General features: G+C 41.8%; 2 protein-coding genes across 7 annotated transcripts in view; one reads left to right on the top strand and one right to left on the bottom strand.

Annotated features, from left to right (window-relative positions):
• The window catches only part of drosha (drosha ribonuclease III), a 79,609-nt gene extending 68,613 nt beyond the window's left edge, over window positions 1-10,996 (top strand). For 2 of the 3 annotated variants that reach the window (XM_081697894.1, XM_035533866.2), the window contains exons 30-32: window positions 292-384; window positions 1,757-1,803; window positions 10,443-10,996. In XM_081697894.1, coding sequence (XP_081554020.1) covers window positions 292-384; window positions 1,757-1,803; window positions 10,443-10,576 — 274 coding nt within the window. In that variant the 3' untranslated portion in view covers window positions 10,577-10,996. Of the gene's footprint in view, window positions 1-291; window positions 385-1,284; window positions 1,734-1,756; window positions 1,804-10,442 lie in introns of those variants that run through there. The other variant, XM_081697895.1, reaches the window with a different exon arrangement.
• Window positions 10,997-13,800: 2,804 nt separating this feature from the next.
• On the bottom strand, window positions 13,801-66,075 carry LOC113588618 (cadherin-6-like). Of its 4 annotated transcripts, XM_027027882.3 has the most exons (13): window positions 65,942-66,075; window positions 33,894-33,980; window positions 32,643-33,351; window positions 26,682-26,976; window positions 23,690-23,809; window positions 22,732-22,899; window positions 21,950-22,131; window positions 20,721-20,974; window positions 18,564-18,700; window positions 18,172-18,287; window positions 17,678-17,795; window positions 17,052-17,303; window positions 13,801-16,480 (listed from the first exon to the last, which is right to left on the bottom strand). In XM_027027882.3, exons 3-13 carry the CDS (start codon window positions 32,856-32,858, stop codon window positions 15,981-15,983), a joined length of 2,358 nt encoding a protein of 785 aa, XP_026883683.1. In that variant the 5' UTR covers window positions 32,859-33,351; window positions 33,894-33,980; window positions 65,942-66,075; the 3' UTR covers window positions 13,801-15,980. The 4 variants fall into 4 exon arrangements, with proteins under 4 accessions (XP_026883683.1, XP_026883682.1, XP_081554023.1 ...); XM_027027881.3 differs by lacking the exon at window positions 33,894-33,980; XM_081697897.1 differs by lacking the exons at window positions 26,682-26,976; window positions 33,894-33,980; window positions 65,942-66,075 and having other exon boundaries at window positions 32,643-32,767.
• Between the last annotated feature and the right edge of the window lie 6,014 nt (window positions 66,076-72,089).

Below are 72,089 nucleotides of genomic sequence, written 5' to 3'. Positions count from 1 at the left end.
GAATTTTGGTATCAGTGTCTGTGTTCCAGATAGACTTCTTTGCTTTGTCTGATTAATTTGATTAAATCCCTTTCTAGACTACTCTCTCTCTAGACTGTACTCTCTAAGCTACTCTTTCTCATGACTGTACTCACTCTTTCTCACTCTCTAGACTATACTCCCTCTCTAGACTACTCTCTCTAGACTGTACTCTCTCTCTTCCACTTGCACTCCTACTCCCTGAATCCTTTTTCATTTTATGTTCAGTTTCCTCCTCCGTATGTGATTTTTGTTTTTTTTGTCGCATTCCAGAACACTGCAGACGGTGGGACCATCCCATGCACGGACCTACACGGTTGCCGTGTACTTTAAAGGGGAGAGGATAGGATGTGGAAAAGGCCCCAGGTATGGCTACAATCTGCCCCATGCCTTAGCCCCACCCCATGTAGCGCACCCCAACCTTCTTGGTACTACCCACATGGTACACTCTTCCCCTAATGCCTTAGTCCCTACCCACATGGTACACTCCTCACCTAATGCCTTAGCCCCTACCCACATGGTACACTCCTCACCTAATGCCTTAGCCCCTACCCACATGGTACACTCCTCCCCTAATGCCTTAGCCCTTACCCACATGGTACACTCCTCCCCTAATGCCTTAGCCCCTACCCACATGGTACACTCCTCACCTAATGCCTTAGCCCCTACCCACATGGTACACTCCTCACCTAATGTCTTAGCCCCTACCCACATGGTACACTCCTCACCTAATGCCTTAGCCCCTACCCACATGGTACACTCCTCCCCTAATGCCTTAGCCCCTACCCACATGGTACACTCCTCCCCTAATGCCTTAGCCCCTACCCACATGGTACACTCCTCCCCTAATGCCTTAGCCCCTACCCACATGGTACACTCCTCCCCTAATGCCTTAGCCCCTACCCACATGGTACACTCCTCCCCTAATGCCTTAGCCCCTACCCACATGGTACACTCCTCCCCTAATGCCTTAGCCCCTACCCACATGGTACACTCCTCCCCTAATGCCTTAGCCCCTACCCACATGGTACACTCCTCACCTAATGCCTTAGCCCCTACCCACATGGTACACTCCTCCCCTAATGCCTTAGCCCCTACCCACATGGTACACTCCTCCCCTATTGTCTTCCCTTATCACATCCACTCCAGCCTATTACATTTGAACCTGCTCCCTCTAGGCTTGTATGAGTCCTCTCTCTGGCTTTAAGCTGGTTTGGACTCTCTCTGAACCTTCTTTCTTTCTTTTTGTCTTTTACCCATCCTCAGCTGTTTGTTTTACCCAACCCTAAGATCCCCCCACCACCCACCCCCCGTGGGTGAGCACAGGAGGCTACAGAGGAGAATGTTGTTCTAACAAGACTTTAGAACCTGGACCTGGAGCTTACCTTACCAGACCTGGAGCTTACCTTACCAGACCTGGAGCTTACCTTACCAGACCTGGAGTTTACCTTACCAGACCTGGAGCTTACCTTACCAGACCTGGAGTTTACCTTACCAGACCTGGAGCTCAATCCCGGTGCTCTGTACCATCATACATAGAGACACAGACACACACACTCACACACACACACACAGTTTTAGTAAACACTTTTTTAAATCTCTCTTTCCACTCCTATGCCCTGTAGCTGACTTTCAACCCAGACTTGGAGGTGATGAGTTAAAGCGCTCTCTCTCTCTCTCTCTCTCTCTCTCTCTCTCGTTCTGTATGTCATGTTCTGTTTTTTTCACCTTGAAACAGCATCCAGCAGGCGGAGATGGGTGCTGCCATGGACGCACTGGAGAAATGTAAGTGATGCATATGATTTCCCTCATTAACCATTACTGAAGAAATGTCGGTGACACGTATGACTATACCCTCATTGAACATTACTGAAGAAATGTCGGTGATGCCTACGACTCTTTAAATATTAAAGGGCACAACCCAAACATTGCAACCCAAACAATAGAAAAGGAAGTGTTGGTAAAAAAGAAAATGTTTTTGATCCTAACAGGTTAACAGATAGCTCCATTTGTGTGTGTGTGAGTGTGTGAGAGTGAGTGCACATATGTGTGCACACACATGCATGAATGCCCAAGTGCAGTGCCTTTTCTGTGTGTGTGTGCGCGCACAAGCACATGAACCTGCATCTGTGTGTCTGACATGTGAGTCTTTGCATTCTCGTGTAAATACGTACAGATCACGTCTGTGGTTCCTTTCATTTCCATTGGGGGCTGTGGGTGCCTTCTGCAGAAGGCATATATTTAAAGTCATGTCCTGAAGCCCACGTTAGTTTCCAGGCCTGACTAGGCCAGCCCCTGACACACTCTCCTCCCATACCACACAATGCAGAAAACAGACTGGGTATCAAGTGCTCTCTGCTACGCTAATGGCCATGGAGGATAGCATTAACAGTTTCATTGTTTGGTCTAATAGGGAGGTGTATTGTTGAGGTGAGCTTTGTTCTGAAAGAGCACTCCAGTGGGAGCACTCTCTAACCATGAGATCACAATGAAGATCTTACTAAGGCCCCTTCACAAAGCTTTGATTCTGGGCTGGTGTTCGGGATAATTATGAAGCACTCAGGGAAAATTAGAAGCATGTTTTCTGGTTTGGACAAAAGCTTCTTTTTTTTAAAGAAAGGCCCAGCGATCCTGTCCACATGCAGCTGGGTCTCTAATGCATTTTAATGTTGATGTGTCCCATCAAGTTCAGTTGTTCTCCATCATGCACATTTACATGTAGTTTCAACAGATTACTTGTGTTTTTTTAAGTCATTAAGTACACTTCAAAAAAGACTGCACTTCCTAAGTGAGTTGCAATGACCACGTATCACCGCAATTTGTAAAATGCTGTGCTATTAAATGAGAAGGAAGTCAGTCTTGTTCCCTAGGACTCACTGGGGCTGCAGGTTTGTAACTCGTGTTTGTACTGTTTGTGAAGGTTCACCGTTCTGATTGAGCCACTGTTGGGGTCCCAATTCACCCCAGATTGATGCTGTCTGTCTCTATTTCCTCTCTGTTTAACAAAGTGCCAGCTCAGACCAGCAGGACGTAGTACACACATGCTCAGGACGTAGTACACACATGCACTCCCGTATCTCCGCGGCGTCTCACTCCGTCTGCTAATAGCACACATGTCTAAAGTACTGACATCTCTGCACTCTTTCTCTTTGCCCATCCCCTGATCTTTCTCTTTGTCCTACCATTCTTCCTGTTTGTCCCTCCCCTTACTTCTCCTGCTCTCTCTTCATACTTTCCTCGCCTCTTCGTGTTTGCACCCCTCCCCATTTCCCCTTGGGAAGGCCCCCTTGTTTGCCCCTCCTCCTCTGTATTCATTTCCTCCTCCCCTTCCTGTCTGCCCTTCTTCCACCTTCCTGCTTGCCACTCTTTCTTCCTGTCCTTCACTCATTTATTTTGTCTCATCCCTCTATCCCTCTTTCTCTGTTATCACCTCTCTCTTTCCCTCGTTTGTTCACTCTCACTCCCTCTTGCCTCCTTAATCTGTTTTTTTCCCCTTTCCCAGTAGTTCAGGCCTCTCCGGCAGGCATCTGTCAGTTTGATTGATACTTGCTCGTTGCTGGTAAATGAACATTTCCCCTTCATAAATTGCCGTTTTGTGTGACTAGATTAGCGATTCCTCCAGAAAAGGTCATTTCGTTTAATATCATCTATCCGTCACGTTCTAGTTGGCACAGCAGTGGTAGATAGTGGTAGAGTTCAAAATTCCTCTTTTTTGAATGAACAAGTTGGGGTTGGGGGGTCTCTCTCTTTTCTCTTTCTCTCATTCTCTTTCTCCTCCTTTCTTCTTACCTCACTCTTTCTCCCTGTCGTTCAGCCCCCTTGTGGCTTGTCAGTTGAGCTCCAGTAGAGGAAGTGGCATGTACTGATTTGCTGTGAAATCAGATCGTGCAGGGCAGCTGAGTGTGCTGGCTGTTTTGCAGCAGCATGGAGCAGATGATCGTTGTAAAGCTGGATGAGGTTTGGCCCCTGTGCCACGTGCTCAAGGAGTTATCTCAGAGTCGGGCCTTCATATGGACAGCGCTCAGTGCGTGCAGTGGAATCTGTTTTTTACCACTGGTGATATTGGTAAAAGCACTTTTATTTTCAGAACATTTAAAGATGTTGCTTAATTTTTGTCTTCTTGAAACAAAGGAATGGAATTTAGGGCACTGCATGTCTGGAACTCTGCCTTTGTGTGGCTGGAATTCTGCCAGTGTTTGACCAGAATTATGCCATTTCATGACAGGAGTTCTGCCATTGTGTAACCGGAATTCTGCAGTGTTATGGCTGAACATTTGAGTACTAAAAGGTGGTGGACTTCAGAATGATACCTTCACGCCAGTGAACTTCAGAATGACACATTCACACCAGTGAACTTCAGAATCATTATATGTTCACATCGGTGAACTTTAGAATAATGAATCATTTTGGGGGAGGTGGGCTGTGTATCAACTTTCCTATTTCCCTGTGGGGCCAGCATTTCCTCATTCTGGTTCATCTGGGCCATGATGGGGAAGAATTTTCTAGTAACTCTGCCGTTGTAAAACGTAAATCTGGCAACCTTTTGGCAGAGGGAACATGGTAAGCTGATGGTTTCTTGTTTAATGCCACTGGCTTTGACAGTCTGTTGCCTGTTTGTGTCAAGGCTAAATTTAATGTTAACCATCATCTCACTTTTACTTGGAGCAAAAATGTAGAGAGCAGGAGAAATACAGAGGCAGCTCAGGACAGTGGGGAGAGACCATACAGAATTACTGTCTATAGAGCAGGACCTGCGGTACGCACACACACAAATCCCACACACATAAACATATATGCAACAACTTTGGGGTTTAAAGAGTGGGCTGTTTACACATTCACAAACATCCACACACCTTTTCAACCTCTTACGCAGACATACACGATGTGTTGTGGACAGGTCCTCTAGACCAGTTTTCTGTTGTGGACCGATGTTTTGGTAGAGAGAAAGAAGCGTGAGACAGCTAACCCTAACCCTCTAGGCAGGTTTCAGATGTGAGTCACAGCCAACTGCACTCTAAAGAGTTACTGTAGGTACTGTAGAAACCTCTGAGATCATTTGAAGATGGAGGAATATATCAGGTTTTGGTATATACCATGTGAACAAAGGTGAATGTGAATGGACCTGTTCCGAGTGAATCCCTTCCCCCGGTATACACATGGACAAACTACTACAAAGCAAATGGGGATCCAATGATGTCTTCGTCTTTTGGTTGTTTGTGGACATAGTTTTTGTCTTCGGTTTATAGATGTGACAGATGTCTGTGGTAAGAAGAAATTAGGTGCTTAAATCTTTTCCCCAAACACACATTTGATTGGCTATAACCTGAGATAGTTCCACATTTCCTCCAGACACATATTTGATTGGCTATAAACTGAGATAGTGACATGTCTCCTCCAAAATGCTCACCTCTTTCTCCATGGCTGCTTTGACAGTGTGAGTTTCAAGCTCGGTGCACTGAGGCAGAAATAGCCAAATAAGGTCTTTTCAGTTTATTTATTTTGTTGGGGACCATTTCCCAAACATGTTCAACTCAGGAGAGAAGAGATACTTTGCACCAGTGTTAGGTAATAAACTAATTTCCATTTGCAGTCCCAGGGCAGGTAAACGTATGACTAATACTAAAAACATAATAAAGCCCACAACATCAATTAAATATTTAACTGCCTCACTTCCCTGATCTTATCTTCCCCGTTCAGTCCAATTACATACCAGGCTCTCATCACCCAACACCTATACAACATACACAATCCTAATGAGAATCCAGATAACAGGGTCCGATTACGTTAATGCAAATATGATATTTTGTAATCCATTTTTTGTTTCATGGGAGAAAAAGTCTTAAAATCTGCACAAGTTTTCATATCAGTGGTTAATGCATTCCATTGTTTAATAGCTTTGACTCAAAAAACAGATTGTGCAAAAAGGTAGCTCGTGTAGGAAGACTACAGTGCCCCCTGTAGACAGTCTTTTAACCCAGCTCTTACACTCAGAGCGAAGCTGATCAAAGCTCTTCAAGCATGTGTGCACAGTGTTATGGATAATCAAACACCACACAAACATTCTGAATACATAAATCTGAATACATAAAACTGGACAATTCTATTTTATTGTATTGCTCATCTTTTTTGTGTTCCTTGAAGCTAAGTGTAGGATCCAGAGCAATACCTAAATGTTTAAATTCCTCCACATTTTTTTTATCTTTATTTACCAAAATCTCAGGATAATCCCTGTTTTTGTTTATTACATGTTGACTGTTTTCTCAACATTGAGTTAAACTGGAATCCCTGAGCCACTTTTTCTGTAGCTTATGATAATTTGGCATCAACTTGCAGTGCATCATGTCCATGGGTATACAGGACTGTCATCAGCATGCATCTGAAGCTCCACACCAGTGCATACTGATTTTAGATCATTGATGTATAAACTGAAAAACAGAGGTCCCAATATAGAACCCTGTGGAACTCTGATGTCCCAAGCTTTAGGTGGTGATAAAACAGAATTATTCCTCACACATTGACATCAGACCAGAAAAAAATTGATTTTTATCCAGTTTTGTGCATTCATGGAAACTTAGAAAAAAAGGTATTTGTTTTTTTTTTACAGTGCCAGAGACCTTACACAAGTCTAGAAAGACCCACAACCTCCCCAGGAATAACCAGGCATGGTGTTACTCAAGTCCCTCCCATGGCTGAAGCAATATGCTTTTAGTCAACTACATTGCTCAGCTAAATCTGAAGGGTTCATTTGTCTTTTCTACCAACTCTACCCTCCTCTCATTCTTGGCCCATATGTTGCCTATAAATTGGGGGGATAAAGGTTTTTGTCTGTACCCTGGGTTAGGGTAGAGAGGGGTCTGATTCCCTGGGGTAGAGGGTTAGGGTAGAGAAGCGTCTGATTCCCTGGGGTAGAGGGTTAGGGTAGAGAGGCGTCTGATTCCCTGGGGTAGGGGGTTAGGGTAGAGAAGCGTCTGATTCCCTGGGGTAGAGGGTTAGGGTAGAGAGGCGTCTGATTCCCTGGGGTAGAGGGTTAGGGTAGAGAGGCGTCTGATTCCCTGGGGTAGAGGGTTAGGGTAGAGAAGCGTCTGATTCCCTGGGGTAGAGGGTTAGGGCTAAAGAGGGGTCTGGTTCCCTGGGATAGTGGCACTTGATTCACTGGGAAAGATGGGTCTGATCTCTGGGGTACAGGAGTCTGATTCACATTAATAAGAACTGGTTAGATGTGTGTTGATGGCTGGGGAGTGAGGTGAGCTGACAGGCTCTGATTTTCACATTTAATAATGACAACTTGATTAATTAAGAGGTCTTGTTTGATAACGCATGCTTTGTTGAATAATGCAGGGTTGGTTAACAGCACTGGTTTGGACAGTCTGCTGCTGAGGGTTCTTTTTTAAGGGTCCTTATCGTACCTCTGTCATCAGCCATAATTGTTCTACTCCACTAGTCTAGTCATTACTACCACCCCAGACCCCCTCTCCCTGCCACACACAAACACACAGAGTCCTATAAAATTAAGAGCGTAAATAGTCTCCCGAATGTGTCATCTCTTTCTTTCAGAGACGTTCACTTTCAGGGCAGCAGCTCACTAATGAAACAATTGAATTGCCATTATAATGAGAGACGCTCACAATATCAACAGCAGACACCAGGCCCAGTTTCATCAGTGTGCCTACCGTTCTGGACAAGACACGTTCCTCCTGATGTCCATGTACACCGTTGGTGAAGGACTCAATGGCTTTCGCACACAGACCGCCCTCACAGTTCCAAGTCTGAAGCTCTGTCTTTGAACAGAAGTGCTGCATTGTCAGTAAACAAGGTGCAGTCTTAAGCTTGCAGGGTCATCAGTATGCAAAGCGTGCTGCTCAAAAGGTGATTTTCTCTCCAAACCACCTGACTGCTGAGAATTTGCATGATGTTAAAAGTGCCCAACTTTACCGTTGCCTCTGCCAACAAGCACAACTGAACAGCTGTACATTTATTGCATTTATTCTGCTTGTTTGAGTCTTTTAGGTTCTCTTTTGCTTACATTTGCTGCACCTCTTTTGCTCACTCTTGTGTTTTGTCTTCCCACTCTGTCACTCTTGCTTTTTCTTACCACTGTCTCCCTCTATCTCACTCACACACACACTCTCTCACACACACACACACACACACACACACACACACACACTTACAGACACACACACACACACACACACACACACACATTCACTCTGAGCCATTTCAGACTTAACAAAGGGCTGTTGTGGACCAAGTACTTCATCCTGAATGAGACTCCACAGAATGGGATGTTGGCCCACAAATTCTGGACTTTCTTGTGCTTCAGAGCGTTTTGGCTTGCACTCTGTTCTGTGCTGAAGTCTGTCTTGAGCTCAGTAAGGGCAGAATGTGCGCAAAGGAATTTTTATTCAAATAGCAGCTCATTTTCTGCTCTTCAGTGCTGGAAAAATGTGAACATTAGTCAGCTCTGGCCCTGAAGCTTTAAGGTAGTGGACTTAACTATTACGGTCATTTAACATTCCTAACACTCCTGGCTTTTAATGTGTTTTGGGCTTGTGGATGTTTCCGTTTTTCTGTTTCTAAGCACATGCTAAAAATGTGTTTTAAGAAATTGGTGTGAATGAAGCACAGACCAGTGTACCAGATATACCAGTGTACCATGCTCCTAATAAATATTAGTATTTAGGTAGTGCTTGTGAGGAAACATACAATATGTAACTGCCACAAATACAGAAAAATGATAGCGTTATCATAGAATATCATAAATTAGAAGTACCCAAAATTCATTTAAAATTAAGGAAGATTTAATACAATCATATTTGGTTTGGTTTTCTAGTAAAGGGAATGTGCTTTATTTGAAAATCATTTGTTTGTGAGGTAATATATTTACATTTACATATATTTGCATGTCCTAGTTTTGTACAATGAGTCACCAGTGTATTTGGTACAGCTGTCTCATAGCACATTAGTGTCTCCATCAGCCAGCATGATTTCACCATTCAGTGGTTATGTGTGTCTGGTGACACAGTGTATTATTATGCTGGAAGGGTCCATAGCCATGGACTTGCTGAACAGCCATGTTCCTCAGTGGGCCCTGCTGTGTGCCAGGAGCACACTCCCCACACCATCACACCTCCACCCTCAACTACCCACACCATCACACCTCCTTCCTAAACTCCCATGCCATCATTCCTCCACCATGAACTCCCCACAGCATCATACATCCACCCTGAACTCCCCAAACCATCACACCTCCACCCTGAACTCTCCAAACCATCACACCTCCATCCTGAACTCCCCACATTATCTCACTTCCACCCTAAACTCCCATACCAGCAAACCTCCACCCTGAACTCGCCACACCATCACATCTTCACCCTGAACTTCACACCATAGCACAACTCTGGAGTGCCTAATTTTATGTGATGTCTTCTTGAAATGTATTGTTTATGTGGGGGTAGGGTTGTAAAACTGATTACCTGGAAACTGTTTATGGCGAAATAGTAAATGGTACCCTTGTATTAAAGCTGTACCTTGCTACATGGAATTTTGGCACATAGGATGAAGGCTTCTCACACACGCACACACAGATACTTCTTTCAGCACATACACATACACCTCTTAATACATACTGAATACTATCACTTTTTTAGGTCATGGTCAAAGTGTTATACTTGTGTAATAAATTTAGCATGAATACAAATTAAATTTGAATGGGACTTTAGTTGTTTTCTTCAACCTGTGGCCATTAATGTGTCTGTAATATATGCCTTGGCACTACTGTTAGCTTAATCCCTCTAGAGAACTCTAGACATTTGCACAGCATCGCCATGTGAAGCTTGCCTGCTTAGTCTGACTGCTGAACACGGACCACTGATACTGACCACTGGACACAGTCTGCTTAGCACTGAACACTGAAAGCTGAATGCTCAACACTGACCACCGACTGCTGACCACTGAGCCTGACCTGCTGTGGTCAGCGTAAGCCGAAATCTAAAAACTGAAAAAGGGTTCAATGTGGCCTGATCTTGTGTGTGGTGAAATGTACACAACTAAACATTTGAAGCATCTTGGTCATCACACATCTTGGTCTTCCTCCATTCACACCTGCAATACAGATCCAGACAATTGCTTCCGCACTTCTGTGATGTGTGTTTTAATTGGGTTTGTTCAGTCCCAGCACTATAACCACATACATAGTGTGACGCCTGTTTTGCAGTGATAGTTAAAATTATGGGGCTCTGTGAACACTGTAATTAATCCTTCTCTATGATCTTGTATCAGTCAAAATAATTGCAGGATCGAAACCGATTTCCACAATTTGTCAGAGCTGCCTTACTAATGTCTTCACAATCCTGATGAAGTTTTCAGGCGTCTGAAATATCTTGACTGAAGGTTGTATCTGCCCTTTTCTTCTCCTCTTGCAGACAACTTCCCACAGATGGCGCATCAGAAGCGCTTCATTGAGCGGAAGTACAGGCAGGAGCTGAAGGAGATGAGAAGAGAACGTGAGCGGCAGGAGCGAGAGAGTGACGATGATGGCGATGACAGCCGCAAGTGAGCATGGAAGAGGAGCATCTTCAGGAGGGGCCTCCAATCAGAAGGCTGAAGTCAGAAGAGGAAATGCACTGGTGCTCATTATGAATTTGACATGCTGAAGACCACACCTGAGTTAGGACCTGTCCCATTACTATGATGCCTAGAAAGACCACACCTGAGTTAGGACCCATCCTATTTCACTGGACATTGCGACTTATCCTGCAGACGTTCCATTGTGTAGCGCTGTGAACTTCCCTTTACATGGTGGCTCTGCCGGTAAAGGAGAGACGGTACTTTTAACTGCTTGTGGCAGAGGTTTTTAGTTTGTGTTTATTTTTATTTGGGAACCTTTTTGGTGCCGTATTTGAATGTTATTTTATATTTAGTAACAATATTGAGTGGATTATGTCTACTAATAAAAAATAATCAACTATCTGTGGAATTGCCTTGCTGTTAAGTTTATACTTAGAAATGAATTATATGTTTGTTATGTTTAGAAATAAATTATATGCTGTTTGCTGAAATTAAGCAACAAGAAGCTGCATTGATGGACAGATGATGGTAGACTGCAGTGATAGACAGGAGGTAGCAGACTGCAGTGATGGGCAGGAGGCAGCAAACTGCAGTGATGGAAGGGGGCAACAGAATGCAGTGATGGGCAGGAGGCAGCAAACTGCAGTGAGAGACAGGAGGCAGCAGGCTGCAGTGATAGATGGCAGGTGCATTTTTTTTCTCCAAAAAATCTCTTCAAGCCTCTTTCTGTGTAATGCGATGGTAGAACAAGCCTACAAAAACACTGGGTTCACAGACGTCCTGTAAATCTCCTGTTGTCTTATTCAGTCTACAAGATGCACAGCCCCAACAGGATGAGGTCTCCCCCGACAGTTTACCAAACCCCTACGTAAAGTTGATCTGTAGGTAGTGCATCATGACTGAAATCTCAGATGCACGTTGGTGAGAGATTCTGTGATGGAGGATATTCAGTGCTTTGTGTAGTTGTTTGCGTATTTGGGAACAGAAGTGTTGCATTGTACAAATTATATCCAGTCAGACCTCCTGTTCTCCCAGTCAGTGCCAAAAAGCACTTTCTGGGAGCAAAGGGAGAAAAGTGGTTCTTTAAAAATAACCCATTTTCATTCTTCTCATTAGGATCAAAAAGTGGAAGTTTGTTCTGGCACTGGGGTTTATTCTTGGATGGTAATAGTTCCCTTGCCTCTGCACTGGTTCTCCAGTGTGCTGTAAACATGCCTCTGCACTGGTTCTCCAGTGTGCTGTAAACATGCCTCTGCACTGGTTCTCCAGTGTGCTGTAAACATGCCTCTGCACTGGTTCTCCAGTGTGCTGTAAACATGCCCCTGCGCTGGTTCTCCAGTGCGCTGTAAACATGCCTCTGCACTGGTTCTCCAGTGCGCTGTAAACATGCCTCTGCACTGGTTCTCCAGTGTGCTGTAAACATGCCCCTGCGCTGGTTCTCCAGTGCGCTGTAAACATGCCTCTGCGCTGGTTCTCCAGTGTGCTGTAAACATGCCCCTGCGCTGGTTCTCCAGTGTGCTGTAAACATGCCTCTGCACTGGTTCTCCAGTGTGCTGTAAACATGCCCCTGCGCTGGTTCTCCAGTGCGCTGTAAACATTCCCCTGCACTGGTTCTCCAGTGCGCTGTAAACATGCCCCTGCACTGGTTCCAGACTGTGTTGTTAAGCATTACTGTGACCCAAAGGCCCATAGGAAGCTCTCAAGGACACAGATGCTCTGTTTATGAAGCGTGCGTATTCACATGCCATTTTTAATAGTGATGTTCAAATATTGTTTATACAAAGGAGTTGTGTTTAAATACTGTTTGTCTTGTCATATTCAAAATTTGCAGGAATATGCATAAAGGTCTCTCTCTCTATTTATTTTATTTCATAGAATTGGTTTAGTGCTGAGCAAATTAAATCAAATTAAAGCAAAAAAAGAAGGAAAGTTTTTAAAAAAGGACACACCAAATTGAGAAATACTGCAATGAAAAATATTTCTGCATGGGAGATTCCTGTGTGCATCCAAGCACTGCAAAAGCAGGAACACCAAAGATTTTTCTGAAAGTCAAATGGAAACTTGAATATGGTTGTGCAGGGGTCAGGGTTGGCCATGGCGGTTGAATGTGATTTCAGCAAGGAATAATGGTCACGGATTACAACATCCCAGGAAGCCTGCGGTGTATGGATGACATGCCTCAGCTCCCACATGATGTCAAAGGCATTTTGATGAAGAGACTCCGGTCAGAAGAACTTTTCTGAAAAGAAGTAGAATAGGATCACAGCATTTAGTTATGGCCAAAATATATTATTTGACAGAACAGGCTTAATCAGTGAGATTCATGGGCTAAGCCCAAGTACAGGTCGACATTAATTTAGTTGAAGCCTGTCAGTCCATTTTTAGATGAGGCAGATATTAAAATGTTCTGTCTGATGCTAATCCTGATTTAGCATGCCCTTTCATCCCATGTTTGCTTGCTTTTATGCTTAACAACTAGGCTGTTAAACACATCTAGAGTGTTTATTTATTCTCTAATCTCAGTACCACTGCAGACAATATTCATGCACAGACAATAAAAATGCATCACAATAGTCTCGTTAAGCCGTTTATTGCTGTTGCTGTGTAGTTGTAAAAATTGATGTAGTTCATTAGGGCTGTTTGTTGCATAATTCCAAACCTCCCACTAATGTTACAATTTATAAAGGTATTGAGCATTTAACAGCAAACAAAAGAAAAGGGAGGCAGCCTCTGTATCCTGCCTGCAGTGTGGAAATTCACAGCTCGGTCTCCTCTATGACAGTTGCTATTATAACTTTCAGTTAGTCCACTGTGTTTTGTTTCATAAACTTTCCTGTGGTGATGCTTTACCATTACTCTCATGTCTGTGCTTTGTGGAGTAACTGCTAATGTAGAATCACTGTGCTGTGTGGAGTCACTGCTGATATAAAATCACTGTGCTGTGTGGAGTCACTGAGCTGATGTACAATCATTGTGTTGTGTGGAGTCACTGAGCTGATGTACAATCATTGTGCTGTGTGGAGTCACTGCTGATATAAAATCATTGTGCTGAAGCGAAGAAACATTTACATGTGAATGGGACATTGTGTTGGCAGCTGATGGCCATCTACATAAACATGTGTGTCTTGATTATCAGGTTTTTAACAGGATACTTGAGTAGGCACACCAGGCGTGGACTTGCAGAAAAACAACTTGAGAGGCTAGAGAGGTATGTCAATTTTACATGTATTTAATATTCAGTCATATAAATATTTGATACAAAATATCACATTGTACAAAGCATAGATAGATGGCCATTTTGTCAGAGATGGTTAGGTTTCTCTTTATGCTCTGAAACCAAGCCAACAGACCACACACAACCCAGTCAAAATGTCCTCCAACATCGACATCTCTTACTATTCACTGTCTAATAGAGGACCAGGATGTTGAAACAGGACAATAATGACCAGGATGTATAACCAGTATTGTTGGAAGAGGAAATGTCATTGCACCAAGAGCTAATACATTTTAACCAAACATATATTTTAGGATTGTTTCATTCAGGATAAAACACTTCTTTTATGTCAGATTGGCTATAATTTTAGTACAAAGGTGAGATTTCTTTATAATTTCACTGGTCACCAAAGTTTGAAATTTTTTGTTTCATAAACTAAAATAAATGGAACCTATAGTACTTTTTATGCTGAATTCTGATTTTAGATTTTTTTTTTCTATCACGTATTTTTAGATGACAGGGCAATAAAATTTTACATTAAGTATATATTACCTGTTCATAAATAAGGCTGTTTTTTACACTCAAAATATGTACAAACCTACTTCTGAAATGTACAATGTATGATTTTTATCTGTATTTGGCCCCAGGAACATCCCTCTTCAGTGTCCAGTAGTCTCCCAATATAGAGGGGAAACACTTTCCTTGGTACCAGTTTTCCATACTATACATAATGGCAATATACAATATGAGTATACTGGAACAAAAAACTATGGGTGATGGACCAATTCTGAAAACATATTTGAACAGGTATTTTTGTATGAAGCAAAATCATTTTCGACCAGTGTTATTTGAATTGACATGCCATTTAAATCACTATATGAAATATCCCAGAATATAGTAACTTTTGTTCATTTCACAATTTCTCTTTGTTGTCCAGTGTCCGGTGATTTCATGTTGAAACAAGAAGTGCAATATAAAACACATTTATTGGCCCTTGGTGAGACAAATGACCCTTCTTATTGAGTACTTTAGTATGTGTAGATGTATGAACTTGTATTTGAAAAAGTACAATTAAATTAAAATAAAGTTAAATTAAAGTACATTTCAATGAGTCTACATTGGTATCTCATGGTCACAGCTCTGACATCACACTACCAAAGATGGGTCAGCAATTACACTAATGATTAACATTATGCATTAAATTTGAAATTTATTTTTGGCCATCTGGGGCTAACATAGATTTCAGTGTTATGGTTAATACTTTGGATTCATCAGTTGATCAAAGATGTTCAAAGTTACTAAGTTGATAGCCTGGGGTCAGGGTGTGGGGTCAGGGCCTGGGGGTTTGTCTAGGGAGCATATCTGGGAGGAACTAGTGCAGACTGAAACCACTTCTTTTTCTTTTTTAAATAAGCAGCTGGAATTTTGTGTTGCTGTAAAACAGTTGGTCATCCCAACACCATTTGTGACCAGGGCATTCTCAACCCAGACAGCTTCTTTGCACTTGAAATTAGACTTCAAATGGTCTGATACAGGAAAGCACCTTATCACACACAATCCAACAACCCAGCCAGTTCAGCCCGTGGCATGAGCCAGGCTCCATCTGACATGTCGTTACTATACAAAAACACTGAACCAGTCCACCGCCTAACTACTGCACATGAAACAACAACCAGTTATAGTGAGAATGTTCTGAATTCCTTTTAACATGAGTCATACTCCACCATGTCAGTGATTGCTTCCACCAATGGTATGTGACAATGCATTTGTACAGCATACTCAGGCTTACAATAGCTAAAACCCTGAAACAGACTTGTACACACATGTACTTTGTGACATTTTCAGTATGCGTAATGCATGTTTGTAAAGCTCACTCAGTACCTTTTATTCAGCCAATGGCTTGTGGCTAGGGTCAAATTACCCAGACCATACAAAAGCTAATCCCCATTCTCCAAAGGTCCCGAGAAAGTCCCGTCAGACATGACATCAACAATTCTGTCCTGCAAAAGGGCACTTTGGGAAAACCACATCAGAGCTTGCATCACACTTTCAAATGCCCCTCAGCGGGTACGAGTGTGTTTGACTGGCTTTGAGGCTCCAGTTAACCCCTGCTGACCCCTACTGACCCCTGACCGATCCTTTGGTTGTGGGACCTGCTGCTCTGCTTGCCTCTCTCTGCTCACGAGTCTCTGTCACTCTCCTCTCCACCATACATGTCCGCTAGCTTCTTGAATCTGGGCCCCCAGTCGCTCAGGCAGTCATAGTCCTGCAGGCCCTGACTGCTGTGCGTTTGCAGAGAGCTCAGGCTCTCTGCCACAGAGCCACTGCCCTCGTACGCGTAGGTGGCCAGTGAGTCATAAGGGGGCGCTGTCGGGTCACAGTCATTCTCCTGCAGCTTCTGTGAGATGAAGTCGCGTACATCCGTGTGGTCACACGCCCGTCCTACCGCCCACCGCCCGGGCGGGTACAACATCTCTGGGACAACGTCCCGCCTGTGGGCAGAGTCCTCCACAACTTCAGGATGGCGCAGGGTGCCAATGTCAAAGGCCTGAGTGTCCTCCTCTCCTCCACCCTCATCATTATAGCTCACCACGTTGTCTCTCACATCCTCCTTGGACATAATGAGAGGTTCCATCTTCTCTGCCTGTCTCCGCAGAGCCGCAAACAGGACCACAATCACTACAATGATAAACAGAATACCATCACTACTCCACAAATAATAGATCAGATTACCATCACTATTCCACAAATAATAGAACAGATTACCATCACTACTCCACAAATAATAGAACAGATTACCATCACTACTCCACAAATAATAGAACAGATTACCATCACTACTCCACAAATAATAGAACAGATTACCATCACTACTCCACAAATAATAGAACAGATTACCATCACTACTCCACAAATAATAGAACAGATTACCATCACTACTCCACAAATAATAGAACAGATTACCATCACTATTCCACAAATAATAGAACAGATTACCATCACTACTCCACAAATAATATAACAGATTACCATCACTACTCCACAAATAATAGAACAGATTACCATCACTACTCCATAAATAAGAATATAACAGAATACCAGCATTACTCCACAAACAATAATATTGTTATGCCATAATACCGTCATATTGACTCTCTAATAATTTAGCATACAACAATACTATTGGTACTAGTGCAGAAGGTACTGTCATCTTGTGTCAGAATGGGAGCTGGTGAAGGCGTCATCTTACTGAGCAGGATGAAGACACACATCAGGATGGCAACAAGGGCCCCGGTGCTCAAACCAGCGGACAGTGCGTGCGCATCCGCTGAACACTGTCTTGGGTTTCCATGACGATCACACGCGCACACACGCACTGTCAGCGTCGCCGTGCTACTCTGTTCGGGTGACTCTCCGTCGGTGATCACCACGGGAACCAGGTACGTGCCCCTCTGGAGACTGCTATAACCACTGCGCTGTGTCACTATGCTGGCAGTGTTATCTATGGGAAAAATACAGTGAGAGAACAGGCAGAGCACCCTAGGGCACTGTGGGAATCCTCACTGCAGAGCTGTAATCAAGGGAATATTCAGCAGCATCCAAATGAAAGATACAAGGGTGAAGCACACACATACACAAACACACAAAAGCATGAAGTGAATTGACTGATTTCAGTCCAAACACGCCCATTCAGAGCTTATTAACAGCTACGGTTGTTTTATTTCCAATAGAAACCTGCTACACACCCTCAATATTGATCACAAATCAATAATAATCAAGAACGTTTGTACAAAATGTTTGTACAGAACCCATTGCTAGAAAAACAAGCACAATGTCAACAAAGCTTTAAAAATGTTACAGTTTTCTATAAGTCACCTTTGTTGTCTGTGACAGTGAAGTTGGCCTTTACAGAAGCTTCTGGTGGCAAACGGAAGAAAAATCTGTGACCCCCAGTGGGCTGGTCAGCATCTGAGGCACTCACAGTCTGGATCCTCTAAAAGAGAAAATGATGGCTGACTAAACATACACAAGTAGACATTTATTTTAAAATCCACCATTTCATATGACATTTGTGATGGTAAAAAATTCATAGTGGTCACCAAGCCAACAGTAATGTCAGAAACAAATTCATGTCTGCCTGTTCCATGGTACTTTGACAGAGTAATTTACAACTACCTACCTCAAACTGAATTTGGAAATATGCTTAATTCAGTAGTTCGGTCAGTAGTTCAGTCAGTAGCTCAGTCAGTATTTCAGTAAGTGAGTAATTGCCTTTAACAAGGCCTTCAACATTTTAGAGCCATTCAATCTGGAACTCCAGTAGAACATCAGTTGTTGGAAGGTCCCCATTGCGGAAGGTTCTGATTCACCTGGCCAGCTTTGACATTTTCACAGATGAGCGGCTCATAGGTGGTGTCGAAGGTGGGTGCATTGTCGTTCACATCCAGCACCCTGACATACACTGGCACATGGCTTATCTTGTTGTCTAAAAAGGACATTAGAGGAAACAGTACTAAATAAGCACTTTTCCTTTCTACCAAAAGGGCTGAAATCTGCACTTTTTTTTTTTTAATAAATGTGAAGACTAATTAATTAATGTTAGAACAAATAAATAAATATTTGAAGTAACCTGTCCAGCCCCATTATGCCAAACACTTAATTTATGAAACATATCAACACTTCTACATATTGATAGCTACGCCTGATGGATATGGGAGAAGTGATCTTTACTGTACTCAGCAGACAGGACAGAGGTTCTTACTATACTCAGCTGCCTGCACAGAGATGTTATGCCACGCATGCTCCTCTCTATCCAGAGGACGAGCGATGTATACAGAGCCGTTGTTTGGGTGGATGTTGAACACGTGGTCCATATCTGTATGCCAGTCTATCAGATACCTGTCAGTGGACAATATAGATCACTGAGGAGCTGCAGGATTAAAAAAACAACAACAACAACAACATGGGAAACATTAGCTCGTCCCATTTTCACAGTTCTGATATTTAGATTATCTAACAAGCAAGCTCTACCACTCTGTCTCGTAATTGCATTTCATTTGAAGACTCTCAGATTTCCATTACCAAATGCTCATGTAGTCCCTCAGGGTTTCAGACCCTTTTAACAGCTGGCACTAAAAAGTGAACCATATGCATAAGCTGTATACTGATGAGGATGAGCATATGTCATCCAGTGCGCTTACACCTGGCAGTGAACAAAATAGTCTGACCACTGGGTTATTGACCACTGGGTTACTTTGTCATAGACTTAGAAAACTTTAATGTCCTCCAAGAGGCAAATTATAGTACAGCACAGAACATATAAACACATTAAAGGCATATCAAATAAACAGAAATAACAATATTCCAAATCATCTATAACATCTATCCTAACTACCATTACAGCAATCATGTAAAGTGTATCAAACACATCCTCTAGTGCATCAAACACATCCTCTAGTCCATCAAACCTCCTCTAGTGCATAAAACACATCCTCTCATCTATGTATTGCACCAAGCTCTCCATGACTACTACATCTGTTTAATTGGGTCATTGCCATGGGAATAAATTAATTTCTGCCTCTAATATTGTGGTGTATATACCTCAGACCTCCAGGTGTCTTAGTTTAGCCCCAAACAACCACCACCTCCTGTCTGCATTCCGTGACAGCTGAACATAGGTTGCATTTACACTGATCTGACATCAGAACTGCAGCACTGCGGTAAGGTGTAATAGCACAGAAAACACTGCGCACAGAACAGTCATTTTCCCTGGAGTATCCTATGTCAAGGGCAGTGAGCTCTCAGACCTAATCTAAGGAGGCCTACATACACCCATGACACACGTGACATACACATGTTAGTACCAGCAGCACAAAGACCTCATGTACACATAATGTGAAGCTGGGCTACAATGTTGTATATAAGTCAACTGTCATTTTAAAATACTGAAAGCCACCCAGGAGAGTTTGAAGGCATAGATGGAGGCTCTTCAATGTGCATCCATTCTATCTCCACCTCATCTCCACCCATTGAAACTGTCTTGTTTTTGCTACTCTCTCACTCTCTCTGGATTAACAAAGACACATACCAGAATATGGGGCACTAGTATGATAAAGTTTTGAGGGCTTGTGAAATTAAGCGTGTGTGCAATGTAATTAGCACATCTGACAATTCCAGTGAGATAGTTCCCATGAAGAACTATAATATAGCAGTCAAAATATGCAGCACTTTGTTAGGAACTTTCCAGAAGGGTTATTCTTAGGCGCAGACATTTCAACACCAACCCTCTGTGATAAAGGCTAGTGCTTCCTATTCCTGGCCATCTGCAATCACTCTAATTTAGGGCTCACTGAGGGTCAGACACCAGCCATTACAGCCACAAAGCGCTGTAAATATGATTACAGGGTGGATGTCCATCAGAGGGTCTCTGGGAGGATGTGAACCTTGGGATTTAGGGATGTGGATGCCAGGCAGCGCACAGAGCACAGAGAGCACAGAGAGCATGAACAATTATCCCATATGGGATTTGGGATGGGTTCTTTGGTTGGTTAGTTAGTTGGTTGGCAGGAAACATTAAACCTTTCACTCAGCCTGTAGTAGCAAGGTGTACTCTAACAAGGACAAGAGATGGAGGTGTGTTAGACGAAGCAGCACAGATGTTTCAGCTTTAATTTGGTTTAATACAGCATTATGAGGCACTGCAGTAGGTCTTTGTTATTGAATATTACTGTTTACTACACACAGATGGACAAGCTCAGCCTGGACACAACAGCTACGATTTATCTGATGAGGATTTTTTCAGATCTGGAGCCAGACGCCAGCAGCAGCTGCTACCTCCTTTCCCATCACTGCTGATGAAGGAACTGTCCCTGTCTGAGCACACGCTCTAAAAAACAAGCATCCAAACACTCGTCTGTACCTGACTGGAACACGGTTAGCATCAGGGTCCACAGCTCTGACCGAGCCGATGACTGTCCCAATCTTTGCATCCTCTTTGACCTCCATCACATAGGCGGGGTGCAGGAAGGTAGGAGGCTCATCCTCGTCTTCGACCGAGATCTTGATGGTTGCCGTGTCTCTGAAAGAGTCCCGGGAGTGGAAGCGGGGATCCAGGTACACATTCTCCACCTGCACCCTCAGGGAAAATGTCCTCTTCTTCTCGTAGTCCAGATGCTGGGGAACAAGGAAAAGTTTCCAACTATTCATGTCACCCAGGAACTGCTGAAAAGGTGCAGGAGACTGCCCATGACTTCATAACAGGTCATAATGGCTGTTCTAGTTGACTTAAATGTTTGATGTTTAGAACATGAATCAGAAGCATATAAAGGTTTGAATTATGTGGATTACACTGAGAGGAGTCACTGAGGACTGCAGGAAGAGACTGCAGGGAGAGACTACAGGGAGAGGCTACTAAAATATCTGTTACACAGCAGTTTTTCATATCCTTGTTAAAACAGTACAGGAGACACTACAAAGCATTTTGTTCAGTTTTCGCAAGACTCACTTGGTAAGATGTGTGATATCATTGTCACCCTGATATACCAAGTCTGAACTCTCACAACAAGCTGTCATTTCACCCTACAAAGTGTCATAACAACCTAATGTCACCAAAAATCTGTCAGTTGACATAGATATGCCAACATGATGTCAAAAGTGGCTTTTAAGATTGCTAACTCTTGTTGGAATAAGCATATATGTTTATGTCAGTTGTCATGAAGGGCTTATGTAGTTGTCATTCAGTTATAAACAGTGACCTTCAGTAAAGGGTAACTATCTAGCTTTGGGATCAGAGAATTGTAAATCTAAAAAATACACCTATAAAGCTGGTGTATCTTAATAAAGTTGCCAGTGTATAGGTACAAAGTAAGCATTTCTATTAATGTGGTGATGAGTGTATGATCCATATAGATGATACAGAGCTGTGTTACATACTTCTGTTGTCTGACAGACACATATATATAAATGTTTACATGTATAAAGCCTTTCTGAAAGGGCAGTATCAGTCTTTTCAGACATTAATTAACTGGTCTCTCTGCATGCATTACCCCATCATGAACATTTTTAATGTTTGGAAACCCTTCTAAAATAAAACATCTGGTCATTATCTGGTTCATTTCAAATCACAGTGAAGTACTCGTGCTTTCTCACCTTCCTCAAGGTGATGACTCCCTCCTGAGTCCTGTGGTTGGTGGAGATCTGGAACATGTCCTGCTCATCCATGATGGTGTACTCCATCTCAGCGTTCCTGCCAGTGTCAGCATCCGTGGCTCTCAGCATTCCAATCACACTGCCAGGATCTGATGACTCGGAAATGCTGAACTGATAAACACCTGCAGAGATCATGAACATCAGGTGAGAACCTTCACTGAGAAGGAGCCTCCTGCTCATGCACTGGTGTAGTGACCATCAGTAGCACCACTGTTACTGGGGACTGTTCTTGAATGATCACCAACACACAGCAATATCTGTTTAGTTTCAGTAGGGCAGTGATATTACTCTACAAGAGATTAGGTTTTATTTATATATATATACACACACGCACACATTTTCACAGGCGCAATAGGCATAATCTTAACACAAGCAAGTCAAAGTTTCTCAGATTAGCATCCCACCTGTGTCCCTCTGTCAGGCTGCCATGAGTGCTCCAGTTTCACATACCTGATCTCAAAATCTCAACATTAAAATGCTTTACATAAAACTTTACAAAGCTAGCATGTAGACAAGAAACTATACTGTAGTTTGCACATAAAGGTACAAGGTAATAAATATTAGAACTAGCATGGTAACTGCCTAAAATTTACAGGCAAATAAAAATAAATGACAGTGCTGCAGTCTGAGGGTGGATATGCCTTAAAGAATCAGCACAGATGGCCCTGGGGCCTGACTGTGCACCCTGTTTTAACGGACGGTGCGGCTGCGGAGCTGCTCACCCTGGGGGAAGCGAGGGGGGTGGTTGTTGATGTCCAGCAGGGTGATGTTTACTGTGGTGGTCCCTGAAAGACCGCCCATCTGGCCAGCCATGTCCTTGGCTTGGATCACCACCTGGTAGTACTCACGCACCTCACGGTTCATATTAGGCAGAGCTGTCCTGATGATGCCTGAGGAAAAAAACAAAAACAAAACATAGCTATGATTTGTCCAATGACAGTGCACATGTTGTATTATAAATGATAGAGAGGCAGGATTTTTTTTTAAATAATATCCTAAAATAACAGGTTGTACAGAGATGACCAATCTGGGGAACAGAGAACAGCACAGTGAGAACTCCCAGAATTCTGGGTGCCTCTCAGCAGACTTCATTTAGTTGAAAGTTAAAGTGCTGTTTGCTTCTGTGGTTTTGCTGCACTCAATACTGATTGCTAGTGGAATGTTCTTTGCACATTTTTTATAATTTTGTTTTTTCAGTTATTTTCTGTCAAAATTTTTGGCCATTTCTTTCTCTTTTTCTGTGTCCAAAATTTTGCTGCATCACTAAATAATTATTATAACATAAGTATATTAAAGTTTAGAATAATATGTATTATTTATTAAACTATTAAATGTAACAATGTAACATAGTATAATAATAAAATACTATATAACAATATAATACAGTTTTAAGATATAAAAAATGCCAGTCTCTGAGGCAGAGAGTTTTATGTTTATGTATCAGTTATAATGTATTACTACACACACAGATTATGGCCCCTCATCCTGGATCAGATATGAAAGCATTAAGCTGACTAGTAATGCTAATGTGTTTGTGTTTCTGGTCTCTTGTTTAAGCACAGGTTCTGGGGACATCCTGCTCCATTTATGTGCTCCCCATGTTCCTCTGCGTTGCGTCCGCAGCAGGACAGCAGGGTGGCGCCGTGGAGCTGGTGCAGGAGCACAGCTGTGTCCTCTCACCTGTCTCAGGCTCCACAGAGAAGTAGGGTTGGCCCTGGAGGATGCTGTACACCACCTTGGCACTGTTCCCGTATGTGGCGTCGTCTGCGTCTGTGGCTGTCACCTGCACTACAAACGTGCCTGAGTAGGAACCACAGAAAAACCACATCAAAATACGGATCGCATGTTTAACATGTCCACTCTGCACCCTTTGTTTTGGTGGATTACATATATTTTTTCTTCTGTAGAACTGAGAATGTGCTCATAGCCCTGTGTTGTGTTGCAAGAGCCACCACCTCCGTCTGGTCCTCCCCAGTGTGTCCCTTCCCTAACCACACCCCCCACAGCTAACCACACCCCCACAGCTCACCACACGTCAGTCTCCACCCCACATAGCTCACCGCACTTCTGGCCCCACCCCCCCACAGCTTACCACACCTCTGACCAAACTCCCTAGAGCTCAGCACACCTCTGTTCACACCCCCCACAGCTCACCACACCTCTATCCACATCCCCTGCAGCTTACACCACCTCTATCTGCAATCCGGCATTGATCCAGGTAGCCCAATGAGTAACCCACTTTTTTTAAGCAAAACAACCCAAACAAAAAACAGTATTACCCTTTCACAATGATTTACTCATTTTAAAGTTTAATATAAAGTTTCTATGGTGATTCAGTCCAGAGGTGAATGGTCACGTGACCCTTTAGCCACAGACAGGTAGGGTTTGCCCTTCATACACAGGTACACATGTTACACAGGTAACGTTTGCCCTTCATACACAGGTACACATGTTACTCAGGTAATGTTTGCCCTTCTTACACAGGCACATGGGTAATATTTGCCCTCTTTTAACCACTGTTGGCTTACTCGGGATGATTTACTGTAGCTAATCATGAAAAATGTGAAAATGTTCTCTGTTTCATTTGTTTTTAACAGATCCAACATTGATATTGGAGAACTCTGTGTGGTAGTTTAGAGCTGACTGGTTGATCATGAGCTCAATTTTATTACATGGGCTTAGGGCCTGAGTGCAGAAAACAGCTCAAACAGGGAGGAGAAAACAGCATATTAGCCAAAAATGTCAGCATACAGTTTGCCGCCTTCAGAGTCTGAATCTGGAGTGAAGATGCACCAGACAATGATATCAGGAATTCTGCAGACAACTGGCCTGTATAGGAGGGCAGCTATGTGGTGCAAATCTAACATGGCCTGTTCCTCATCAAACACTATTTCAATCATCATCTCAACACTATCCCAACACCCTACCAACACCCTCCTAACACCACCCCAACACCATGCCAATACCACCCCAACAGTGACATGAGGGTGGCACTATCATATTGTGGAGATACTTTTCCCCAGAAGACATATTGCTAAGGTTGAATGATGGAAGGTTCAAAATACAAAGATACTGCAAAACAAGCTGCTTCAGTCTGCTAAAAAATGCTTGTGAGCAACACAGGAGTGTTTAAGCCACATAAAGGTGTTCTACAATGGTGAGTGCTCTACAATGGCCAATAAAAGTCCATGTCTCATTCCAACTGGAAATTTGTGGCACTGTTTGAAAATTGTAGTCTACAAACATCATCCAGATAACCTAATGCAGACCTGCCAGGAAGAGTGAAATTCACTGGTAGCAAAGTATCCCAACTAAAACAGTTACAGCAGCATATCCCAGTCCTAGGTTGAAGAGGCTGAAAACTAACATGAGCAATGATTTTTAGTTTGGATTTTTTTTTTAAAGATTTGTTGACAAATAATGAATTTTGACTTTCAATAGAAATACTGGCAGGACCAATCTGTGGGTCATTTGTAATCCAGACAAATATGATGATTTTTAAACAAATACTTTTGCAAGCCACTGTAACTCTATTCATAACTCCAAGACCACACCACCTTAGAAGTTAAACTCCTCCTACACCACCTTAGAGTTAAACCCCTCTTCCCCGTACACATCCAGAAACACCACCATCCTCCACCCATACAGATCCAGAAACATCACCCTCCTCCACCCATACAGATCCAGAAACACCACCCTCCTCCACCTGTACAGATCCAGAAACACCACCACCTTCACCCATCTGGCAACTGGGTCCTCACTTAAGCTTTTGCATGTCCTGCCACTCTTAAATGTAGAAACTGTCCTACTTTGGCCTGAATCATAAGCAGAGTATAATTATTATGATAAAGCAGGACTGACCCCATTAGCAATGACCGCTGTGATAAGCTCATGATTCCGTTTAAATAGCAAGTATTGATTATCTATATGTCACACATGATCAGTGATCTCGCTACTTTTCAACATCAGCTCACTCTGACAGCCTGCTTTTTCTTTCCTGCTTTGCTCATCATGTTTCCACTCATCTCACTTCTATAATAATTAACATGACTTGGAAAGTTGCCTTTCTGAGAGCTTACAGATAGACACACACACACACACACACTTATAAACACACATACTCACCACACACACACACACACACACACAGACACACACTCACACGCACACACTCACACACATTTATACACACATATACTCACCATCACACACACACACACACACACACACACACACACACACACACACACACACACACCCCACACATACACACACACATACTCAACACCACACACACATACACACATACACACTCATACACGTACACATATTCACCACACACACTCATATAAACTCACAGATACTCAACACACACACACACATACACACACACACACACGCACACACACATACGCACACACATTCATATACACACACATACTCACCACCACACGCACACACTCATATACACACACATACTCACCACCACACACACATACTCACACTAGTAAAGAGTCACAGCATGGAATCAGAGCAGCCTGTGCTCAAACAGATTAATTATATACTTGTTTTATGGCCTTAGAAAGCCTGTCTGGAGCTAAACTGCCTGAAGGTGGCGATGTAAGATATAATAACCCTGAGATTAGATTAGTGCATTATGTTCTTTACTCACCTACATCAGCCATCTCCTGCACAGAAGCAGTGTAGGGGTCTCTGGTGAATTTTGGCTCATTATCATTGATGTCATGGATTTTTATTGTGAATTGTGATGGTCCCTCCAGGTCTCGGCCTGTAAACTTGTCTACAGCTTTAGCGCTGAGGGTGTAGAAGGCTTTCTCCTCTCGGTCCAGCCTCCTGGTGGCATGGAGGTCACCGGAATTCTCATCAATCACAAAAATGGAGCCTGCTCCCTCTCCTGTGAGAACATACCTCACCGTGCCATCTTCTCTGTCCTTATCCGAATGCAGCTGCAGAAGGAGACACCACATTGTTAAAAATACTCACTACCATGGTTACCATGGTTACCATTAGTCACCGTGGTCACTACTGTGGTCACTACCATGGTTTCTGCCATGGTCAATACTATTGTCACCAATGTCACTATCGTGGTCGCTACGATGATCATTAAAGGTGCTCACTACAGTGCTCAACCAAGGTCACCTGTGGTTACTGGGTTCCTTTGTTTTTTCAGAATTTTTTTTTTTTTCTATTATTAAAGCGAAAGTAAGTGAACATAAAAGGTGGAAGCCTTTAGGATCTAATTTACTGCTGCTGACTCAAAGAACAGAAAAACCTGGTAAAGAAATCAATCGCTTTGCTCCACTGCACAGTGAAAACGCGCTGATGATCAATTTTCATTGGAAATACAATTACAGCATGTCTAGGAAAAGTGGGGAAAAACACCTTCTCTTTTCTCTGTCACTGACATGGCACCAGGCCTAGTTTTCACAAACCACTGCTGGATTTTGCCCTCAAAGGGAACAGCAGGTGTCATAGAACATCGTTCAGTGCTTGGGAGACAATTGTGCCTTAGAATCCTTTAACGTTTGACAGACAGACATATATAGATGGAGAGACATGCTTTATTGATCCCTGAGTAGATAGCCTTTTTACAGTGTGGAATTTTAAATATGTCTGGGGAAATTATAAATTTTATTATCAATGTAATTATCTGAATTAATTAATTAAATTATTGCCTGCTTCTGACTTTGAAAACCTTTGACAGGACAGAAAGTACGTACTGTTGTACTGATAAATATGTAAATCGCTCTGGATAAAATTGTCTGCCAAATGCCGTAAACATAAATGTATGATCACAGAATATCAGCTTTGAATAATAATAAGTCATAATTGATTAACTAACAACGACCTGAAATAGTTTCACTTATCAAACAAATCAACAAAATATTGATCAGATGTGTAATAGCGAAAGTTTAATGCATAAAGTCAAGGTTCTTTTAATTCTTGAACCAGGGAGTGACATACTGATTAAAATGAAGTATCTCATCTCTCCGATGTTTCAACCAGAATTAATTGATTCATTTGGAACATTTGGATGTGTAATAAATTACTTTGCTATAGTTAGAATTGAAAAGAAAGGTCTGAAATAGGCCAGGACACACTGGTAGATTACTGCAAACTAAAAGCCTATTCACTAGCTTCTGGTAACAGTTTGGATTCATCATACAGTGCAACACAGACCAGTACAGCCCAGTTAAAAAAAGTACATCCCAGTGAGGCCCAGTACAGCCAAGTACAGCCACTGTGACCTGGATGCTGCTTGGTTCTATGAAAATATGGCCTTCTGATATGGCCTACTTCTCTTTGGTCAATGAGCAAAACAACCTGTCACCTGAACATTAGTCACCTGAACATTAGAGGACAGCTGCACATCTGACAATCGCTAATTGGAGTAAAATGATAATCTTATCTTCGGTTCACCATGCATGCATGTTCAGACGCTTGACATGAACATCTTAGTTTTCTCCTGTAAATTTGCAGCAACCATTTGGTCCTGTAAAACAATAAATAAACCATTTGGGGTTTTGTTTTCCCTCAGAATATCACATCCATGCTAAAGAACGTTAGTCCACGCTGCCCAAGACATTGTATGGAAAAGCATCAAGGGATATTCCATTCCCCCAGTTTTAATATACCAGCCTCTAATTACACTGATCAGTGCGTTAATGTCATTGTGTAATATGCAAGACCGGGCTGACAAATTCTCTCATGCACTAATTTATCAGAGATGATCAGTATCGTTGGCTACTGTTGTAAATTATTAGGCCTGGATGAGTTTCTTACTGAAGGAAAATTAACATGCCAACTGTCTTAGCATATTTCTAGTATGTCAAACATTTTAGCATGTAAGATTACAGTGCTAGTATTTCTTAGCAGTGCTTATTTTGCAGTTTACAGTGCTAAGTGCCTGAAGACCATGGTGAGATCATCAGAGGAATTTTCTGGAAACATTTTTTAAAGGTCATCTAACAGCTCAGAATCATCTATCTGCTCCAATGTGTCCGACTCAGCTCTGTCTCTCTGCTGAGAGCATATCCCAGAGCTCTGTTTCTCTGCTGAGAGCTTGTCCCACAGCTCTGTTTCTCTGCATGTCCGACTCAGCTCATCTCTCTGCTAAAAGCGAGGGAGCTTCCTCTGTAGTGAATGTTAAAAGTGGCCTTAATCTAGAGTATGCTGCAGTGAGATACTTTTTCTACCTGTCTTATTCATACTATCTGTCCTTCTACCTGTCTGATTCATACTACCTTTTTTTTACCTGATTTATGCTACTACCTGTTTTTCTACCTGTCTTATTCATATTGCCTGTCTTTCTGCTGCTATGCTTTTTCCCCCTGCTGGACTCTCAGACCAGAGGAGTTTTTACTGAACTGGATGAATGTGTTTGTTTATGCTACCTTCCATCACAAAAAGAGAATCTCTCTCTGTCTCTCTCTCTCTCTTTCTGTGTGTGTGTGTGCGCGTGTGTGTCCAGGTGTGTGTATGTCACATGTGTTGTTGATCCCGTAGATGAACAGGGAGATGACCTCTGACCCTTGACTTCCTTACACAGATTCAGACGGTTTCACTGTGCACTGATTTTTTTCGTCCTGTGGTTTCATTCTTCTGAAACACACTCTGAGATCCAGAGTGGCACAGAAACCTTACTGTGAGCAAGCAAGAGGCCTGCCAATGGTGCATGATCTGAGCACAGCGACATTGAGAATCTAATTTGATCAGACAAGAACCATAATCCACTATAGTGTAGTTACTATAAACCAAACCTCGCGCACGCATATTTCTATTCTCACGTATTCACACATTCTAACCCGATGATATTACTTCATAAAGGTACTCTGTTACAGATTACTACTGACCAATTTAAAAATGGATCTGATGATTGTAGTGCATACAGCATCAGTGACTGAACTCCATCTGTGATTTGTTGTCAACTAAACAAAATAAATTTCATTTAATAAAGATAGGTTTTACTCGTATGATATGTATACTCATAGGAAACAAATAGCATACTCACGAAAAACAAAATCTCATGTACACATGAAACAAATCCTGTGTTCAGGCTCAAGAAAGCTATTAACACTCAAATAGCATTGTGTGTAAGAGCAAAGAAAGGCATTAATCACACCAGAAACATCTCACAATTGCACCCTGGGTAGGAAGAGAATGCATGGTGCACATTTTAAACCTTTATATAAAAACAGGCTACATTAGATGCTGTTTCAGTGTGACAACAACCATGGGAACCATTCACCCAATTTAAAAAAATGGGACAAATAAGGAAAAGGGAGTAGGGATGCTTGTTTAGTTGTGATATAATTTTGCCAGTAATCACCTTATGTTTATAATGTACCAGTAATCTAATTACTGTCTTTCTTCTGAAACTGAAATAGAATAGTTACCTTTTTTGTCTCCTAATTACATAGCATGTATTCTATTACTACCCAACCCTGCCCAGACCCTCATTTACATAACACCACACAACCCTTCATTTACATAACACTGACCACACCCTCATTTACATAATACAACTTTGTTAGACTCTGGACAGATGCATGATGGGTCCTGAATATATATGACATATCGGGGAAAAAGAGGACCTGTTATCATCCTAACATTACACTCATGTTAGGTTTACAGTCATGCTACATTATGGACTCAAGATTATAGGTACCAGGCTACTGAAAGTAGAAGATATTTTTTCAAGAGTACAGTCAGTTATATGAGCTATTGTAAATTACCCCCTCTTTCAGCTCACCTTTAGCTTGGTCAGCCAACTTCCGTCAGGCAGACAAAGCCTTTCTATTAAATGCTTTTCACCCCGTAGCAGAAAGACCTCTTCCCTTATTCTGATTGAGCTCAGGGGTGTAGAGGTCTATGCTGGCTCTTTCTGTCTGTAATCTGTCTGTGTGTGAGTGCCAGTGGTGCTCACACCTGTGTCTCTGCCAGAATTCTCCTCCTTCATCTTATTTGTTTTGATCTTCATTTATTCAGTGTTTTGTTTTTTGGGCTTATCTATGTATATGTTGTTTGTGGCTACCTGTTTTCCATGTACCTAGAGCTCCCTGCACTTTAAATTTCCAAAGTGACATTTCTACAGTGCCAGTAAATAGACTCTTCTGATTTGAAAAGAGCACAGTCAGTCTGCGATGATACACAGGAGCAGCACCAGCTGTACTGAACAGAACCTGCAGGGGACAAAATACTGCCCCGTCAGTACACAGAGAACTCCATGCTATATTAACTCCATGCTATATTAACTCCATGCTATATTAACTTCATGCTATATTAACCCAAACCACAAAGTCACTTTTTTTGTGAAAGTTTCAATTATTTCTTGTGCTTCTCTGGGCACTTAGTGAATATCATGCAAACTCTGAGCATAGCCCATCATCAGACCCATCAACTTAGAGAACTAAAAGTGTCCTACAAACCTAACTGTGATGGTAACTACCACAAAACACCTATGGACAGTTCAAAGGACTGGCACATGTGTTAGCTGCACACACACACACACACACATACACACACACACACACACACACACACACACACACACACACACACATGCTGGCAAAGTATTACTGCTCTGAATCTAGAGAAGGTTAAGTAAGTATTACTGCTCTGAATGTAGAGCAAGTTAAGGAATTATGAGTGTTTCCAATCTAGAGCAGGTTAAGGAATTATATGTGCTCTAAATCTAGGGTAGGTTAAGGAACTATGAGTGGCCAGAATCTAGAGCATATTTTTAAATGCTGGCAGTGATTAACGTGTTATAGGCTGTAAATTCAGTCTCATGCAGAGAAAATAATAAAGAAACCTATGCCTTCAATATCAGCAAGAGGCAATTTATTCAAGAGGGAGACAAGCTGATGGACTAAAGTCTGTAAGTTGTGTGTGGAGAAGCACAGAGGGGTTGAGCAGATCTGGTGATAAAATGTTCTGGTGATCAAATGTTTTGGTGATCAAATTTTTTGTGATCAGATGATCTGGTGATTAGATGTGTTCTAAAGGTCGTGAGGGACCCTGCAGCTCATTTGGAGCTTGGGAGGATCACTAAACCCTTGGAGATCCAGCCATGAGAAAAGTCTTGACTGGGACTTCCTGTCTTAGCGGTAAAAGGCTGCCCTGCCACTAGTCCCCATGCAGATCACAGGGGCTGGATGGATTTAGAAAGTATTTTACAGGTACAACATAGATTATGATTCACTGTCAGTTAGAAAGGCTGTCAATAACAATCCAAAGCATATCAAGCTAACCTGTCCAGGAGAGAGAACAGATAGCAATTCTCATTTCTGTATTGTATTTCAGTTACAAACTAGGCTGAATTGTTTAAGGACGAGAAATTACTTTGTCTATAAATATAATCACTATCCTATATCCAGGCAGTTTAAATGCAAAATGAAAAAACAACTTAAAATGAAGCAGTGTTCTTTCAAGGTATTAAAAATGTAGAAGTACTTCAAATCTTCTGTTGCTGGAAGCCTTTTGGATTCTAAAGGCTTAAGTGCTTCTATGTAACAGTGTGGGTAAATAAACAAAAACAAATAAATAAAACAAGCTGTAGCACATATTGCTAACTCGGACAAACAGTGACGCATGAAAGGAGGCAGCCTACCTTTCCCACATACTGGTCATCACTTCCTGTGTATTCCTCCAGCAGGAAGAACTGGTTCCACATCCAGCCTCGTTTGAAGCGTCTCAGTAGCGCCCCCTCTCCAGACATTCCCACCTGCCTCTTTTCTCCTTTCCTCAAGCCCCCTGTAGTCCTCAGGGCTCCCTGGGCCTCCACGCAGAGACACAGGCATGCTACGAGCAGCAGAGGAGTTCTCATCCTGCACCACACCGCAGTAGAAAGGCAACCCCGTGCCTCGGTAATCCAGGACCCAGCACGCAGGTGTGCCAGCTGGGCCAGCGAAGGGAAGGGTCACAAATGTTCGTGCCCGTGGTATTCTGGAGGGGAGCTCAAATGCTTGTGCACATGGTCTTCTGGAGAGCAGCTGAAACGCTTATCCACATCGGCTTCTGGAGGGCAGCTGAAATGCTCGTGCACGAAGTCTTCTGAAGGGCAGTTTAAAAGCTTGTGCACATGGGCTTCTGGAGGGCAGCTGAAGCACTCGTGCACGTAGGCTTCTGGAGGGCAGGTTAAATGCTTGTGCACATGGGCTTCTGGAGGGCAGCTGAAACGCTCTTGCAGGTGGGCTTATGGAGGGCACATGAAATGCTTGTTTATGTGACCTTTGGGAGGTCAGCTCAAACACTCATGTACATGGGCTTCTGAGGGGCAATTGCGGCATCCATTGGCTCCTGCTCCCACACAGTGTGAGCTGAAAGAGAGAAAAGAGTTAACAATTATGCTTTCAAATTACAAATGTATTTCTACCTTACTGAATGACAGCTTCACCATTTGTCCACAAACATGTATTTAGTAGACTTATTAAATTTATTGTCTCCTTCATTGCATTACATACAAAAACTCTTTTTAAATACATATACACAAAACGCATATACACAAAACACATATACACATATATACACATACCCAGAGTTTAGCATTTGCACAAACACAACATACTGGCAAAAAACTCACATATTTAAAATTGTTTTGTTGATTTACTGCAGATGTGCTGTGTCTGACCTGTTGACTCTTTTGTTATATAATGCACTGCAAACATTTGTCTACAATTCTTATTCGTGATTAAGAATGCCATACTTTATTGTTAATGCAATTATTATCTTCAATGAAGACCACTTTAAATCAAGGTAGTGAATAGTGTATGTATTTGCAAATGGAACGTACTATTTTTCAGAGATAAAAGATATCTGAGTAATTAATTTATAGTCCACAACAGATTATGCCTCTATGTACCTGTGATGATTATGTTAAATCAGGTTGGAGTGAAACTCTCCAAGGTGGCAGATATCCTGAAGTGCCTGCTGATCCACAGGATGAAGACTATAGATGAAAATACATGAGCATGTTTTTGTTAGACCCCTGAACACCACACCTGGACACCCCCTGATACGCTATCAGAAGGGCAAAACTTCATTAGGGCAATCATCAGGGAGTGTGCACATCCTAATTCTGCAATCTGCATGCAAATCACAGAGTGATGGACACATTAGCAAACTGTACAAATACCCCTCCCATACAGACATTTTTCTGTTTTCTCATGAAACATTTTTATTTTAAAAGCATGTGTGGGACCGTAGACAGAGGAAACGTTCGGAGAGTGCACTTAGACTAGTCTGAGAGTCACAATGACTCAGTCCTGCCCCGACTAGCTCCTGCAGATAGCAGGTACGCCCTTTCCAAAGGTTCAGCTGTGCCAGATCATTACAGAAGGAGATAAGTTGAAAAAAACCTTACATGACCAATATGATAGTGTGAACAGGAGCTGTTTTTATTTATTTATTCTTAATGTAAACAGTATTCTAAAGATATATGTAACATTTTTGGAAAACCATTACCAGTTTGTTAATAAAGTATAATGACAGAATAATGTGCATAAAAATTAGGTTAGAGGCGTTTTACAATTTGGGTTTCAGATGGAAAATCAATAGATGGCCATGCAGTCCACAACATTACCCTTTAATCATCCCTGTTGTTACTGAACATGAACACAGCACTAGAGAGCCACTGATGGACATTTAAATGGAGGCCTTTATTATATGCGGAGTGCAAATATAACCATGTTTGTAATTCCAACCGTGAACAAGCCCAAAATTGATATTAATGTAGCAATATGCTAAGAAATGTTGAAATGCATTTTTCTCTCCATCAGTGTGGGTGCATTCAAACAGCACATTTCCTCTATGGGATATGCTCTGGATGAACACTGACACCTCATAGTCTGCTGAAGCACCACAGTAGCTATGTGGCCATTCTTAAGGGCCAGTGCTGACATGTGCCTTTACTGGGCCTGAAACCAATTACTGTGCAGTAGGCCAACCTCTTCAGTGCTGACAGCAGCCATCGGATTCAGCCTAGTACTTAAAATGCTTTTACAATAAGCAAAATGAGTTTGTACAGTCAATATATGAGACCAAAGTCTCTAAATCAGCCCAAATACTCCACACAGAGAATAGACAGAGGAAGCAAAAAGGGATATTTGTCAACTAAGCTCATTTGGGTAAATTATTTCGTCTGCATGCACAGAAATAGCTGGATGCTGGCCACATCAGGAAGCTACTAAGAGGAAAATAGCAGAATGAAATACAGGAGTAAGAGTGATTCAGTATTACAGCTGTGTTAAATACAGGAGTATGTGTGATTCAGTATTACAGCTGTGTTAAATACAGGAGTATGAGTGATTCAGTATTACAGCTGTGTTAAATACAGGAGTAAGAGTGATTCAGTATTACAGCTGTATAAAATACAGGAGTATGAGTGATTCAATATTACAGCTGTGTGAAATACAGGAGTATGAGTGATTCAGTTTTACAGCTGTGTGAAATACAACAATATGATGCTTGTGCAGTAACATTTGTGTATAGACAAAGGTGTGTTCAGTTGGTATTGTTATAAACCTGATTATAAGCTGTTATAACATAAACCCATTTAGCTCAGTCAGCCTGGTGATTGGATTTATTTTGATGTGGTGGAACACTATATTTGTGTGTTGGTTCAGGCCACAGGTGCAAGCCAGCTGACATTTTAGAGCACAGAGGAGGGTGAACTAAAATCCTATACCTGATCCACTATTCATCTTCCATTAAGATGTCATTAAAACAAGGAATTGAGTCATGGAAAAAATAACCGGAATGGTTAATTAGGAATATGAACCCAGGCAGAAAGAAAGCGAAAGTCATCCTTTCATCCCTGCACCCACCCAGTTGTACTCCTCCGGTCTCAGCATTCCACTAAAGCTCTCACCTGCTTTCCTTGTTGTTTCTCTGGCTCCCTCTCCCCACCCCACACCCAGAACCTACTGTGACGGTATCTGACACTTAAACATTATATTAGAAAAGGAGCTGTTTTGACCATGTGTTTGCAATGGCCTCTTACAACATTTTTTACTTGTTACTGTGTACTTACCAGCAGGTTACTATGTGCTGCCCAGCAGACCACACATTGCTTCAAAGCTCGTGGACCCATCCACTCTGCCATTAAACATCATCAGCGGACAAGGACAGAATCATCAGGACTGTCTAATGATGGACATACATCACTTCTGTTCATCCTCTTTAGTGAGAAACTAAGCAAGAAAGACGGGTGCCCTGTGTGCAGAAAACTCCCCCGCGGCAGCCAAGGAGAAAAGCCCCAGGGGGGCAATTAAAAGTGAGAAGGGAGAACATGGGAGGGAGTGGGGCCACAGACTTAGAGGCATGGTAACCTTTCACTGCTCTACACTGAGGAGTCTAAATATGTGCTAATGTGTGACAGAGAGGCAGCAGGGACTGACCAGCCTCCTCCACTCTCACCCTGGAAAGGAGGGATGTATATATATAATATACACGAGCACACAGATATATATTCAAAAGTGTAGTAAGGTACAGAGTTTCCAGAGAAACAGAATGTTTCAGACAGAGGTCCTTCATTAGCTGTGCAAGCAAAGTGCTTCAAGGAAACACTGAAGCACAGAAGCACTGAAGCACTATTGAAAATTGTAGTGAAGAACCCAAGGTTTCCAGAGAAACAGTGGTCCTTCATGAGCTCCATAAAGCAGTGTTTAATTTTATGGAGCAAGAACCAGTTGATATCTGAAAAAAAGTAGATGTTTAAATCATAACATTCATTCCATGTGGTTCTAAAGCTCCAAGAGTGTAGATCAGTTCTTTTTCTTTGAATTTCCTAATTTCACCGCTGCCAAAGCAACAACTGGAAATGCAAACAAATATGTCATTAATGCAGTGCATTAATGCAAATATGTCATTAATGCAAATATGTCATTAATGCCATTACTATTAAAATACATTGCCATTGGAAATGACAAATCCTTAATTCTGATGGTATGAAGGTGCTCAACAAACCGAACAGCAAGTCTTCTCTTGGTTTCTCCAATATAAAGCTGATTACATCTCTTACAACTAATATAGTAGACAACTCCCATAGTGATGCATGAGGAGGAATGGGCGATGATAATTGATCCTTTTGTGCCAGTTATTTTAGTGGCTTTGTTAATAAATGTACAAGTAGAACATCTAGAGTGGCTGCAGGCTACAGTACCACAGCCATTATCTGAATGATCATTTATCTCACTCTTGACTAACATGTCTTTGATGTTTTTGTCTCTGTAGGAGATCAGTGGAGGATCCTTAAACAGAGATGCGGTCTCTACATCACTATAGTACATGAAACAGAACAGCGTAATATGCATTTGTGTTCATCTAAAGTGACTAAAGGGAGAAATAAGTCTTGCCAATGCTGTGAGCTATAATTCCTGAGTCTCGATGGTGCTAGTGCCTTCTGGCTGAGACCTCTGGATGAAGAACCTCGTTCATGGCCCCTTCAAGAGGTATTGTTTTCCATGCTTACCATTTGGGATCAGCAGTGCACCAGAAATATTTCAGTGAGAGATTAGAAGGCTCCTGGGTGAAGTGAAAGAAATTACATGCTATATGGAAGACATCCTGGCTTATGGCAAGAACAGAGAGGAGCATGACAAGCACCTGGTAGAGGTGCTGGGAACTATGAGTGAGTCAGGGTTGAAACTGAATAAAGACAAGGGTCACCCGCACCAAAGCTAGATCAGAGCATGATGCGATCCAGACAAAGTGCAGGCAATAAAGGAACTGGAAGCATGTCACAGCTTCAAAGACCTGAGACGGGTCTTAGGTATGATCGAGTAACTCTGGAGATACTTACCAAAATCATCCACTGGCCTACAGTCACTGGACAACCTGTCACAGTCAATGTGGATATGGGGACACAGTCAAGCAACAGAGATGCTGCCATCCACTCCAGGTCTGGCCTTCTACGGATACTGCACAACCCACCGTAATGGGTGCAGATGCCAGTTCAGACCCCAGTGGGGTTCCACTGCTGGTTACAATGATGTTACAATGATGAGATTCAGTTCTGTTGCTGAGTACGCACTTGGGAGTACACTCACTGTCATCGCCCACTTTGACCTAGAGGAGGATCTAGAAGCTCACATACAGACCAGTGTCCTCTAGTGCTATAGTGAGCAATGAGGATGAGGAGACACGGATAGTGTGGAGATACACAAGAGCAGGATGGCCAAAACAGTGACACCATTGGCCAAGCCACAGAGGACTGTTGAGTGAATCAGACTGACTACTGCTTTAAAGGCAGGGAATTGTAACTGATATCAAACTCACGAATGAGAAATAGAACTAATAAGGGCCATCAAGAACTGACTAAATGTAGAGAACGTGCTTGGATGTTGATATGGTGGCCAGGAATAGGGACAGATATCAAGAACAAAATGATTCAGTGCAGTCAATGCTGGAGACATTGCCCCAGCCAAATGCAGGGAACCATGATGACAGACTTTGGCAGTGGATAGTTGCAGATCTCTGTGAAGTGGAAAGAGAACAATACCTAGTTGTTGTGGACTATTTCACAACAGTCCTAGAAATTGCCCACATATCTGATATGCACTGCAGCAGCAAATGGTCATACAAAGCCCCCCCCCCCAAAAAAAAAACTGGACCAGGAAAATCCCTTTCTTGCCCTGCTCAGTTACAGAGCAACACCTGTGTCACAGTTACAGAGCAACACCTGTGTCACAGCTACACTACAGAGCAACACCAGTCACACCTACAGAACAACACCAGTGTCACATCTGCAGAGCAACACCAGTGTCACATGTACAGAGCAACACCTGTGTCACAGTTACAGAGCAACACATGTCATATCTACAGGCTATAAGTCTGTACAGTTGCAAACTGGAGATGTGCACATCAGGACAGATGAAAAGAGAATGAACCAGGTGTACATCAGGACAGATGAAGAAAGAGAGAGAGTAAACCATGGTGTATGTCAGAACAGATGGAGAGAGAGAGAGAGAGAGAGAGAGAGAGAGAGAAAGAGAGAGAGAGAACCATGGTGTATGTCAGGACAGAGGGAGAGAGAGAGTAAATCATATGTACATCAAAACATGAAGAGAGAGAGAGTGAACCATGTGTACATCATAAGAGAGGAAGAGAGAGAGAGTGAACTATGTGTACATCAGGAGAGATGGACAGAGTGAACCATGTGTATATCAGAACAGATGCGAGAGAGAGAGTGAACCATGTGTATATCAGGACGGATGAGAGAGAGAGAAAAAAACATGTCTACATCAGGACAGATGGAGAGTGAGAGTGAACCATATGTATATCAGGAGAGATGGAGAGAGAGAGTGAACCATGTGTATATCAGGAGAGATGGAGAGAGAGTGAACCATGTGTATATCAGGAGAGATGGAGAGAGAGAGTGAACCATGTGTATATCAGGAGAGATGGAGAGAGAGAGTGAACCATGTGTATATCAGGAGAGATGGAGAGTGAGAGTGAACCATGTGTATATCAGGAGAGATGGAGAGAGAGAGTGAACCATGTGTATATCAGGAGAGATGGAGAGAGAGAGTGAACCATGTGTATATCAGGAGAGATGGAGAGTGAGAGTGAACCATGTGTATATCAGGAGAGATGGAGAGAGAGTGAACCATGTGTATATCAGGAGAGATGGAGAGTGAGAGTGAACCATGTGTATATCAGGAGAGATGGAGAGAGAGAGTGAACCATGTGTATATCAGGAGAGATGGAGAGTGAGAGTGAACCATGTGTATATCAGGAGAGATGGAGAGAGAGAGTGAACCATGTGTATATCAGGAGAGATGGAGAGAGAGAGTGAACCATGTGTATATCAGGAGAGATGGAGAGTGAGAGTGAACCATGTGTATATCAGGAGAGATAGAGAGTGAGAGTGAACCATGTGTATATCAGGAGAGATGGAGAGAGAGAGTGAACCATGTGTATATCAGGAGAGATGGAGAGAGAGAGTGAGCCATGTGTATATCAGGAGAGATGGAGAGAGAGAGTGAACCATGTGTATATCAGGAGAGATGGAGAGAGAGAGTGAACCATGTGTATATCAGGAGAGATGAACCATGTGTATATCAGGAGAGATGGAGAGAGAGAGTGAACCATGTGTATATCAGGAGAGATGAACCATGTGTATATCAGGAGAGATGGAGAGTGAGAGTGAACCATGTGTATATCAGGAGAGATAGAGAGTGAGAGTGAACCATGTGTATATCAGGAGAGATGGAGAGAGAGAGTGAACCATGTGTATATCAGGAGAGATGGAGAGAGAGAGTGAACCATGTGTATATCAGGAGAGATGGAGAGAGAGTGAACCATGTGTATATCAGGAGAGATGGAGAGTGAGAGTGAACCATGTGTATATCAGGAGAGATGGAGAGAGAGAGTGAACCATGTGTATATCAGGAGAGATGAACCATGTGTATATCAGGAGAGATGGAGAGAGAAAGTGAACCATGTGTATATCAGGAGAGATGGAGAGAGAGAGTGAACCATGTGTATATCAGGAGAGATGGAGAGAGAGAGTGAACCATGTGTATATCAGGAGAGATGGAGAGAGAGAGTGAACCATGTGTATATCAGGAGAGATGGAGAGAGAGAGTGAACCATGTGTATATCAGGAGAGATGGAGAGAGAGAGTGAACCATGTGTATATCAGGAGAGATGGAGAGAGAGAGTGAACCATGTGTATATCAGGAGAGATGGAGAGAGAGAGTGAACCATGTGTATATCAGGAGAGATGGAGAGAGAGAGTGAACCATGTGTATATCAGGAGAGATGGAGAGAGAGAGTGAACCATGTGTATATCAGGAGAGATGAACCATGTGTATATCAGGAGAGATGGAGAGTGAGAGTGAACCATGTGTATATCAGGAGAGATGGAGAGAGAGAGTGAACCATGTGTATATCAGGAGAGATGAACCATGTGTATATCAGGAGAGATGGAGAGAGAGAGTGAACCATGTGTATATCAGGAGAGATGAACCATGTGTATATCAGGAGAGATGGAGAGAGAGAGTGAACCATGTGTATATCAGGAGAGATGGAGAGAGAGAGTGAACCATGTGTATATCAGGAGAGATGGAGAGAGAGAGTGAACCATGTGTATATCAGGAGAGATGGAGAGTGAGAGTGAACCATGTGTATATCAGGAGAGATGAACCATGTGTATATCAGGAGAGATGGAGAGAGAGAGTGAACGATGTGTATATCAGGAGAGATGAACCATGTGTATATCAGGAGAGATGGAGAGAGAGAGTGAACCATGTGTATATCAGGAGAGATGGAGAGAGAGAGTGAACCATGTGTATATCAGGAGAGATGGAGAGAGAGAGTGAACCATGTGTATATCAGGAGAGATGGAGAGTGAGAGTGAACCATGTGTATATCAGGAGAGATGGAGAGAGAGAGTGAACCATGTGTATATCAGGAGAGATGGAGAGAGAGAGTGAACCATGTGTATATCAGGAGAGATGGAGAGAGAGAGTGAACCATGTGTATATCAGGAGAGATGGAGAGAGAGAGTGAACCATGTGTATATCAGGAGAGATGAACCATGTGTATATCAGGAGAGATGGAGAGAGAGAGTGAACCATGTGTATATCAGGAGAGATGGAGAGAGAGAGTGAACCATGTGTATATCAGGAGAGATGGAGAGAGAGAGTGAACCATGTGTATATCAGGAGAGATGGAGAGTGAGAGTGAACCATGTGTATATCAGGAGAGATGGAGAGAGAGAGTGAACCATGTGTATATCAGGAGAGATGAACCATGTGTATATCAGGAGAGATGGAGAGAGAGAGTGAACCATGTGTATATCACGAGAGATGGAGAGTGAGAGTGAACCATGTGTATATCAGGAGAGATGGAGAGAGAGAGTGAACCATGTGTATATCAGGAGAGATGAACCATGTGTATATCAGGAGAGATGGAGAGAGAGAGTGAACCATGTGTATATCAGGAGAGATGGAGAGGGAGAGTGAACCATGTGTATATCAGGAGAGATGGAGAGAGAGAGTGAACCATGTGTATATCAGGAGAGATGGAGAGAGAGAGTGAACCATGTGTATATCAGGAGAGATGAACCATGTGTATATCAGGAGAGATGGAGAGAGAGAGTGAACCATGTGTATATCAGGAGAGATGGAGAGAGAGAGTGAACCATGTGTATATCAGGAGAGATGGAGAGAGAGAGTGAACCATGTGTATATCAGGAGAGATGGAGAGAGAGAGTGAACCATGTGTATATCAGGAGAGATGGAGAGGGAGAGTGAACCATGTGTATATCAGGAGAGATGGAGAGAGAGAGTGAACCATGTGTATATCAGGAGAGATGGAGAGAGAGAGTGAACCATGTGTATATCAGGAGAGATGAACCATGTGTATATCAGGAGAGATGGAGAGAGAGAGTGAACCATGTGTATATCAGGAGAGATGGAGAGAGAGAGTGAACCATGTGTATATCAGGAGAGATGGAGAGAGAGAGTGAACCATGTGTATATCAGGAGAGATGGAGAGAGAGAGTGAACCATGTGTATATCAGGAGAGATGGAGAGAGAGTGAACCATGTGTATATCAGGAGAGATGGAGAGAGAGAGTGAACCATGTGTATATCAGGAGAGATGGAGAGAGAGAGTGAACCATGTGTATATCAGGAGAGATGGAGAGAGAGAGTGAACCATGTGTATATCAGGAGAGATGGAGAGAGAGAGTGAACCATGTGTATATCAGGAGAGATGAACCATGTGTATATCAGGAGAGATGGAGAGTGAGAGTGAACCATGTGTATATCAGGAGAGATGGAGAGAGAGAGTGAACCATGTGTATATCAGGAGAGATGAACCATGTGTATATCAGGAGAGATGGAGAGAGAGAGTGAACCATGTGTATATCAGGAGAGATGGAGAGAGAGAGTGAACCATGTGTATATCAGGAGAGATGGAGAGAGAGAGTGAACCATGTGTATATCAGGAGAGATGGAGAGAGAGATTGAACCATGTGTATATCAGGAGAGATGGAGAGAGAGAGTGAACCATGTGTATATCAGGAGAGATGAACCATGTGTATATCAGGAGAGATGGAGAGAGAGAGTGAACCATGTGTATATCAGGAGAGATGGAGAGAGAGAGTGAACCATGTGTATATCAGGAGAGATGGAGAGAGAGAGTGAACCATGTGTATATCAGGAGAGATGGAGAGTGAGAGTGAACCATGTGTATATCAGGAGAGATGGAGAGAGAGAGTGAACCATGTGTATATCAGGAGAGATGAACCATGTGTATATCAGGAGAGATGGAGAGAGAGAGTGAACCATGTGTATATCAGGAGAGATGGAGAGTGAGAGTGAACCATGTGTATATCAGGAGAGATGGAGAGAGAGAGTGAACCATGTGTATATCAGGAGAGATGAACCATGTGTATATCAGGAGAGATGGAGAGAGAGAGTGAACCATGTGTATATCAGGAGAGATGGAGAGGGAGAGTGAACCATGTGTATATCAGGAGAGATGGAGAGAGAGAGTGAACCATGTGTATATCAGGAGAGATGGAGAGAGAGAGTGAACCATGTGTATATCAGGAGAGATGGAGAGTGAGAGTGAACCATGTGTATATCAGGAGAGATGGAGAGTGAGAGTGAACCATGTGTATATCAGGAGAGATGGAGAGAGAGTGAACCATGTGTATATCAGGAGAGATGGAGAGTGAGAGTGAACCATGTGTATATCAGGAGAGATGGAGAGAGAGAGTGAACCATGTGTATATCAGGAGAGATGGAGAGAGAGAGTGAACCATGTGTATATCAGGAGAGATGGAGAGAGAGTGAACCATGTGTATATCAGGAGAGATGGAGAGAGAGAACCAGGCAGGTGACAGTGAAGAGCAGGACTGCCATTTCCACATCCTACACATGCTAAGTTCAGAAAAAACAGAAGACACTTCAGTTGGAACACCAAAGTGATGATGACACATCGGCAGACCAACTGCCTAACACACCTGCCCACCTGCCATGTAGTAACAGTAGTGAAACTTCACCTTTCATGGCCTCAGCTATACCAGCAACAGCAAAGGCTGTGTGGACCATGGGAGGACTATTGTGACATCAGCTAAATAAAGCTGATAAACTTTCATAAGAGACTTTCTATTTGAAAAAAAAAAAAATTACAGTATGTATTGTAGTTCATGATGAAGTTAAAATAGTTTTATTATCAGTAGACATGTTTGAGATTTAATGAGAGTATTTATAGCAGTACATTGCCAAGTAGGCATCGGGTCCTGCAACAGTGTGACTCGTACTGATGTAGCAACATTCATGTTTTTATGGTTGCTGTTGGCTAAGTAAAAAAAAAATGGGTGAACTGTTCAAGAATTTGCTTGGTTTGAGTGTTCTTTCCTGACAGGAACTCCCCCTTACCTTTTCCAGACCAGCTGTATTCTCTTGGACGCATGGTCACAGTTGACTTCATCATCAGGTCTCAGTGACTGGTCACTTGAAATGACAGACCTTCTCGATCTTCTTTCGTGATTTCCTTTTTTTAAGTATGAGCAAAACTTTCACCTAAATGTGAAATATTTTAAAGGTGCCCTAGACTGTATTGCATATAGAAGGTATGTGATTTTGGTCAGAGTGAAAAATGCCAAGATGCGGATTTATATGTCAATTTACAAACCTTTGATTTGGTCCTTGAATTAAACAAGCTGTTTAGTTTTTGGTGGTCTCTGAATAATAGATTAGCTCTGTTTTGTTTGGTTGATTTACAGTGAGACACAACAATAGCTAGAAATATCAAATTCCACCTGCTCTCTGGTGTGATATTGTGACGATGGCGGTTGAATGGAAGCGAGAGGCAGGGTTGCAAAGAGGTGCTCTTTATTATCCTTTGTGTACGTGATAACAGAAGCTTTAAACAAAACACAAATTGTAGAGCTCTTTACTCTTCCTCAGAAAGATGTGATGACTCTGTTTGACTTGATCTAGAAGGACCACTAATGTGCCGCCCCGTCTCCTGGTATCCGTGGGTTTAAATATGGGTAGAGAGTGAATAAGGAACATGTGAAGGCAATCAGTAATCGGGGGACTGGGAACGGGCCAGGTACGAGGTGTGATCCTTAGTAGGAGTGGGCATGTCCCTCCTGCTATCTGGCTGACCAACCGTGACAGATATTTGGCTGATGTTTTGTTTTGTTTTTGTTTCACCCAAACTTTCTAGTAGGGGAACTAAAAGACAAAACTTTTATACAAAATAGACATTGCTGCAATACAAAACACATAACACTGCTATACAAAAGACACAACACTGCTATACAAAAAGAGATTTGGACTTGGTTCATTTAATGTTAATTTTAATTTTGTCCAAACAACAGATACTGATAAAGTATAATGTATCTCCATTCTTGTCTAAGAGTGAACGTGTAAACAAGAGTAAATATATAAACAAGAGTGAACATGTAAACGAGTGAACGTATAAACGAGTGAACATGAAAGCTCTGTAGTATGAGGACAAAGCTGCTTGCAAAATTGCCCACAGCCAGAGGAACAGAATGTCATTCAGAGTGACTGGGAAACAGCATTCTGACCTTTTAATTCCACAGTGACTGTACCGCTGTGGCACTAGGCTCCCAGTGCCTTACGCCCTGATAGAGGATGGGACTGACTCAAACACAACACCTCCCATCAACAGAAATTAGTATGCAGCAGTCCGGGAGTCCTGATTCATGACACACTTCACTGGAATGAGATCAGCAGCTTATAGGCTGACTTGCTGAAGCATGAGCCTACAAGGTGTGCATGCAAACAGACAGATCAATCCACACTTTAATACGAGAGCATGAAGCGGATTCACACAAACAGCAATTAACCTTTAATCTGTAGCACACACACTGACAGTGTGCTCCTGCTGGAATATCACACACATATGAGGCATCCTGCCAGAGCTTTCCCCAAACTCCATTACCCAGAATTCTTGTTGCAAATTCCATTACCCAGCATTTTTGCCTGAATGCTCCTAAAATTACCAAATAAATCATGATGTTTCACAAGCTCCCTCTACTCCTCAGCTCTCATTACAACCCACAGAGCTATCAGTCAAACCAGTCACAACTCCATTCATACACAGAGAGACAGAGAGACTCTCTGACATAAAAAACTGTCATAGTTTACAGTTATCTCTAGATCTTGAGTGCTACATATTGGTTTTACTAGCTCACACTAGTTGACACACGTATTGGTTTTACTAGCTGAAACATATTGATTTTACTAACTGATACTTATTCACTCTGTACAGCATCTCACACACATATGCACATGCATACACACACACACACACACACACACACACACACACACACACACACACATGTGCGTGTGCATGCACGCACAAACACACACACAAACAAGTGCATATCCTTCTACAACAACCCCTCCCTCTCCAACAAACACCTCCTTCTACAACAACAGTGTATGAACACTTATAATGGCTGAATGCCAACACTGCCACTTCCTGCCATTGCTAGTGATATGATGCAAAATGTAGACATGCAAAATTTCATTTGCAATTAACTTCTGCTTGGTGTTTGGTGCATGGGTTTTCACTCACCCAATTTCACAATACATTTTCTGAGGATAAGCTAAATGTTCTAAGGATAAACTACCCTTGCTGGGCCAAATTTGTTTTTGTTTCCTGGTGTTTGGTTGCCCTTGTGGCAATTACCCAGCATGCCTTGGGGGAAAGTGCATTTTCATTCAAGCATCTATTGACAGTAACAGCAAGGCAGCAATAAAGCTAGAAACGCAATTGTCATGCAACACTAAATAATTCATCAAGCTAAAACCAAGCGATCACCATCCTCACAGAAGACATGTCTGATAGTCTGAGCATAGCAAAGAATGTCAGCACAGGAATTAAATTCCCAGCAAACTACAATATCATTGGAAGGGAAAGGAAAGAAACAGTATTCAGAGCCCCCCCCCCACACACACACACATGCTCACAAAGAGACACATGCTCAAACACTGAAACACAGAAGCACACTTACACACTCGTACATTCGTTGGTGTTGCTCAAAGTAAAGCCACAGTTGCACCTGTTTAATTGTGTGATTGCAGTTCTATACCAAAAGTGCAATACACTCTTGCTTCCAAAACATCCTCCCAGCCCAATACACACACCACTCCTCCAACTCACATCTCTTTAGATGACATTTACAGCATTTAGCTGACACTTTTTTTTTTTAATCTAAAGTGACTTACTATTATGACTGAATACAACTTGAGCAACTAAGGGTTAAGGGTGAGGCTTCAATTGGCAACCTTCTGATTACTAGTCAAGTACCTTAACTGCTATCATTGCCCAATAGAGCAGCTACTCTGGAAGGTGATGATCTGTCCATGGCAGTTGTCATTAGGGTTTTGGCATATCAAGGCAACAGTGGGATCATTTCACTGACTTCAGCTGCTTTTTCAGGGCGAGTTCAGCGAGTTAAGCAGCCCCTTTCCCTCTGTCTCGTCAACCATTCACAGGTGAGTAAAACTTAATAATCTGCATGTAGATGCCATCGTCCCACCTATCACATTAGCTGCTCATTACACAAACACGCACCTCCATATGCATATTTAAATCACTATCAAAGCCCTGACCCCAACAACACCTCAGCCGCTTATGAGATTAATTACCTTACACAGTCATGCACAGATGTCTGCAAACACAAGCAACACTCTAATTAAGCTTGTTGGGGAAAACGCCATTCACTGTGTCCACATGGCCATGGTTGCCTGTTTTAGAGACATGTCCTCCACAGTATCCTGCTTTAGAGACACATCCTCCACAGTGTCCTGTTTTAGAAACACATCCTCCACATTGTCTTGTTTTAGAGACATATCCTCCACAGTGTCCTGTTTTAGAGATAGTGCCTGTTTCAGAGACAGATCTTACACAGTGTCCTGCTTTAGAGACACATCCTCCACAGCGTCCTGCTTTAGACACAGTGCCTGTTTCAGAGACATATTTTACACAGTGTCCTAGTTTAGAGACATCCTCCAGTGTCCTGCTTTAGAGACACATACTCCACAGTGTCCTGTTTTAGAAACACATCCTCCATATTTTCCTGCTTTAGAGACAGTACCTGTTTCAGAGACAGATCTTACACAGTGTCCTGCTTTAGAGACATGTCCTCCAGTGTCCTGCTTTAGAGACAGTACCTGTTTCAGAGACAGATCTTACACAGTGTACTGCTTTAGAGACATGTCCTCCAGTGTCCTGCTTTAGAGACAGTACCTGTTTCAGAGACAGATCTTACACAGTGTCCTGCTTTAGAGACATGTCCTCCAGTGTCCTGCTTTAGAGACAGTACCTGTTTCAGAGACAGATCTTACACAGTGTCCTGCTTTAGAGACACGTCCTCCAGTGTCCTGCTTTAGAGACACATACTCCACAGTGTCTTGGTTAAACCAGCAACAGCAGCCAGGCCATCATTGTATGATTTACTTCGTTCATCACAATCACTGGGATGATATAAAATAATGACAGTAATGGCAAGGGTGGACATCCAGCAAATTGTGGTGTGGTCATACCCATGAGCCCAAAATCCAGAATGCAAAGTTTTCCCTCATTACCTGCTGGCCACAATTCACCTCATTTGGGGTCAAGATATATTTTTGCTCTTTTTCTTTTTCTCTGGGCTGAGAAGTGCGATGGAGAGAATAGATGTCCTACTTTACAGAAACGGCCATGGCGAGTGAAGAGGAACTCATGTTGCAGTGTCAGTGATGGGGAGGAACCCTCACCACAATGGTCTGTAGAGCACCATCCAGCGCTGACCTGCCCACAGCATCACTTCAGAGAACAGCTCTCTCCTTTCACCACGTTTGTTGTTCTTTTTCAACGAACAGGCCAAGAGGGGTTTTAACACATATAAAGCCCTGGGCTGCCCTTCTGGACACAGAGCTCCAAATCAATAACTCTCTCCTTTAAAGCAACTTTATAAAGGAGAAAGAAGCACCACACACCAAAGCTTCATGAACAGAGGCCACCGCTGCACGATCACCAGTATGAGGCCTTCATCACCTTCATCGTCTTCATCACCTTCATGATTGACATAATTTATAACCTTCCTCTCATCATCTCTCCTGCACATCCAAAATGTCTTTCAGAACTCTCACAATAAAACAATACACTATTAAACTGATGCTTTAATAACTAATGTATATAGACATGGTTAAATCATAATAAACCAAAACAATACAGTATTATGCTTTAACATTTTAATAATATAATTTTTAGTGGAAAATATTTATAACAATAACCTTAGTAGGCATATGCAGGTTCTCCAGGGAGAAGTGTAAAGAAAAGAAAGGGACCAGGAAAGACGAATTTAGAGCTTCACTGGTCTTTCTTTTCTGCTCTACATCATAAAGCTTTTATAAGGCATATAAGGCATCATAAAGCTTTTATAAAGCAATGCTGACTCATTTAAAAACTGTACTGGCCTGAGCCAAGTCATACTCATGCACACATTCATACTCATACTCGCACTCATATGCACTCATACTCACACACACACAGACACAAATACACCTACACATATACACATACGCATACACATACGGTACACCACACAATGTACACCCACACACAGTTTTGGAGGGCACACACCACCACATGGTGTAAAACCCATACACAGTGTTAGAGGATACACAACACCACATGGTGCAAACCCATACACAGTGATGGAGGATACACACGACCACACGGTGTACACCCACACACAGTTTTGGAGGGCACACACCACCACATGGTGCAAAACCCACACACAGTGTTAGAGGATACACACCACCACATGGTGTAAACCCACACACAGTGTTGGAGGATACATACCACCACATGGTGTAAACCCACACACAGTGTATGGAGACCGTATACCAACATAATCAATTGCTGTAAGCCAAGTCTACACCAAGACATTCAATGCACACCAATACAAGCACTGTAGGCACACAGTGCACACCTTCTCTCAACTGACAATCTCACAGTTCATGAATCCATGTAATATTTCAGTTTGTAATTTAACATTAATGAATGCATTTCGTGCAGTAAAAAACAGTTCAGAATTTCCAGGGTTTTACTGCGATAGTGTCCCAGAACACATACAGACTTACATCTTAAATGTGCCAACAGCAAAAACAAGGTTTAAGTAGGTTGAGTAACAGTGGATATATCATGAAATATCACCATCATATCACCATCGGTCCCTGAGTCAGCTATCTATTCACACCTAATAGTGACAATAAGGTGTATGCCCATTTACACTCATTGATGTATATATTTTATCTACACAACCCCATAAGAAATGCATGAAATATGCAAGAAATAATCCAACACAGTAATGATCAAGCACAGTGATCATGTATCCCACTGCCATCAACAATAATTTGCTGTTACTTCAATTGGAGATGATCACGTGTTATACAAGGCCTGTATTAATGATATGGTGCATTAATAGTATGTACGAATATTCAAAGAATTAGAAAGAGAGCATTTGGTGTTGTAGGAAATAATAAAATATACCACTGTACCTGCACTACATTACTACATTATACCTGCCCTATACCTGCATTATACCTACACTACACATGCATTATACCTGCACCATACCTACATTATACCTGCACTATACCTGCATTATGCCTGCATTATACCTACACTATATCTGCACTATACCTAAATTATATCTGCACTATACCAGCACTACACCTGCATTGTACCTGCACTATACATGCATTACACCTGCACTATACCTGCATTATATCTACACTACACCTGTATTATATCTGCACTATACCTGCATTATACCTACACGATACCAGCACTACACCTGCATTATACCTGCACTACACCTGCACTATACCTGAATTATACCTGCCCTATACCTGCATTATACTTGCATTATGCTTGGACTATACTTGCACTATACCTGAATTATATCTGCATTATACCAGCACTACACCTGCATTATACTTGTATTAAACCTGCATTATACTTGCATTATACCTGCACTATACCTGAATTATACCTGCACTATACCTGCACTACACCTGCACTATACATGCATTACACCTGCACTATACCTGCATTATATCTACACTACACCTGTATTATATCTGCACTATACCTGCATTATACCTACACGATACCAGCACTACACCTGCATTATACCTGCACTACACCTGCACTATACCTGAATTATACCTGCACTATACCTGCACTACACCTGCGTTATAGTGCATTATGCATGTATAGTGCATTATACCTACACTATACATACATTATATCTGCATTATGTTATTAAATGCATCCTGGTTCTCTGACATATTTCTACTAATTCAAATTCTGTCTTTCTTGGTAAGATATTTCTATTAATCCACCACACACTTTTATTTGTATGATGGATTGTTGTGACATCTGGAACATGGCCTATGGACTATGATAAAGAGCATAAAATCAGTCAGAGAAAGCATGTTTGTCTGAGAAAGCACATCTCTCATTTAAATGCGCAAGTTCCTCCACAATTTATCAAGACAGAAACTTCACCAATACATACAAGGTGTCTTATGAAGTATTCAGGATTGCTCAGGAGTGTTCAGGGGTATTCAGGATTGAGCCTGTATTAGCTTATGGCTTCAGCTTCATATAAAATAACTTATAAAGTGAGTCATGAATGATCGTGAATCTGATTGTCACAACACAACCAATGTGAGAAGCAGATGGCAGTTACATGACTTTTACTATAGTAAAGAAATGAATAACATTTCAAATGAATAACAGTGCAAATGATTTATTCCTCATATTTAATTAAATTTGATGTTGAATTAAACATATTATTGATGCATATCTCAATTAATTAATTTATATTATTTTAATTAAGCAGATTGATCAATTATTTTATTCCTCTCAATAACACACATATACCTGCATTATGCCTCCACAATACATGTATTATACCTGCACTACATCTGTCTTTGATATAGTGAATTACATGACAATCTTGATATGTTATTTTCAACTGGAAATTTAGTGTGAAACTATTATGAATATCACACAACTGAACTATTCATGTGAATATCACAGAACTTAATTTCCTCTCATTGCATGTTTTTTTATTTGTTTTTATTTATTGTAATTGTTTGTTGTAGGTATTTATTCTTGATTGCTTTACTTTCAAATCTGAAATAGAATTAGCCATGAATTCTCCCAACCAATACCAAGACCAGGGAGCTGTGACAATCTACACTGCTACCAAGACCTCTAAAGCAGACACCATAAGTGAACAGTATGTACCATATTAAAGCATTTAAAAAAATCTTTTTCCCTGGTGGGTATTTAAAAAAAACTCTATAAACATTGCCGCATCTTATAAATAATGCTGCCATCCTACACACACTATATTTTCTGCACATTGTCTGCAATTTGTCGATGTGTTAAATGATTCTTGTATTAGTTTATATCTTATTCGGCTCTGGAAAACACATTCTAAAGTCTTTAATTTGTACTACGTTTGACACGTGTATTTCCTATAAAGACTCACAATAATCTCTCTCTCTCTCTCTCTCTCTCTCTCTCTCTCTCTCTCTCTCTCTCTCTCTCTCTCTGTGTGTGTGTAAATTTGGGAGAACACTGGTTCCAGAAGCACCACAAAAGATGGGGTTTCTCTGCTCTAGCTCATGAAGGGCTTGTTAATCAGCTGCTGAATGAGGTGTGTTGTTGAGGAATAACGCAAAAAGGGAACTGAGGTTGCCTGTGAGCATGTGTGAGTATGTGATTACCTGGGATTACATGTGAGAATGTGTGAACACACATGATTATCTGTGAGCATGTGTGAGTATGTGATTACCTGGGATTACATGTGAGAATGTGTGAACACACATGATTATCTGTGAGCATGTGTGAGTATGTGATTACCTGGGATTACATGTGAGAATGTGTGAACACACATGATTATCTGTGAGCATGTGTGAGTATGTGATTACCTGGGATTACATGTGAGAATGTGTGAACACACATGATTATCTGTGAGCATGTGTGAGTATGTGATTACCTGGGATTACATGTGAGAATGTGTGAACACACATGATTATCTGTGAGCATGTGTGAGTATGTGATTACCTGGGATTACATGTGAGAATGTGTGAACACACATGATTATCTGTGAGCATGTGTGAGTATGTGATTACCTGGGATTACATGTGAGAATGTGTGAACACACATGATTATCTGTGAGCATGTGTGAGTATGTGATTACCTGGGATTACATGTGAGAATGTGTGAACACACATGATTATCTGTGAGCATGTGTGAGTATGTGATTACCTGGGATTACATGTGAGAATGTGTGAACACACATGATTATCTGTGAGCATGTGTGAGTATGTGATTACCTGGGATTACATGTGAGAATGTGTGAACACACATGATTATCTGTGAGCATGTGTGAGTATGTGATTACCTGGGATTACATGTGAGAATGTGTGAACACACATGATTATCTGTGAGCATGTGTGAGTATGTGATTACCTGGGATTACATGTGAGAATGTGTGAACACACATGATTATCTGTGAGCATGTGTGAGTATGTGATTACCTGGGATTACATGTGAGAATGTGTGAACACACATGATTATCTGTGAGCATGTGTGAGTATGTGATTACCTGGGATTACATGTGAGAATGTGTGAACACACATGATTATCTGTGAGCATGTGTGAGTATGTGATTACCTGGGATTACATGTGAGAATGTGTGAACACACATGATTATCTGTGAGCATGTGTGAGTATGTGATTACCTGGGATTACATGTGAGAATGTGTGAACACACATGATTATCTGTGAGCATGTGTGAGTATGTGATTACCTGGGATTACATGTGAGAATGTGTGAACACACATGATTATCTGTGAGCATGTGTGAGCGCACCTGATTACCTTTGAACACGTGAGCATGTTTTATTGCCTGTGAGCACATGTGATTATCTGTGAGCACATGGGCATATGTTATTACTTGTGTGTATGTGTGATTATATTTGAGCACATGTGAGCAGGGTGCTGCTGAGACAGGACTGGATGTGTATGTGAACATGGAAGAGAGGGGAAACCACAGAAAAGTAGAGATATGGATGCAGAGCAGGGAGGGTACATGAAGCTTTAGGTCATCCTGAATTTGAATTATATGGGACTCATTATTTATGAGTCGCACAGCCCACAATTCCCTCTGTTTCACGCTGACTACATTACACTGGCAAACTAAAAGAACTTATTTTCTGGTGAAGATAAAAGGCTTTAAAATGTTTCAAAAATTGTTTTCAATACATACAAATAAAAGGGAGGAGAATTCTGGTTATATAAAACTCCCTTTCACAAAGATATCTGATGAAATAAAGCACATGTGCAGCAGCAGTTGGATCTACTCTGTTGATTTCTGTAGATGTATTTCCTTTGTGCTTAGTTGTGGCTGACCCTTCACCCAGTCACATGCTGGCACTCAGCTCTCTCTCTCTCTCTCTCTCTCTCTCACACACACACACATACACACACACACACACACACACACACACACACACACACACACACACACAAACACACACCTCACTTAAAGACATATACAACACTTAGATCACATCAGTTAATGCTGGTCATATTTCTCAAGGACCAAACCAAATCAGAGAATACTACAAAACTTGAATATTCCTCTCACTGACTAAATTTATATGCTCACTGCCTAGTGGGTAGTTGTTAGATATTGAATTTAAACATAGACACACAGATACACACACACACACACACACACACACACACACACAGAGGCATGTATGGATGTGCGCACACACACACGCACACACACCTCATTTACAAACATATACAACTATCTACAACTCTTAGATCACATCAGTTACTGCTGGTCACATTTCTATGCTCACTGCCTAGTGGGTAGTTGTTAGATATTGAATTTAAACATAGACACACACACACACACACACACACACACACACACACACACACACACACACACACAGACACACGGGCACCTGACATCCAGAACATATAGAGGTCTGTCTATCTGAGTGAAGCAGTAGTTCCACTGCATAGCTTTTCACCTGGAACACGTCTTCTGATATTTTCAACTTTTGACCTTTGCTTTGCCTGTAACACATGATATTCATAATATGGAAAATAATTCTATAAGTATCAACAAAGCATGTGTGTGTGTGTGTGTGGTGTGTGTGTGTGTGTGTGTGTGTGTGTGTGTGTGTGTGTGTGTGTGTGTGTGTGTGTGTAAATGCAAAGAAGATTCCAGGGAGTAACTGCAAAGTACAAGAGTAAAAGATGTAGAGGTAGTCAAAAAATGTATATGTATGGACACACAGACACACACACACACACACACACACACACACACACACACACACACACACACACACACACAGACACACAGACACACACACACACACACACACACACACACACACACACACACACACAGACACACACACACACACACACACACACACACACACACACACAGATATATTTTATTTATATCTCTTATATAGAGTCAGCCATCACATTTTTTCCCTTCACTCCCAGCCATAGACGGCTGTGACGTGGTTAGGATGTGCAATATGCTCTCCTGACAGTGGGATGAAACCTTAAACAGCTGGGTTTGAAATCAATAGCGGAATTAGAAAACATGCAGGATAACTGGTGCATTTGTTTAAATGTAACCCACACCCACCTAAGCTAAAAATAAAAGCCTTTGAGGGTATAAAATAAATCAGGGAGGCACACTTCAAATGTGCCAAGGAGCTTTGAAATCCTCAGAGCCAAGATCCCCTCTCACTCGTCTCACTCCTGCATCCCCTGAAGTCAGTTTTCTGAGGTATTTTCTAAGGTGTTGGTGAGTTTGGCCTAATTTGCATCACCTCTGAGCATTCTATACACCCGTTTCAGGACACACACATTGGGAACACCACATTCTACACACCTTCCTCATTACACACACACTGGAAACTTCACATTCTACACACCCTTCTAGGCACAAACACACTGGGAACACCATATTCTATACACACATCTCAGAACATACACACTGGGAACACCATGTCCTACACACCCTCCTCAGGATGCACACACTGGGAATACCACATTCTACCCAGTCTTCAATGATTCATTTTCCCTTTAAAAAATCACATTGCATGGTTCAGTTTTTTAACAGTGCAGTGCCACGGAAGCATATATGATTCACATCCTGAAGGCCATTCAAGTTAGACAAATTAGAAGGAGTTAAGATACAGGAAATGTACCTGTTCCACGTCCCGCTCCCCTTAGACAGAGCTCTAAATGACTCACTGAAAAAAGTCACATCACAAGTCATTCTGCTGCTTAGGGCCTTGTGTTCATGAATCACCTTTAGAACAGAAACTGAAGTTTGAAGTGGAGTTTGTTTTCTTGTGCTAAATTATTATCAGCACAGAAAATCATGAAAATAACAGTGGTGCTTTTGAAGTGACTGATTATGCATTAACAAGGAGAGAGGACGTCATTAGTGATACCTATACAGCTTAGTGATACCTATACAGCTTAGTGATACCCCTCCAGACAGCAGAAGGCAGTTCCTTTGATGCCACTTCGACCTGGACAAGGACATTTGCAAAAAGCTCTGCTCATTTGCCAGTGCAGAGATCATGGATTCCTGCTCATTGATGTAACGTGTGGAGGCAAAGCAGGATGCGGGGATGAGTCGCGTCAAACAGAAACATACGTGTATTAATACATATAACACGGAAGACGTAGCTCGCAGGCTAAAACATACTGGAGGACTAAAGCTGGAGGACCAAGTGACCCGACACGGGCCAGCGCGAGCAGGACAGAGGGGGTAAGGTCAGGGATCAGGACAACAGACACACTGACAGGCACTGACACAAAGGGGGACAAAGTGACTGGTACAGACAGCGTGACGGGGACATACACAGTGACAGGGACATGGTACAAAGTGACATAAAGGATTGATAAAGTCCATGTCAGAAAGAGCCCTGGCTGAAGTCCAACCCGCCTGTGGGAGATCGCCCCTCCCCGATTTGGAGGGCGGTAACTTGCTGACCCGTTTCAGAAGGTGCACAAGCTACTTTGCCAGTCTCTGGGATGGGCACTGATGCCGCTTCCTTCTTGCCTCTACGAGGCTTAAGTACAGGTGCACGGCTTCTCGGGCTGTGTGCCCTAGTGGACGAAATGGCTTGCTTGCTCCAGAGCGGCACCTCCTGGGTGGAGCCTTGGGCGGTATCTTAGGTGGCGGAGGCTCGTCGCTCCTGGAGACTGCAGACTCAAGGTCACTGTCAGTTGGAGGATCCCCAAAGAAGACCTCCTCCACTTCCATTGACGGATCCTCCACACAGTCGAACCCCAAGTCTGACCACAGACTAACATCGCTGCACTCCCCGTTCCTTCCATAATCTGCGTAACCCTCACAACAGTCCATGTAGGGGTTGTAGGACCCTGTGGAGTACACTTCCACTGGTATAGTATTGCTCCTCAATGTACTGCTCCCCGTAGTCCGGCGGGGGTCTGTAGGACTCCGTAGAGTCCAACCCTGGACCATACCCAGGCCCCCTCCAAAATCCACCAGTGGCCTCCTCCCCTGTTGTGGGACTATGGAGTGAGGCCAGGATGACGGAGGGTCTCTGCACGGGTGGTGGAAGGGCATTTGCTTCCTTTCTTCCCTCTCCTTCTTTTGCTCCCCTTCCCAGGCATCCTTCGTCAGGCGGTGTTTCTGTAACGCGTGGAGGCAAAGCAGGATGCGGGGACGAGTCACGTCAAACAGAAACATACGTTTATTAATACATATAACACGGAAGACGTAGCTCGCAGGCTACCATAGTCAGACACTGACAACAGTCACACATAAACAATAGACTTTTATACATGCATACTAACGACACACAACGAGGAGCAGGTGTGGAACAGAGGGAGGGCGTGGTCACACAGACAAACATGCACACACACACACACACACACACACACACACACACACACACACACACACAGGGAGACATTTGGGAGGAGGGGCCGTATCATGACAACTGAGTCCTTAGTGTGTATTTTCAGTGGATGTTCTAGAAAATGAAAACTTCACAGCCGAACCTTAACTATGCCTAATGTTCTGTTAAAACCTTAACTATATCTTTTTCTGTCTACTTCTTGTCTACCTCACACACGTTTCACTCTCCATGGAGACCAGTTTTCCTCTCTAAGAACTGTTGCCAATCCTGTAATTACTCTGCAATGGCCAATCTGGCATACCCATGTTTCACAGTGGCGTGTTTATGCACTATTAGAGACCATTTTGAGTCTTTTCACTCATCTGCTTAATAATGTGAAAATAATAACAGTGTGATTGCAGGGACATTTAACATTTGGCCAGTCAGGTTTGATTGGCTGGGTAGTGTGCACACTGGCAAATGTGAGACATTCTTGACCAATCACAGGCAATCACCCAGCATGACAAATTTGGAGTTGTACTGGTCAGAGTTGTGCAGCTGTGTCCATGACTACTTTATGCAAATATCAGGTGCCCTGGCAAACCCAACAGTCTGTACCACTTTAGCATATATAAAGTCAGACCCACAAACCAATCTGCCCAACAATACCCCTAGAAAATGTTAATTTAAGAACAAAGCGCTGATTTCATATAATCTGCAGTTTTATTTTTTCCTTTTTGGAACTGTACTGTTAATGCAACTGAATCACTGATAACCTACAGTCATGTGTGTTTGTGCTAGAGTGTATGTGCTAGGGTGTCTTTTATTAGAGACATCTATGTCATAGAGTATTTGCTAGAGTGCAATACGGTCCTAGAGTGTACAAGAGAGTATGTGTTAGGATGCATGCTTAGAGTGTGCTGTTCTAGAGTGTTTGCATTAGGATGTAGGTGTTAGAGTGTGCTGTACAAGAGTGTTTCTGTTAAGATGTATGCGTTAGAGTGTATGTGCTAGAGTTTATGTGTTAGGATGTATGCGGTAGATTTTGCTGTGTAGTTCTCATATGCCACATATGGCAGCAGCAGCTATTAAAATATACATGAGTACAACTTCTCATATATGTGTAATTAATGAATATTTGTATAATTAAATTATTAGAAGTTGAAATTATCCTTTAATTGCATAATTAGAACATGAAAAATACACTTGAATAATTAAATAAAATGTATTTAATTGTTAATCTCCACATCTATAAATGTTCTCTGTATATTCAATTATTTATTCCACTATTTATTCATTTCAGACTGAAGATGTAGCAAGTTCCTTGAAAAAGGTCCATGTTAATACTTCTTTCAAAGCCAGTAGGAAAGCTCAATTGTCTTAACTATCCATATTGACTGATTTACCTTTAAGGCACTTCAGTGCTGAATTATCTTATATTCAAATACCTATATTCAAATACCTAAACAGCTGCAGCCTCATTGTCTCAATTCAGCATTTCTTCTTTGTGACCTGAAAAATAATTTACATGATGGATCCTGCTGTTTCTTCCAGTATCAGAGGCTGGTAGACTCAAAAAGAGGATACGCATTTGCCTCCTAGCCAGGAAGGTTAGGTATAACATCACTGCATGCATTCCCTTAGAGGATGTGCTCCACTACATGGGTTGGACCAGTCTAACAACTGTGATTGCTTGACAGAGGTATGCTGCAGTAGAGTCTGTGGTTTCTTCCAGTAGTGGCAATTCTTAAACTCTGTGTTAAAACAAAAGAAAAAAAAGTCTACTTAGTTCTATTTTATATCTTAAGTGTATTCGGTTGAATGGTCTATATCAGCAGCTGAAGTTGCAGCATGTGAAATTGTGATGATGCTTGGAATGTGAAGATGGTTACAGTGTAGAGGGTGTGGGAGGAGCATCAGTTAGTGTTTGCAGGACTGAACCGTTCCCAGAGCTGAACTGTTTCCGGAGCTGAACTGTTCACAGCTGACCAGCACTAGACTGTTTCCTGAATGATTAGCAACTTTTGGGAACATCTTAGGAACATAGAGCGGTACAGGTGCAAGGGCAGCGCTAAGAATTGTGATCAAACTTGAGGTACACCATTTCCATAAGATTATCATAACTACATCAGCATTTACCAACTGTTCTAAAATCCTGTATCTAAATGCTGTTTTTAAAAGCCCTCCTGCACTCAAACATCTCTTCATGAATAAGAGCAACTGCAAATGTTAGAAAATTATTTGCATACAAAACTCAATGCCACATCAAGTCATGCCAGAAAGTTGATATGCCTCTAGTCTACACCACAACACACCTATCCACACTGTACACAACACACACATCCACAGTGTACATAACACATGCAACCACGGTGTGTACCACAACACAGCCATCCTCAGTGTGCAGTACAACACACCCATTGTTGCCTGAACAAGTACCCATCTACTCTAATCTGTTCAGGTAGTAAAGGCAACACCCAATCCACGCTGTGCTTCACTAGTAAAGCTGCTGCCCTTAACCCCACCCTCTCTTTGCTCAGACGGTACAGCTGCCACCCACCACGTCATCTACCTGCTGGAGAAATACAGAGAATTGAGGATGAAAAGAAGAACTGAAGAGTGAAATTTCATCCCAGTGAAAGTTTGTGCACTTTTATGACTCCATTTAAGCCACAGTTGATTTGTATAGTTTTCTTTACACTATTCCCAATCAGTGCTGTGGATGTGGTTATTTTCTGAACTTGATCAGAAACACAAAGAAGCATATTTTGCGCTCCACTATAACTGTGATTGTTTATTGAAGGATAGGAACAGTTTTAGAGTTGCACCTAAATGTGAATTCTTTTTAATGTATTTAACTTACAAATGTAACTAGTATCAGTGCATACAGCATGAATTTAAGATAAGATAGTTTTTCTCATTTTCCAATTCCATAAGTAATGGAATACAGCTTTGACTAAATAAGGCCTTGATCTGGGAGATGGTCAAACCTACTCATGTGTGTGTGCCACCACATTAATATGAACACACATCACTAAAATCAATGGTGCCACAGGTTGATATTGTCTGTGGTTATGTTATCACCTCAGACAGATTATCTCAGAAGACTTCGTTTCTTATTGTCTAGGTTCATTAGTTGTAACTGTCTAGGAGTAATACTACTGCCTATGATGCTACAGTAATACTACTTCCTATGAACCTGCAGTAATACTACTGCCTATGATCTTGTAGTAATACTACTGCTTATGAACCCACAGTAATACTAATGACTATGATCTTGTAGTAATACTACTGCCTATGATGCTACAGTAATACTACTTATGAACCTGCAGTACTACTACTGCCTATGATCTTGTAGTAATACTACTGACTATGATGCTACAGTAAAACTACTGCCTTTGAACCTGCAGTAATACTACTGCCTATGATCTTGTAGTAATACTACTGCCTATGATCTTGTAGTAATACTACTGACTATGATGCTACAGTAAAACTACTGCCTTTGAACCTGCAGTAATACTACTGCCTATGATCTTGTAGTAATACTACTGACTATGAACCCACAGTAATACTAATGACTATGATCTTGTAGTAATACTACTGACTATGAACCCACAGTAATACTAATGACTATGATCTTGTAGTAATACTACTGACTATGATGCTATAGTAAAACTACTGCCTTTGAACCTGTAGTAATACTACTGCCTATGATCTTGTAGTAATACTACTGCTTATGAACCCACAGTAATACTAATGACTATGATCTTGTAGTAATACTACTGACTATGATGCTACAGTAAAACTACTGCCTTTGAACCTGCAGTAATACTACTGCCTATGATCTTGTAGTAATACTACTGCCTATGATGCTACAGTAGTACTACTGCCTATGAACCTGCAGTAATACTACTGCCTATGATCTTCTAGTAATACTACTGCTTATGAACCCACAGTAATACTACTGCCTATGAATCTACAGTAATACTACTGACTATGATCTTGTAGTAACAGTACTGCCTATGATGCTACAGTAGTACTACTGCCTATGAACCTGCAGTAATACTACTGCCTATGATCTTGTAGTAATACTACTGCCTATGAATCTACAGTAATACTACTGACTATGATCTTTTAGTAATACTACTGCCTATAATACTACTGCCTATGATCTTGTAGTAATACTACTGCCTATAATACTACTGGCTATGATCTTGTAATAATACTACTGCCTATGATCTTGCAGTAATACCACTGCCTATGATCCTGAATTAATGCAGGCTGCTGTATATCTGCTCTCTCTCCTGTCCCATATGGTACCGCTGGGTACTGATGACGGAGGTCACCCCCTCTAGAGACCGGTGCGCTGCCTGAGCTGTACCATTGAGAACACTGGCAGTGTGCAGGAGATAGCTCACAATACTGCACCGCTCAACAGGCAAAAAAAACAAGACAGGTTTTTAACGCTGAGGGTTGTCCCAGTGGCTTTGAATGGCACAAGCTGGTTTTAGACATGAAGACATGGTTGTGCTTTACCATGATCAGATAAATCTTAGGGATGAAGTCAAATCTGTGAAAGCCTGGTTCTACATTGTAGCCCTGTGTGACACATCAGGAGTCTGTGGCCTTCAGCAGAAACATTAATGTCCACTGATCTCTTTCAAGACATGATTATCAAAATATAATCATATAGTTTTTCCAGGCAATCATGAAGGTATAAAATACATTACAAAACACTGATTATTCATTTGATCAACTTAAGTGAATCTACTTCATGTCCTGGTGAATCTACTCCATGTCCTGGAATCCTGTGACCTTTCTCCTCGTGGGGCTTAGTCTGTGGGTTCAGTATGACTATGTGGAGCTTTTTCACTGTTTATTTCAATATGAAACATGTAATTTTAAATAATTCATTTGGTTCTTTCAGGCTGCCTCCAAAAATGTATTGTTTTTTAACAAGCAAAATCTGAGTTGGTTTAAGATTGGTGATTAAAATTTGGCCATACAAGGTCTACTCATGAGACTTACGTCAAGCTGCCATTTCTACATGCAGCACCAATTCAAAACAGTCCAAACTAGATCTAGCCCCTTACCCTTTAAGCTCAGAACAGTCCAAACTAGATCTAGCCCCTTCCCTAGAGCATAGCAAATCTCACCTTGTGAAAATTTGAATTGAAAAACACTCTATCAACTGAAATAAGGGAATTATCCTAAAGAGCACCACAAATCCACACATCTTCACCTGTGCCAGCAGGGCTTTAGCAGAAGTAAGGACCACATGCCCCACGGACCTTCTGCTGTGGGCCTTAATCAGAGACACTTTCGTCTTTCTTAAATAAGCCGACAAATTTACTACAATGCCTTTCTCATAGATGATGACTTACTGCTTGATTTCCTCTTTCACACAGTTGATAATTTCTGTTTTTTACTGGGGCAGCATAATAAAACTGGCTTGGCACCCCTATGTGTAAGCCATATTCAGACATACATCCTCGGAATTAATTCTTTATTATAATAATGCCATCTATTATTGCTATTATAAGATATTCTTTCCATATGAAAAAATAAACAATCTTGTAAAAAATTCTGACCCACACCTTCCTTAATTGTCTGACAAAATATCCACAGACCTGGTAGATTAGACAATCAGGGCTCCCCATTCATGAAACCACCCCCACTGGTTTTTCAAAACTTATTCTTTTCTCTTCAAAACAGAGCGTAGGGTTCAGAGCACTGAGGAAAAGTCAAAAAGACATAATGTGGTGTTTCATTAGTAATATATTATTGGAAGCCTCTTTTTAATTTGTCCATTTAGCTTTAGAATGACAGCACTTTGTTAATGTGTATAAGACTTTTTTGGAGGAAGGTGGGTCTGCAAAATTCAAACCTATTAACATTCTGCTTACAAACATCTTACTATTCTGTTTCTAAACATGTCAGTATTATGTTTATAAACATGTTAATATTCTGTCACACTTGCACTTTAGCTGTATTTCTAAAAAAAAAAACAAAAAAACAAAAACAAAAGCAAAATACCCCTCACAACAAAACAACTCCCCTTTCCAGACAGATTGTTAAATTGTTTGAGGAAAGATCTTATTCTAATTATCTGGGCAATGTTTTCTCAAAGCTATTAAGTTATTACCAGCTTTCTTGTTTTATACACCGTTACTGATTGGTGTAGCCCTAGGAACTTTTGACATTTCTCAGTCAGCCAGTGGTGTCAGCCAGTGGTGTCTATAGACAGTACATTTACTAGTGTTTAATGATCTATATAGGGTAAAGAAGAGTGGTTCCTGAGATACTCAAGTGTACTTGTAAACCCACTTAATTAGCTTGTTGTCACACCATGAATGTTCCCTCCCGCATGACCTGTGCATTATGACTTTAGCTGTGATACAGACATTCACTATTTCTGGCACTGCACAGATATCCAGGGAGGAAATGCAGCTATGCAGAAAGAGAGAGCACATATTATTGGCAACAATGCAGGAGAAGATGTGGTCTTGGATCTCTCTATAAATGATTTGTGTGTTAAGCAGTAAGAACCCCAGTAGCCAGCTATAAACCCTTTTAGATTCACACCACAATATGCCCAACAGCCAAAAAACTGCTTAATTATTGTGTATTAGGGTTTGCTTCATTTTACAGTTCTGGTTGCACAGAATTACACATGAACTGTAATTATACTACAGCCTTCTATAGTAGAAACAGCAAATTATATGTATTCTGTATTGTATTGCAAAAATACAAAAGTACACAAATGATACGTAATTGGAAGTTACTTTGTTAATTAGCCCTACTTTAAAAAAGTTTAATATATTATTTTGTATAGTGTTGTATTGCACTACATTTGCCCTTACAGGGTAAATGTCACATAAAACAGATGTTTGTTTTTCTTTTAACTATGAGTATTATAGCATGTTATTACTTTTTAATACATGATATAGGCCCAGACTCTGCCAGTATATACCATAGTATGTACTTAAACGATTACAAACACAGCGACCAGAGACTCTTGAGCGATTTGCCCTACCAATTACAATGCACTTTTAACTACATCGCATCTGCTTCCAGTCATAAATAAATAAATATATATTTATTCTCGTTCTTGTATCAAACCACCGTGAAACTTTTACAGTTGCATTGTTGCTACTTCTTTCCGTACAGACGACAAGCAGAGCCATCGAGCCATCGATACTGAAGGCTAGCGCTGTGGACCGCGGTGACAAAGGTCAATAGTGGCTCGTCTTCGCAACTCTTCCTCCCTTTTTCGACCATTCTGTGTAATTAAGGTGATGCGACATGCCGTTTGTAGCACGTCGTACAAACTTGACAAACATCAATGGAGCAGGCTAGGCAAAAAGGGATAAAAACATTTCCGATGAGCAAAATTCTCATTAAACGTCGCATCTATGCCGATTTGGGGCAGTGACCAGTCACTTCTTACCTACCCTGCAAAAACACTGTCCACATCCTTTTCCATCCTATGTCACGAAGTCCGATGTCGCATGGTAATAAATGATAACAAAGTTGATTACAAACTCCATAATCTCAGATTATATCATTAAACTGGGAGGCGAAAATCAACACTAAATTCGGACAATTCTATAGATTTAATTATTTCATAAAACTCCGTAGTGAAGTCAGCTTCCTTATTTAAAGCCAGTTCCCTGAGTCTCAGTATTCAGTATTCACCAGAGTGTGGACTGCCTTTGACTTTCGGTGACACGTGTGTGTGTTAAAACATAACGAATCCCATACGGGAGCCTTTCAAAATCACAGTACGATACGCCGTCTCTTTTTTTCAAATATTGTAACGTCTAGTCTATACGGGTTTTCCGTGAGATAACAAATGTACTCTAGTGTCAAGTAAAAATAAAGTTGAAAAGTTTTGTTACATACCCTAAGATGCAAAAGAATTCTGCAGTACAAGACGGCTATCCGCTTTCAACCGCCGCAGTCCTTCGGCGATCCAGGTCTGTTCCGTGGTGCGTCCGTCTCGCCTGCGCTACAGCACAACTCGCGCTGGATGTCAGGGAGGCTGAAGCCAAGGAGATCCTGTCTGTGATTGGCTGACAGTGCTCAGTCCCAAAGAATAGACGTTGAGACGTTGCCGTTGGAGTGAATGGGCAAGCGGAGAGAGAGAGAGAGAGAGAGAGAGAGAGAGAGAGAGAGAGAGAGAGAGAGAGAGAGAGAGAGAGAGCGATGAATGAAAATAGAACCTTATTGCTAAAGAATATTCATATTGTAACAGAGGTATCCTACAAAATTGCAAATGTAGTCATGATCCACTGAGGACACCATTTAAGATAGAAAACATGACAGGCACCCCTTATGAGTAATCCTCATTTTAAAAGTGGGCTTACTTATTTTCACAGCCTATTCTTTTTCAGCCACATTAACGATGGAGAAAATGTCATGGACTCACTCTAAGCTGCTGATTCTGAAGTCAAGCTCAATGAGATTCAAGTCTTATGAGAGATGGAGACCACCTAACCGCCTCCAAAGCAAAACAGCAGTCTTACTCAGCACTCTGTGTGGATTCAGGATCAATAGGTGGCTTAGAAATCACATGATCTGTGCTTGAGGCGACCCCATTTTACCACTCGTGGCGGTAGATTTTAATCCTGCCATGACCCCCAAGAAAGGTCTACATGCCATCTTTAGGTATGTCATATATTTCTGAACAACTGAGTGGGTAGACAAGAAGAGCTACATACAGAAAGATAAATTAATGTAAAACCCGAAGGCTGTGCAATGCCATGAAGGCTGTGTAAAGCCATGAAGGCTGTATAAAGCCCTAAAAGCTGTGTAATGCCACAAAGGCTGTATAAAGCCCTGAAGGCTGTGTAATGCCAGGAAGACTGTATAAAGCCCTGAAGGCTGTGTAATGCCCTGAAGGGTGCTGTTCTGTGCTTGCGTAGCCAGGGTACAAACTAAGAAAGTGAGACAGTAAGCTCCATCTTTGTGATTCCTCTTGGCTGTTAACAAAATTACAACACATGAATTTCCCGCCTATGTGACGGCAAGACTGCTTTGGATTTAATAATTATAAAATGCTTGTGCTGCTTTCGGGTGGAACAGTCGCTGAAGAAAAAGACTTGTTTGTATTCTCCCCAGTTTCACTCTGATACGCTGTCAGATATGCTTCCATCTTAACGCTCTAACAGTCCTGGAATGAATCACAGTGATGGATTCATCTTCAGATTAATCTCTTCATTCTTCCCCTGTGAGGAGCGATAGAGGGTGAACACAAAAAAATCTACGAGGTATTCTGCGGCAGCTCAACCCGATGCAGTTTGCTGGAGAAATCCGCCTGCTTCTGCTCTCCAGCCATGGGAATAAATGCACCATCACAGCTCTTCCCTGTTATCACACCATGGTTCCCTCTCTCACTGGGATTTAGGGTGTGGACTATGGAGGAGTTGGGATGATTTGGAAGCATTCGTGCACCAACACGAAGATGCATTCCATGTTGTGTTTTAGTTGGAGCAGAGCTGGCTGCTTGCATACTAGCCCAGAACACCCAATACTGTGATCTTGCACAGCGAGTAGGCCTTAATCTTATATGACTTGAATGTAGGACCCAGACACACCTGGACAATTGATTCAGTGTTTCTAATGACCAACATAGTTGGTGTTAGTGTCATTTATGGGGAAGGTGTGACTATAGCGATAAGCCAGTGGTATTGGACAAAAGGAAAACTGCAGAAGAGAGGTGTCAGGCCATGAAACAGAGCACACAACTGCCTGTGAAGTCATTATCTCATGCCTGTGGCCTGTCACATCAGCAGACCTGAGCATTCCCTGTTGTCATGGAAACCGAGTCACGTCCGTGTTTTCCTAATTGCATTCTTATGTAAACTCTGTTCCTGCATCTCTTGTTTGTCAGTCATTCATTGTTTTGGGTTAGTTCTTGTTTGTCCACGCTCATTGTGTTTCTGGTAAGATCCCGTTTGTCCTCGCTCCTATGTGTTTAGTTAGATCTCGTTTGTCCTCGCTCATATGTGTTTAGTTAGAGCTCGTTTGTCCTTACTCGTATGTGTTTAGTTAGATCTCGTTTGTCCTCGCTCATATGTCATATGTGTTTAGTTAGATCTCGTTTGTCCTCGCTCATATGTGTTTAGTTAGATCTCGTTTGTCCTCGCTCATATGTGTTTAGTTAGAGCTCGTTTGTCCTCGCTCGTATGTTTTTAGTTAGATCTGGTTTGTCCTCGCTCATATGTGTTTAGTTAGAGCTCGTTTGTCCTCGCTCATATGTGTTTAGTTAGATCTCGTTTGTCCTCGCTCATATGTGTTTAGTTAGATCTCGTTTGTCCTCACTCATATGTTTTTAGTTAGATCTCATTTGTCCTCACTCATATGTTTTTAGTTAGATCTCATTTGTCCTCACTCGTATGTGTTTAGTTAAATCTCGTTTGTCCTCACTCATATGTTTTTAGTTAGATCTCATTTGTCCTCACTCGTATGTGTTTAGTTAAATCTCGTTTGTCCTCACTCATATGTTTTTAGTTAGATCTCATTTGTCCTCACTCGTATGTGTTTAGTAATCTCCTGTTTATCTCGCTTCTCCTTCCTCACCCCATGTTCATATGTTTAGTTACTCTTGCTGTCTGTGTTGCTTTACTTGTTTAGTTTTGTTACCTGTATCTTTGTTGTGAATATTGTTCGTTTATCTTACGTAGCCCTGTTCTGTGTTTCTCCTGCTTGCTTAGTCTTAATGCTCATCGTTTTATTTCATTGTTGTTCTCCGTTAGTCTTCCCTAAGTGTATGCTGCTTTTTTTCCAGTTCCCGTACTCACTGTTGGCCTGTTTTCTTATGTTGACCTATCTGTTCTGTTTTGTTCTGTGATTGTCTTTGCTATTAAACCTCTTAGTTATTTGATTCTATTTGTCATTCTCTTTATGGCATCCCTCGTTAGTTCTGTTCCACATCAAATCCAAGGCGCTGGCACCTCGCAATTGTGTTCGCTCTCCACCCCTCCCGCATTACATGGCCTGTGCTCATGTTTCTGGGGTGGGAGGTATTAATAAATAACACATGTTACAAGGAAATAACTTAAAAAAAAAAAAAAGACAAATGCTATTCTGACTTTGACATTCAATGAAACTGTAGAAAAAAGGATGAATAAATCTGAGGTTTACTGTTGCTGTTGCCAGTGACCTGTTTGCTTGGCTTTGTCTTCGATGTTTAGTGCATTTGCTTTCTACTTGCTTCTGGACATTTATCCACTGAGGATCGTAGGCTCCACTGAAGCAGAAGACAGCTACAGAGATGAGTGAGAGACCCTTTGTCCTAACCATTTCCCACCTCAATGTATTCCACTATTCCTCTGAACAATCACCTTTCCAATTTTTTTCCCTAAGACCACATAATCCATTAGAATCTCTTTTTATCCTCCCCACGCCTGGGAGGTGAGGGGGCGGGGTCTGGAGGATCACAAAAGGCTTTTGTGATGGGTTCATTATTCACTTGTTCAGTACAAGAAGGCACTCAGTTATGAATGGTCAAGTGTTCCTCACCACTGCTTCCTCTACTCCTCCTGATCGTCTAAGCTTTAACAGACTGGCTGGTCTGAATGAAAATGACATCATAAAAATTCTAGGATTGTAAATACTGAAAAGTACATTCCTGGAGTGTCGGTGTTGTGGAGTAACTTCACCCCACTGTAGCCTGGGGTGTTACAGTACTGTAGAGTAATTCCACCCGACTCTATGTGGCTCTCACTGTCTCACATTCTGTGTGCTCCTGACTCTCTCACAGGCTGAAGTCTATGCTCCTGCCACTGCTCTTAGTTTTCAGGAAAACTCAGTCGAAAGTAACATGAAAAGCCAACATGTAATTATTCTGTTTACAGACTCATGTCTGGTCTGTTTTTCAGGCTCCAAAAAGCTGTTGGCTCAGAATTGGATTCAAAGCTATTGGGGCAGTGGTAGCTCAGTAGTTAAATTACTTCACTAGTAATCAGAAGGTTGCCAGTTCACCAATGCCAAGGTGTGCCTGTTGGGTCCCTGAACAAGGCCCTTATCCCTCAATTGCTGAAGAATTATTCAGTCATAATTGGAAGTTGTTTTGGATAAAAATGTCAGCTAAATGCCATAGATGTAAAATGTATTGGTAGCTGAGACAACATATGATATCTGCACTGTGTCTCCCTTGTGTGGTATATTGGACCCTGTGCTGTCTCTCTCTTATGTGTTAGATCACATATTCATCACTCGGCATTCAGCAAAGCAGTTCAGCTACCAGAAGCTTGAAGACCTTTCCTGTGTTTTGGAGGAACTGTATTAGCCCTCACCCACACATGCTGGTAGATGTTACACAAAATAGGCAATGAGGTGGAAAATTACAATAACTAAACCCATCTATCAGTATAAGTTCTTGGAATGTAAGTACACTTTCAAGTTGACAAAATCTAGTTCAAAGCTGCATGATGGTTGAAGATGTTGATATTCACATCACAGCACAACTCTGTGCTAATGCAAAATTAGTGCATAAACAGTTACACAATCAGTTGGCATCAGCCTGTAAGATATCTTATATATTGTGCAGTTGATAGTCTGGGTACCAGATGCCATGATTTATCCAACTGACTGTTTTGCTGCCTTGTTTGTGTGTGGGTGTGAGAGTAAATGTGTTTAAAGTGAACAGATTGTAGATATATTGGAACAAGGGACAGATATCCCTACTTGACTATACTTACAAATGCAGTCTCTTTTTTATTTTTATTTAGTTTACTTTAGTTTATTTTAGTTTTGTAATATTATGACTAGGACTATTGTTTTAAGTGAGGTTTTATTGGTTAGATGTTTCCATTTGTAATTATTATGCAAGTTCTGTTGTGATTGTGACTGTGATTGTAATTGATTGTGATTGGTTGTGGTTATGACTGATAGTGATTGTAGTTGGAGAGTCAGGTTGACCACTCTAGTATCACACCTGACTCCCAGGTAAAGGAAGGATGGATGATGTCTGGATCTTAATACCTGTACTTTGCCTACCTTTGCTCTAAAGAATGCTAAAGTATGATCACAGTGTTTGCAGAACATTGTCCCTTGCCATATTCTGAGGCAGATCCAGAGCTGAGTGTCATATGGCACTGTTTAACCATGTGGATGAGAGAATACTGATGGCATAACAAGTAAGACACAGTCACCTTCTACAGTGTTGAATGAGGCTGAGGAACCAGTGAAGAACAGAACAATGCATACACTAAAGGTCAGCATGTATAATAAAAGCCACACACAGTAAATGTTACACTCAATAAAAGATACACAAAATGAAAGCCCCTGAACACTCAGCACACAGGTGTGTCATGTTCCCTCATGTCACCTGTGCTTCATTATACTTCTCATTTATTGTAGCTCCAGTTGTTTCATTTCATTGCCTACATGTTTGCATTGCTTAGCCACTTGCCTTCTTGTTTTTTATTTTATTTTTTTTCCAGTTGTGTCTGTGTGTTTGTTCACTTACTTTCGTTTTAATTAAACTATTGAAGCCAGCTGGCACCTCTGTCTCCCCACATGCTCCCCCATGACAAGCAGATTTCACTCCTGTATCAGCAGAAGCACTCAAATAAAAGATGTTTGACATTAGCTATAATCCTTCCCAAAATGAAGTTATTTGCTAATATTTCAGAATTATTGTTTTAAATACATTATTTTTTCACTGTTGTTATCCTAGAAAGGCCTCCTCAACCATGTATTCATTATCTACTGAATGTACTCAATTTGTTTGCTACACTCATCTAACTGACAAAAGTGTTGATATTAATGAACATCTCCCTATTGGTAGCATTCTGGAATTCGCTGGTGTTCCTGGAAATGTCTCAGAAAACATTTTGATGATCCCCGACTTTTGGGAAAGTACTCTGGACTGACAAGACAAAGTTGAACTTTTTGGAAAGTGTATGTCTCATTACATCTGGCGTAAAAGTAATGCAGCATTTCAGAAAAGGAACATCATACCAACAATAAAATATGGTGGTGGTAGGGTGGTGGTCTGGGGCTGTTTTGCTGCTTCAGGACCTGGAAGACTCACTGCCAGTTA

Source organism: Electrophorus electricus, chromosome 15, assembly GCF_041902795.1.
Source record: "Electrophorus electricus isolate QZ-2024a chromosome 15, ASM4190279v1, whole genome shotgun sequence".
Taxonomy (NCBI): Eukaryota; Metazoa; Chordata; class Actinopteri; order Gymnotiformes; family Gymnotidae; genus Electrophorus; species Electrophorus electricus.
Note: the sequence above shows the minus strand (reverse complement) of the source record. Positions and strands in the feature narration are given on the sequence as shown.

Coding starts and splice junctions, on each gene's coding strand:
- LOC113588618 (XM_027027882.3), bottom strand. CDS start 32,858: ATGAGAACTCCTCTGCTGCTCGTAGCATGCCTGTGTCTCTGCGTGGAG. Junction 22,900..23,689: donor CTCTGTGGAGCCTGAGACAG/GTGAGAGGACAC, acceptor TTTTTTCCTCAG/GCATCATCAGGACAGCTCTG. Junction 17,304..17,677: donor CACTGTCACAGACAACAAAG/GTGACTTATAGA, acceptor TTTTTCCCATAG/ATAACACTGCCAGCATAGTG.